The sequence below is a fragment of the Gorilla gorilla genome, chromosome 1 (assembly GCF_029281585.2).
Source record: "Gorilla gorilla gorilla isolate KB3781 chromosome 1, NHGRI_mGorGor1-v2.1_pri, whole genome shotgun sequence".
Lineage (NCBI taxonomy): Eukaryota > Metazoa > Chordata > Mammalia > Primates > Hominidae > Gorilla > Gorilla gorilla.
Genome location: NC_073224.2, coordinates 68,880,836 through 68,952,924, shown reverse-complemented (window position 1 = coordinate 68,952,924; position 72,089 = coordinate 68,880,836).

The window sequence follows — 72,089 nt, the reverse complement described above, 5'->3', positions numbered from 1 at the left end:
GACTTCTGATTCGCCAGGATGTTGCAGGCAGTGGAATTAGATGTTGTCTTCTCCTTCTTGTTTCTCAGATGATGGGCAGAACCACAAAACACCTAAGAATTTCTATGTTTTGTGTTCAGCTACCATTACCAATTTCATTTGTAAGCTTCCTTTGCCCTGTGACCCCTCCCCAATTCTGCTGGCTGTCTTCACCAAGGGCCCCTGTGAGATATAGTCATGGCTGCCTTCCCTAGGCTTGAGCTGGGGAGAGGGAGTGCCTACAAGGCACTTCCTGCTGCTACTTCTACTTTTATATTTCATGTGGCTCCTTAAATCTGTTCATTTCTAGGTAATGTTAAATCTTTCTCCCATGATCTACATTTTCAGATTTTTCCAGTGGGGATGTATGTTTGAAGGTAGGTTTTTTTCCCCCTCTCACACTTTGGGAGGTCATGTTTTTTCGCCTGTTTTATGGAATTTGCAGTAGTGTGTTGCTTCCTTCAAATGATCTGTGAATTCTTTTAGTTTTTCTGGTAGATTCCTGCAATGGCGCTTGGAACAAAAGATCACAGTATGAGGCTCTACGTGCTGTTCTGTCATCTGTCTATGTGGAAGCCGCACATTAGCCCTGTAACGTATCCTTATCTTCCCCCAATCTCCCCACACACCTTATATTTTTGTGTATTGCAATGTAGGTGCAATTTTTTTTCTTTCCACTAGATCTTAGGTTCCTTTAGGTAAAATATGTGGTTATTTCATTTTGTATCATTAGCTTCTATTTTAGGGCTAGAAATTTTCAGATGCCCAATACACTTATATATTTGAATTTTTTCCCAATTTTATATTAGTTTTATAAAAATATATTTTTCATGCATAATAGAAACTATATAGTATATATTAATATAGCTGACATAAATATTTCTGAAATATTGAGTACTTGACGGGTTTACATGTGACAACTTTATCAATGCATAGTTATCAGAGAGAAAAACTCTGAGAACATCAGGAAAAAAGTTGATTTTTGCATCCAATAATGTGTGTGTGTGTGTGTGTGTGTGTGTGTGTGTGTATTTAGAGTATACAAAATGTAGAAGTCAATTTCTACATATTTAAATGAATCTTTCTGTCAACAAATACCAGGATTATACATTTAAATTATTTTTACTTTGTTGAAAGAATTTTTGATATTGATAAATGATATTTACTGAATGACAAAACTTAGTCCTTTGCGTTTGCTATTCATTAAATATTTTATAGCACTGCAATTTCAGCAATATATTAAAATAAAAATCCTGATGTAATGAAATAGACATCTCACTTTCTGAGGTATGCTTGCAGACATTTTTCATGTACACTTTATAACTTCTATGGTAATTTACAGTTATTAAAGTGTTTTTCACCCCCATCATGCAATGTATTGTTCAATCAATGTAGTTTTAGAAAAACTGCATTTCTTTCTACCTAGACTTCTAAGATGAGAGTACAGAATGGTTTCAGTAGGTTCAATGACTCTCTTTAGGATTTGTGCCTTAAGAATTTGGAAGCTTTCAAGGAACTTTTGTAGTAAAGGGAGAGGATAGTTTAATACATAGCAGCAGGGGAAAAAAACCCCACAAAATTGTCATGTGCTCTGAGAACTCGGATAGCAATTTTTGGATATTCTGCTATTGAATTAAAATAAAACTCTTTTAGATAATTATTTATCCTACAGAACATGTGCTCCACAGAATAGTCAGATTGAGTAAATAGACAAAATATACATTGACCTTTGATAGTCATTTTTTGGTATGTGATCTATAGCAAATATTCTATGTCACAATTCATGTTTCTAAAGGACTGAAAGATATTTAAAAGAATGATAACCTTTCCTGACACACACATATCAAATAGACTGCGCATGGTGGCTCACGCCTGTAATCCCAGCACTTTGGAAGGCCAAGGCAGGGGGAGGGCTTGAGCCCAGGAGTTTGAGACCAATCTGGGCAACATATGAAGATCCTGTCTCTACAAAAAAATAAAGACATTAGCCAGGTGTGGTGGCATATAGCCCCCTCTGTTGTCCCAGCTACTCGGAGTGCTGGGTGGGAGCATCACTTGAACTGAGGATGTTTAGGCTACAGTGAGCCATGATTGTGCCACTGTACCCCAGTCTGGATGACTGAGACCTTATCACACACGCAAAGAATTGAATAAACACTTCAAAGATTTTTATTTAACTAAGTTAATAAAGATTGAATAAGGTGTTACAAAAGAGAACACAGAATAACATGCATTTATACTCAGGTAAATAATAATAAAATAAATTTACAAATGAATGCAAAACTTATGCAAATTATCAATGTCCACAGAACAATAGTCACTTATATTCCATTAAGCAAAATTTGAATTTGTATGAAAAAGCATTATTTGATATTTTATGAGGGTTCTGTTTCTTACTACTTAGAAAGTTATAAAACAGCTCTAAGATGATGAAAATAGAAACAAAAATTCCCCCCAAAACATACAACCAGATAGCTATACAGGCTGTGCTCTAAACAACACATAGTTTTCCCTTAAAGGGTCTTACTATATTTGGATTACTTCAATTATTTCCCACAGTCTTGTCCTCATGAACTAGGTACAGTATTTTGGTGTACAGCTAAGAGTACGTAAAGTGAATGAAAAAATACCTCCAATATAATGCCTGAATTTAAATTATCATGCCATATTACTTGAGATTATAATCTTCATCCCTCTGTGTTTCATCATCTTAAATTCAGTAAATCTTCATTTTCATGTTCTCGTCCCTATTCTTTTTAGAATTTTCTTTTGTCAGTGCCAATAAAGAAGAAGAAATAAAGATATGTACTAAATTCCTAAAAATGGGCACATTAATATATGAACTTTAGTTCAAATTGTTTATAGGATTAATAATGAGATTCATATTTAAGCAAAGGAAGAGACACCTTCATATGCTTTAGAAAGAGTAGCATTTTATTTTTCATTGACATATAATAATTAAATGTGCAGTGTGATGTTTTGTTAAATGAATACACCGTATAATGATCAAGTTAAGTAATTAGTATTTTTGTCACCTCAAAGCTTTGCCAGTTCTTTGTGGTGAGAACGTTCAAATTTCTCTCTTCTAATTCTTAGAAATACATCATACATTATTGTTAACTATAGTCAGCCTACTCTGTGTTAAAATACCGGAACTTATTTTTCCTAACTATAACATTGTATCCATTATCCCACCTCTCCCCATCCTCTCTCTTCCTTCCCCTCCCTAGACTCAGGTAACCTCTATTCTCCTCTCTACTTCCATGAGCTCAGCTCCCATGTTAACTACAGTACTTATTCAGAATAGTCAAGATAAGAAATCAACCTAAGTGTTCGTTAACAAATGAATATAGGAAATGCAGTATATATACACAATGGAATACCACTCAGCCATAAGAAAAGAATGAAATCTTGCCATTTGCTGCAACGAGAATGAACCTAAATATGTTCAGTGAAATAAGCCAAGCACAGAAAGACAAATACTGTATGATCTCGCTCATGTGAAATTTTAAAATGTAGGTTGGGTTCTAATCCCAAGGAGAAAGGAGAAACAAATGACAGAGTGAAAGTGCATTGCATAATCTGGGAATTAACCTGGAGAAGAGGAAATGGTGGGAGTAGTCTACAGTTATGCCTCTATGACTATGTTATTTGTGCTTTGGATTCTAAGCCTTCTTATTAAACACCCTTGCAAAATAAAACATCAGTAAGCATTATTGAATAGATTTGAGTGAGTTCTTTTTTTTATTATAGTTTAAGTTTTAGGGTACATGTGACAACATGCAGGTTAGTTACATATGTATACATGTGCCATGTTGGTGTGCTGCACCCATTAACTTGTCATTTAACATTAGGTATATCTCTTAATGCTATCCCTCCCCCGACTCCCCCCACCCTACAACAGGCCCCGGTGTGTGATGTTCCCCTTCCTGTGTCCATGTGTTCTCATTGTTCAATTCCCACTTATGAGTGAGAACATGTGGTGTTTGGTTTTTTGTCCTTGCGATAGTTTGCTGAGAACGATGGTTTCCAGCTTCATCCATGTCCCTACAAAGGACATGAACTCATCATTTTTTATGGCTGCATAGTATTCCATAGTGTATATGTGACACATTTTCTTAATCCAGTCTATTGTTGTTGGACATTTGGCTTGGTTCCAAGTCTTTGCTATCGTGAACAGTGCCACAATAAACATATGTGTGCATGTGTCTTTATAGCAGCATGATTTATAATCCTTTGGGTAGATATCCATTAATGGGATGGCTGGGTCAAATGGTATTTCTAGTTCTAGATCCTTGAGGAATCACCACACTGACTTCCACAATGGTCAAACTAGTTTACAGTCCCACTAACAGTGTAAAAGTGTTCCTATTTCTCCACATCCTCTCCAACACCTGTTGTTTCCTGACTTTTTAATGATCGCCATTCTAACTGGTGGGAGATGGTATCTCATTGTGGTTTTGATTTGCATTTCTCTGATGGCCAGTGATGATAAGCATTTTTTCGTGTGATTTTTGGCTGCATAAATATCTTCTTTCAAGAAGTGTCTGTTTATATCCTTCGCCCACTTTTTGATGGGGTTGTTTGTTTTTTTCTTGTAAATTTGTTTGAGTTCACTGTAGATTCTGGATATTAGCCCTTTGTCAGATGAGTAGATTGCAAAAATTTTCTCTCATTCTGTAGGTTGCCTGTTCCCTGTGATGGTAGTTTCTTTTGCTGTGCAGAAGCTCTTTAGTTTAATTAGATCCCATTTGTCAATTTTGTCTTTTGTTGCCATTGCTTTTGGTGTTTTAGACATGAAGTCCTTGCTCATGCCTATGTCCTGAATGGTATTGCCTAGGTTTTCTTCTAGGGTTTTTATGGTTTTAGGTCTAACATTTTAGTCTTTAATCCATCTTGAATTAATTTTTGTATAAGGTGTAAGGAAAGGATCCAGTTTCAGCTTTCTACATATGACTAGCCAGTTATCCCAGCACCATTTATTAAATAGGGAATCGTTTCTCCATTTCTTGTTTTTGTCAGGTTTGTCAAAGATCAGATGGTTGTAGATATGCAGCATTATTTCTGAGGGCCCTGTTCTGTTCCATTGGTCTATATCTCTGTTTTGGTACCAGTACCATGCTGTTTTGGTTACTATAGCCTTGTAGTATAGTTTGAAGTCAGGTAGCATGATGCCTCCAGCTTTCTTCTTTTGGCTTACGATTGACTTGGCAATGTGGGCTCTTTTTTGGTTCCATATGAACTTTAAAGTAGTTTTTTCCAATTCTGTGAAGAAAGTCATTGGTAGCTTGATGGGGATGGCATTGAATCTATAAATTACCTTGGGCAGTATGGCCATTTTCACGATATTGATTCTTCCTACCCATGAGCATGGAATGTTCTTCCATTTATTTTATCCTCTTTTATTTCAGTGTGTATGAGTATACCACTGAAACCCTATTGGTATAGATACCCCTATATGGTAATGTTATGTTTTAAAATGTTTAAGGGATTATAGTAAAAGCACATACCTGTGCACAAAACCCAGCACATATTTTGTACTAAATGTTTTATAAAACACACAATCTTAAAATATATCAAAATTGTATGGCTAATTGAAAGGGAAACTTTTTGCTTTAGGTCACAGTTATTAAAGTATGTGTATTTCAGGGAACATTAGTTACAGGATTACTTGAAGACCCTTCAGTGCAATATTTTTTGGTTTAATAAGATGTATTAGTCCATTTTCACACTGCTGATAAAGCCATACCCCAGAGTGGGCAATTTACAAAAGAAAGAGGTTTATTGGACTTACAGTTCCTCACGGCTGGGGAGGCCTCACAATCATGGTGGAAGATGAAAAGCACATCTCACATGGCAGCAGACAAGAGAAGAGAGCTTGTGCAGGGAAACTCCCTTTCACAAAACCATCAGATCTGTGATATTTATTCACTATCACAAGAACAGTATGGGAAAGACCCACTCCCATGATTCAATCACCTCCCACTGGGTCCCTCCTACAACATGTAGGAATGGTAGGACCTACAATTCAAGGTAAGTTTTGGGTGGTGACACAACTAAACCATATCATAAGGTAAAATTTCTAAACCAGGTTGCAGAATATGAACAATAATATAGTGACATAGATTTTGAGATTTGACTTGGACTTGGATTTTGACTCATAGAATTTGACTTGAAGTCTTAAATCATCATGATATCACTGTTAGCATAGTATAATATTATATAAGAAAATAAGCTTTACTTTTTTAAAGTTTAAAAACTTGATAAATGTGTTCCTGGAGATAATTCCTGGAGAAAAAATAAGCAATTTCAATAGAATCTTCTTTTTCTTTGCTTTGAATATTTTATTCTATAAATCAATATAGTACATAATTCCTTATGTCATAAGATGTGGAGGAAACATCTTTTCTTTTGTATTAACAAATATTTGTAAGAATTCAGAGGTGTTAGTCTATCCTACATTACAAAAAATGTTTGAGTGTCATTCTAAAATTTTCTATTTCTAGCTTCTGAAAAATAATGATTCACCTAGCACATTCATTTACAAGTCGACTTTCTATAGAATCAATTACAAAAAAAAACTAACAGTAGAAAATGAGTGGCAAAAAGATTTTCATAAATTGCTAAAAGATATAATTAGTGGATATTTAACTGATAATTAAAGAAGCTAATTCAGAGGATGTACAAAGAAGAATACAGGTAAACTTTTGCAGTAGGTAACCACAGAGAATTGGAGCAAAAAAAAATTCGAAGTAAAGGTAAGTTAAAAACAGTTGCGTCTACCGATTATAAGAATTAACATTCTTTATTCACTCACTATTCACTGATGGTTGAAGATTAGCAATTTTGTAACAATACTTTAGTAAATTTGTAATTCTGTAAAAATTGAAATCTTTAAATTACTAAAATTTTAAATTATAAATGTATAAATTAGTAATTTTGTAAATGTAAATTGTACGTTTGTAAATCTGTAAATTTGTAAATTAGAAACTTTAGAAATTAATAAATTTTAAAAGTTAGTAAATTTATCCATGTTTGAAGATTAGTAAATTTGCCTCTATAACACTATAAGGGAAATAAAACTTAATATTCTGCTTCTCACTGAGTTGAAATGAGAATGGCAATCTAGGAAACTCTAGGTTTTGCATTTGGGAGACAGTCCCATAAAACTGTCTGTACCATACTGTATGAATTCTAAAATAAGCCAGTCTCAGAAATCCAGAGTGGAAAGTTGCTCATTTAGGTGAGAAGCCAGCTGTGTCCTCTAATAATAAACAGAGTCCTAGGATGTGAAACACGACTAGAAATCACTGGATAGACAAATAGAAAAATATCCCCAGTAGTCATAGAGATAATTCAAAGAGAAATTTAAAAGTCAATGATATAAAACAAGATCAGGTATAAAGAATTGAACTAAAATTACTAAAAAGAATCTGTGAATTTGGAACTAATAAATGAAGGTACTAAAAACCACAAGACTTCTAGAGTGTGCAGAGAACAGTGAATGAAAAAAGTAATTTAAAACATAAAAGAAAAAACCTATATAGCTGAAAAGGGGTACAAAAATATATTAAAAGGGCCCTCTAAAAGTATCAATCCACAGGAAGAAAGCCCAGTCCAGGACTGTTCTAAAAATACTTATAATAAAGAATTAAAATAACATTATGCGTACCATCTCACATAATGATCAGAAACTAGATGCATTTCCTTTAACATCAGGAACAAGGTAAAAGTGTTCCCTCTTGCTGTTTCTATTCTACATCATACTGGAAGTCCTAGCTAATGTAATAACAAAGGAAAAGGAATTAAAACACGTATAGATAGCGAAGGGAGAGAAACAAAAAGTCTGTTGGCAAATAATAGGATTGTCTATGTAGACAGTTTCAAAGAATCAACAAAAATTTCCTGGCACTAACAAGAAATTATAGCAAGATGAGAATATACAAAGTTAATATACAAGTCATTGCTTTCCTACATATCAGTAATGAATAATTGAAATTTGAAATTAAAAACATGACATCATTTATATTTGTATCAAAAAATGTATATACTTAGCTATAAATCTAACAAAATAAGTACAATTTCTGTATTAAAAAACCCCTGCAAAACTAATCACAGAGACCTCAACAATTGGAGAGGTATTCTGTGTTCATGGATAGGAAGATTCAATCTTGTTGAGGTATCATTCTTCCCAACTTCATTTATAAATTCGTTGCAATCCCAATCAAAATTGAAGCAGGGTAGTTTCTAGATATTGATGAAATAATCATAAAATGTATATAAATAGACAAAAGACCTGAAATTATCAACAAAATACTGAACATGATAAAGAAATTTGGAGGACTGGCATGAATCACTTTGTAGACTTTATACAAGACTACTGTAACTGAGTATTGTATTGTTTTGTGTTGTATTGTATTGTATTGTATTGTATTGTATTGTATTGTATTGTATTGTATTGTATTGGTGAAAGAAAATAAAAGAGCAGTGCAATAGAATAGAGAGCCCAGGTATAGATCCAACAAATATAGTCAACTTATCTTTTACAAAAGATTAAAAATAACTCAGTGGAGAAAGTATAGTCTTTTTAGCAAATATTTCCAGAATAAATGGAAAGATACATGTAAAAATATGAAACTATATACAAGCCTTAGCCTTTCATAAAAATGAACTCAAAAGGTATAGGAGACTTGAGCATAAAATGTAAAACATGTCTTCCATTCTAGACTATAGAATGTCTAGAAGACAACATAGTAGAAAATGTAGATGACCTTACAGTTGATAATGACTTTTTAGATGCAACACCAAAAGCATGATTTATGAAAGAAAAAGTTGATAAATTGGACTCCGTTACAATTTAAAACTTCTGCACTTTGAAAGTCATTACTAAGACAATGAAGAGACAAGCCAGATTCTGTGAGAAAATATTTGCAAAACTTTTATCTGATAAAGGACTGGTATAGAAAATATGCAAAATTCTTTAAAACTCAAAAGAAGAAATATACAACACACTTAAAAGGCAAAAATCTGAAATGATACCTCATCAAAGACGATATACAGATGGCAAAAAAACATATGAAAAGATACTCAACATGATGTTATTAGGGAATCGCAAATTAAAACAACAATGGCATACCACTATAAATCTATTAATATAGTTAAAGGTCAAAGCACTAACACCTCCAAATACTTGGAAGGATATTGAACAGGAACTTTGATTTATTGCTGGTGATAATCTAAAATGGTACAGCCACTTTGGAAGACTGTTTTGGAGTTTTCCACAAAGTAAGAACACTTTACCATATGGTCCAACAATTGCACCCCTAGATATTTACCCAAATAAGTTGAAAATTTATGTCCTCTAAATAGCCTGCATACAAGTGTTTGTAGTACTTTTATTCAGAATTTCCAGAAATTGGAAGTAACCAAGATATTCTTCTATAGGCCAATAAATAAAAAAAACTGTGGAAAATCCATACATATTTTAATAAAAGTTAATAAAAAGAAATGAACTATGCATCCATGAAAAGACATGGAGGAAACTTAAATCCATATAGCTAAGTGAATAAAGCCTGCATAAAAGGTTATATACTATATAATTCCAACTGTCTGGAATTCTGGAAAAGGCAAAAAATAGGGTAGAAAGATCAATACTTGCCAGGGGTTGGTGGGAGAGTGGAAAAGATGAATAGGTGGAACCCAGAAAATTTTTATGGGAGTCAAAGTTTTATATATAATACTCTAATGGTAGATATATGACATTATGCATTTGTCTAAACTGGTACAACTATACAACACAAAGAGTGAACCCTTATGTAAACTATGGACTTTAGTTAATAATAATGTATCAATATTGGCTCAACCATTTTTGTAAATACAGCACACTAGTGCAAGATGTTAATAACAAGGAAAACTTCACGGGAGTGGAAAGAGGATATATGGAAATCTGCGTTTTGCTCAATTTTTCTCTTAACCTAAAACTGAAATGGGAAAGGTTCCCTTGTCCCTCTTGCAGGGTGTGAGACAGAGGGAGTGGCTCGCTTCTTCAGTGCCCCAGTGCTCAAACCTCTAGGGGAGCATAGAGACAGGCAGGCTGTAGGGCTCCAACCCCATTGCAATGCCTAGGGGTGAATGTTTACAGCTCCTGAAACCCCAGTGGGCGTGTGTTACAGAGTGTTCCTTTAGTTTAGCTGTCCATAAGTGGCTTGTGTTTATCAGCTCAATTAGAACCTCTGCCTTATGGCAAGGATAGGCGGCTTTCTGTATCCCAGGGATTTTTGCCCTGGTGTACCAGAAGAATCGGATCACACCTGGGCTTGGAGAATGAGTGCCAGGTTTTACTGAGTGGAAGTAGCTCTCAGCAGATGAAGGAGCCAGAAGGGAGATGGAGTGGGAAGGTTTCCCCTGGAGTCGGGCCTCTCAGCAGCTGGACTCTTCTCCAACTGCCCCTTCCAAACTCCGCATTGTTCTGCCGGTGGATGGCCTGCCTGAGTGCTGGTATCTGCTAGTGCCTGTGAGCGTGCTCTTCCACTGATTTGCTCCTCTTGACGTCCAGCCGCTTGTTGTCTCTGCCTGATAGGGTCTTGGGGTTTTTATACGCACAGGATCGGGGTGTGGTGGGCCAGGGGGTCTTGGAAAATGCAACGTTTGGGCACAAAGGCAAGAGTGCCTGTCCTCACCTAAGTCCATGGGCCTATGCCCGAGGGTGGAGCCCTAGCGAGGGACTCGCTTTTCTCTACCCAGCACTTCCCTGTTCTCCTCCCGTGTCAATACTGCTCTACAAATAAAGTCTATAAAAACAAATAGTTAAAAAATAGACTCAAGTATCCTCAAAAAATAATAATCAAGTCAAGGCATTCGAAAATGCTGAGAAACCTTTTCTATCCTATGGAGGAATTATCCCAAAGAATTTAGAATTTAATGTGCAATAGAGATTTCTTCTCAAACATAAAAATTTAAAAAATAGAGATAATTTAGTGGCATTGTTTCAGATGAGCTCATATTTATTTAATAGAAATAAAATATTTTGGCTTCACTGGCCTTTGTTTTCTCACATTCTAGTGTCTTGAAACTGCTAAAGATGGTATAGTAGACATTTTTAAGGCATGTATTGCCCTAAGGGTGATAGGAGTTGATACTAGAGTTATGTAACAAAGCTAAGTAAAATACTTCATAAAGTACGCTTAAAATGCCTCATTTAATCAGAGTAATCCTAACAAACCTTATTTCCTTAGTTTAAGGGTATAGACTAAACTACTATACCGATGAGGACCACACGTATGAGGCTTAAATGATAGAAGTTGATTAATATGCCATGTAATAGATCTGAGATAGATGCACAGTTTGTTGAGTGTTTGTTTTTTTTTTTTTTTTTCCACACTTAATGTATTTTCCCTCTGAGTTTAAGGTGGCTGTTTTGGCTTCTGCCATTATATCTGCATTTCACACAATTGGAAGGAAGAAATAGCAGGAAACACACTTTCACATATTTAAGGAGATGACTGTAAGTGCCATAATCATTTCTGCTCTCATTTTGAGATATGTTACATGGCAAGAAAGCTGGAAAACATAGTCATTACCTGGGTAACTCTGTGCCTATGTAAATTCTATTATATGAAGAAGGCAAAAATGAATATATATACAGTCTGCTAAAAATCACCGTCATCGTGGAAATCTATGCCTACTTCTCCATGGTAGGAAAATTTTGTTTAACCGATTAAACATTTTGCCATGAAAATTGTGTTCCCAATGCTTCTGCTATGTGGTTCTTAAGACAAGAAAAGTATTCACCTTGGCACCAGGGACCGTCTTCTATGAGAGCTTCCAGGTGAGCTTCCAGAGTTCGCGTGATTTCCCACCAAATGCAGTGAGCAAATATTTCACATTTGGATGTGATATCATTGGTTGTCTTGAGCCAAAACAAGCACAACAAAGCAAACTGTGCCCTGCACCAGGTCTTCAGCTCTTTCCCTTCTCAGAAAGCCAAGCACAATATATAATTAATGTTTTTAGAAACAGAAAAAATATCTGCAGCTGCCATTGCCCTCACCACAGGTAGTACGCAATCTGATATTAACGTTATGTTAACCAGTTGTGTCAGGTCTTATTATAAACAATAGAAACAATCTTAAACAAAAACAAAGTTAATAATGAGAACAGAATAATTGCAAAGATATCAGAGGTTCACAGAATAGACAAGAGGATGGAGGGATGGGCCAGATGGCAGATAATTGCCCCAAGGCAATTGTATTCTGAGTCCTACTCTGAAGATTTTAGGACTCAGAATAGATCTACCATTACCAAAAAAAAAAAGAAAAGAAAGGAAAAGAAAAAGAGATTTGTTTCGTGCTATGAGCAGAGATCTGAGTTCCACTATTACTATAGTTTTTGTGTCACCAGTTCAATAGTAAAACATTAATCCAAGTTAGGAGATTTCTAGGGGAGACAAAGTATTTGGCCCACTTATTTTGCCCTTTTGTAAAAACTGGGGAATTCCCTTCAAAGAGAGGCATTGTAATAGTAATAAGATAGTATTGAATGTTGAATAGCAAAAACAAGTTAAATATGTGCTATCTCAGTGTAGTTTATGCTAAATTCAGGAACAAAATTATAATTTCCCTCTAGGAAATATTCCTCCCCCCTCTTGGAAAACTTGGGCTTTCTAATTTGAGTTATAAATTTTTCCAGAGTCATAAATTGCATCACCACTTAAAGCTTTCCGTCATGAGTGGAAGTAGCTGGGGCTGGTGGTGTGGGTTGTAAAGGATTTTACTAAGACAGTTGTAGGTAAAGAAAGGCAGATTTATTAGAAAAAGTATGAAAATATGTTGCAAGATTGCAGTGGGCAGCACAACAGAGGAAGAGCTGTCTGCAAACAGGCAGGGGCTGGAGGGAAGTTTTATAGGGTCTTGCTGGAGGGGCTACATGAGGAATAAGGTCGTGCTGCTGGGATAAGTGTGGAGTGAGATCATTGTGCCCATGGGCTATTTGTGATAGGTCATTTCTCAGAACAATTGTTCATTGTTCTTCCCTATCTGGGGCTCTCCACAACCTAGGGTTTATCCCCTCCTGGGGCCTCTTCCCCCTTGTTGCTTAATTGTCTTATCAGGACTTGACACTTTCTAAAAGGCAATATTCCACATCCCAGCAATTCCTAAGTGGTCCTGAGATATTTTCATTATTTAGTGAGTGAAGCAAGAAGAGAACATTTTCTTCTAAGCCTTGTCCATGATAAAAATTTTCTAATGCCACTACCATAAGGGCCACATTGTGTCCAGCTTGGCACCAAATAATCATATGATGGAGAAAATAATTTCATGCTTTGAATAGCACCCCAAACATATCTGTGACAAGTGTGCAGACATCAGGACGTTTATAAATATCCCTTGAATTTGCTTTGTCTTTTTTAGCAAATAATTCTTAAGTTTCAACAAGTAGTATGCATGTGGTAAATAAAGGATACTTTCTAGCCTAAACTCCTGTATAACACAAGTTTCTAAAACCTCAAATCACTGTTCAAATATCACCTAGCCATTATTAAATTGCATTTGCAAAAAAAAAAAAAAAAAAGAAGAAGAACTGAGTTAATTATGACAGTGAAAGAGATCTAACCTAACCGCCTCCATCTTGGTTCTAACCTCTAAGTTGTCCTTGTTCATTCCCAGGCAGAGGCTGAACTAACCTTGAGAAGGAACTTAGTGTATAGATTAACTTTGAAACAAAAGTGATATCCTTTTTCTGAAAGAAACCCTCTCCTTTCCTGAAGACCAGTCTGCCTTTATAGGACTAACAGATTAGCTGCAAGATTGGAAATTACTTAGGAGCCATGTAGCCTCTAGCTGCAAGAGTCTGAACTTCCTCAAATTGATCCTGGGAATAACATCACTGTTGTAAAACCAAAGATCAGTGCCTGAGATATTTCTGATGCACCAGCTGATGCCACCCAGACTGGTAATCTTGCTCAATCAGTTCTGTGATCCCACCCATGAATAGAAGACAGCAAGAACAACTCACTTTCTCACTTCCACCCTCTATGACTTTATCTCCAGTCATCACTCCCCACTTCCTGAGGCCCTGCCCACCAAATTATACTTGAAAACTCTGATCCTCGAATTCTTAGGGAGACTAATTTGAGTAATAATAAAACTCCAGTCCCCCATACAGCTGCCTCTGTTTGAATTAAACTCTTTCTCTTTTGCTATTCCCTGTCTTGATAAATTGGCTCTGTCTAGGCAGTGAGCAAGGAGAACCTGCTGGGCCGTTACACTTATGCACAAAGGTTTTAAAACAGTACATTATTCTTATATTTTAATTTGCCTTAATATCCCCATGGAATAGTTCTTCACGAAGCTGTCAGTATATCTTTAATTACATAGAATTTAAAGTTTTGAAGATACGACCAGGTAGTTTGAGGACAAACCTATTTTTTGTTTGTTTTCACTTGTTGTTTTACTATATATTATATATGCTTACTGGATTTAGGAGACATGGCATAGCGTGGCAGGTGAGATCTCACTAATGGTTGAACAGGCACAGGCCTCCATAAAAGCTGCTTTAGCACTGACTGAGTAGTTAAGTTAAAATTAAAACTGAGAGGGCCAGTGCCCTCACATAAAGGCTAGAAAGTAATATTAGCCTGCCAAGAGTGTTGCCTGGGCCTCCCCTGGGCCTTACAACATGTCAAGATAAGAAAGGAATTCTTACATTCCTCATACCAGGATCCGTTTAGGATGAGGCAAGTTTTATTGAGGGTCTGAAGATACTCTCCAGACCTTCATATCTTAGCTGGAGACAAAATAAGGGTAATCACTCCCAAAATAAGGGTAAACCAATCCCTTTAAAAGCAATCCTCAAATTTGACATTTAATCTATTAGAAGCTTATTTTTTTCTCAAAATTTTTTTTCTTTTCTTTCTACAAAACTAAATCATGAATTTTCAGTCTGACCTTAGGTCTTTGACTTGACAATCATCACTGTCTGGCTAACAAAATAATATATATGTATGTGTGCATGTAAAACCACAATGGCTGATCTTTCAAATTCTCTTTTTTAATATTTTCAACTTTTATTTTAGATTCAGGGGGTACACGTGCAGGTTTGTTACATGGGTGTGAACCCAAAGTGTCTGAGACAGGTCTCAATTTAGAAAGTGTATTTTGCCAAGGTTAAGGATGCACATATGATAGCCTCAGGAGGTCGTAACAACATGTGCCCAAGGTGGTTGGGGCACAGCTTGGTTTTAAGCACTTTAGGGTTACATGAGACATCAATCAATATGTATAAATATACACTGGTTCAGATTAGAAAGGGGGGCTTCCAGATTATAGGTAGATATATGCTTTTAGACATTTTGAGGAGATATGAAACGTCAATCAAGATATGTAAGGCATATACTGGTTTAGTCCAGGAAGGTTGGACAATTCAAAGTGGGGACTTCCAAGTCACAGGTAAATAAGAGACAGATGGTTGCATTATTCTGAGTCTTTGATCAGCCTTTCATTGAATACACAATTTATGTGTGAGAGGGGACTAGAGGTATAGTCGTTTATGGCTTACTCTGGCTCAGTAGATCTGCATTTTTACATAAGCCAAAGGGCAGAAGAAACAATTAGACATGTTTTTGTCTCAGGTGACCAGAAGGATGGCTTTCCCTCTAACACTTGTGAAGATAAGCTATCAATTTACATTGTCAGGGTGCAATTCAATATAACTGTGTTAGAGTAAAGATCTTGAGGCCTACAAGGAATTTCCTTGTGGGCAAATTGTGAGGGAGGTATGTAGCTTTTTTATCTTTGTAGATAGCTTATTTAAAAATAAAATTTGAGGCAAGTTTACCTTGCACAGTTTCCAGTTTAGCTTTTCCCTTTGGCTTAGTGATTTTGAGGTCCCAAGGTTTATTTTCTTTTCACATGGGCATATTGGGTGATGCTGAGGTTTAGGGTATGAATGATCCCATCACTCAGGTACTGAGGATAGTACCCAACAGTTTTTCAACCCCTGCCCTCCTCCTTCCCTCCCCTCTACAATAGTCATCAGTGTCTATTGTTTCCATCTTTATGTCCATGTGTAATCAATGTTTAGCTCCCACTTATAAGTGAGAACATGTGGTATTTGGTCTTCTGTTCCTATGTTAATTTGCTTAGGATAATGGCCTCCAGCTGTATCCATGTTGCTCAAAGAATATAATTTCATTCTTTTTTTATGGCTGTGTAGTATTCTATGGTATATATGCACCACATTTTCTTTATCCAGTCTACCACTGACGGGCATTTAAGTTGATGCCTTGTCTTTGCTTTTATGAATAGAACCTTACTTTTTAGCTCATGTAACGTGGGTAATCTTCCATGCAATAATTTAGGCAACCTATGTTCTTCCTACCTGTGGCTTTGTCATGCCCTGGATGTCAGCGTTCTCAGCTCAACCTTTTGCATCTTTTGATGAGACAGGTAGAAAGAATGTGGAGGGTCATGTGGTAGGTTTTTTTGGGCCAAATTTGAAAGTGGCAAACCTGACTTCTATTCTCATTCCATTATCTGAAACTCAGCTGCACAGCTATTTCTAACTGCAAGGGAAGAATGTAGGCTAGTTTTGTGATAGTCTTTCTAGGAAGCGAGAGACAAAAAGTGTCAGGTTCTAACTGAGGTCTGAGAGGAGTCAGTGGGCAAGTAGCAGGTAGCTGGAAAAACACTCAAGGAATCGTAGATAGTTTCGACATGGCTTTACTCTCTCTTGGCGCATGAGCAAGCCATATGTACAGCATTAGCAGGGTAATTATACTTTTACAGACAAAAGGGCTCTGAGCCAAGCATGAGTTCACGTGGGTGATCACCTAATGTGCCTCACGTGGTGTGGTTACATAATGTGTGGGGTTGTGCTCCTGCGCTCCAAACCCGCCGAGTCATGCAGCACCAGAAGGCCGCCTCAGGCCACTCCTGACTAAAGTGAAGCCATTTCCTTTACAAAGAGTTTGATAAACAACTAGACAAACTCTGCTACGGTAATATAGACAGGCCAGCATCTGGGACACTTTCTGTTAATGCTCCTTGAAATTTTAATCAAAACCTATTATGCTATCTCAACAATAAGCATCTTCAGATAATTAATTTTTAAAACTATCCTTTTAAATACTACTGTGAATTATCAAGGGCTCCTATACTCTAGCAGATAAATACTTTTATTATAAATATATAATGTCTTCTCTTTGACCCTTTAGCCATAGGAGTATTTTAATACCATGTCCTCAAATCCAGCTCTGAATGTCCTGGCTCTCTTGACAGTAATTTAGGGCAATATGAACAGAGCACTGTTTTAATGCATTTTCTGAAAATGTGTTTCTCTACCTATATCTAAATAAGGCCTGATTTACTGTACTCTATCATGATAGAGAAAGCATCTGGCTGAAATGCCACAGAGCTATTTGTGTTAATGAGCAATTCTCTAATAAAAATCACTTAACTTATTTCTTGAAGACACTACAATCTCTAAGACTGCTCTCTAAGTTATCTGGAATGAAATTTTGTGTGGTTCCATATATCTATATCTGACATTACATTTAGAGAGGAGAGATTCAAATTCCCCAGCCTCTCCTTCCAGTCCTCAGTACTGAAGGGCTACCCAAGGAAATACGTTGTGAATTAATTTGGAGAAGTCTGTTGGGACAGTACTCATTTTAGAAGTGGGATATGTGCATCTCTGTATTTATGTGTGTGGTGTGCTTGGGATGAGTGTTAGAGTGAACCCTTACTTTTACTACACAAAACTTAACTGAGAATAATGTCCATATGTCTTTCTTTAGCATAGTACATACTCTACTAAATAAAATATTTAAATAAATTGCAGTTGGTCACTATGAATCCGTGGACCCTTGTGTATCTTCTTATTCCTGGCATAATGTCTCCAATGTATCCTGCACGTACCCGACAGTAATAATTTCTTTAGAAATTAGCCTCTTAGTCATATAGTCAATATATGAAGTTACCAGGTCAATAAAAGACTTATAATTGTTTATAATTATTTTTCTTATTTCTCACCACTACTTAATATCAAGATTATTCCTTTTCTTTCACTTTGTCCTGCCTCTCACCAGTCAACTGAAGCTGAGAATTTCAGCCTGAAGCTGACATGACACTACAACTGTGAGAGCCGGATTCACCGTAGTATTTTAAAACATCATTCCCTGTCTTCCTTAGGTGGCACTCGACTTGGAGGAGTCTTTTTTTTTAACTAGTTTTTGTACATTTTCCTACTTTCTCTAAAATGATAGCAAATTAAGGGCTAATCTATGTTGCTTTTACTCAGATTTTTTCTTTAAACGCTAACATTTTAAGTCCAGAAGGCTTTTTTTCCCTGAGTTTAAGGAGGAAAAACAGGGCTTTCATGTATTGTGGTGAATCATGGTGAGCTGTTGCATATAGAGTCTTAGTGGTATCTTTTTTGGTTGTCTTAATACGCATTATTTGTCTTCTCGTGGCTTTGGACAAATTTCCTTTCATTCTTTTCTCTTTATATGCGACATTTCTGTAATTGGAAGAAATAATATGAAGGTCCTTGCTCTTGTAGTTAGCATGTTTGCTACATTATTCTACTGTGTATGGATCCATGGTTTGAACCTCCTGCAACTTTTGCTCATTTTTCTGTTTTTTTTTCTAACAAAGCCACTAATATTAAAACAGAAGAGAAAAAAATTCCCTCTAACACATGACTAGAATTTGAGATCATTTATTTTGGTTACAGTGCTCATAAATGTGAACTAAAGAATATGCAGGAATATAATATACATGATCAAAGCAGTATTTGTCTTAATTTAGCAAATATGTATTGAGCCTCGACTATGTACCCAAATTTCTCAGTGTTGGAATGTATCAGTGAACAAAACAGACAAAAATTCCTATCTCTATAGAGTTTTTATTATAATGGAAGTGAGACAAACAGTAAACACAATAGACAAGTACATTTTATTGCATGTGAATTGTACGAACTCTGTGTCACCCTTTCAGATTTCCTTGATTGCCTTTTTTCTTCCTAAAGCACTTTTGCTTCCCATATCTTCTGCTGTCTGGGAACAACAATGTACTTGCCTAGGAATTTCTGACCTCTTTTTTTTTTTTTTTAACTTTTATTTTAGGGTCAAGGGAACATACGCAGATTTGTTATATAGATAAACTTGTATCATGGAGGTTTGGTTTGCAGATTATTTAATCAACCAGGTACTAAGCATAGTACTTGATAGCTATTTTTTCTGATCCTCTCTCTCCTCCTACCTTCCACCATCTAGTAGGCCCTAGTGTCTGTTGTTCCCTTCTTTGTGTCTATGTGTTCTCATTATGTAGCTCCCACTTATAAGTGAGAACATGTGGTATTTGGTTTTCTGTTTTTGTATTAGTTTGTTAAGGAAAAGGACCTCCAGCTCCATCCATATTTCTGCAAAGGACAGGATCTCATACTTTTCATGGCTGCATAGGAGACCACTGACCTGTCCTTTTTAAGGGTTATCACTACCATAGCTGAAACCCAGTGTTTCTAATTCCTTCACAACTTAAGGACTTTAATAAAATGTGTGATACCCCAAGTGTCCACCAAAAGGGGCAAATCATTCAACACTGTCTCTAGTTTCTTCATTTCTTTTAAAAAGTACTTTTTTGAACAGTTAAGTCTGTCCAGACACTGTTCTAGTTCCTTAGGCTACATCAGTGTACCAAGATCTGTGCCCTCATGGAGCTAACAATCTAGGAGTAGTAAGAGAACCAATGATAAGCATTTTAGAAGGTGATAAGTGAGACAGTAAAAATAAAAAGTACATAGGAAAAGGGAGATTAAGAGAGCTGAGTGTGGAATGGTTGCAGTTTTAAATGAGGAAGTCAGTGTAGGTTTCATTGAGGAAGAGGCATTTGAGAAAAGTCATGGAGGGGGGTTGAAGAATAGTAATGAAGGAAGAATAATAAGGAATGAAGGCTAAGAGGTAATTAGTATCACCTCATGTAGGATAGCTTAAGCATCTTGTCTTTTACTCTAAGTGAAATGGGGAGCTGTTGCAAAATTTGGGGCAAAGGAATGACATGGTATGTGTGTGTGTCCAAATACATACATGCAATTGATACATAAATCTGCTGAACATGTAATTCACATTTCCCTGAGCTAAAACCTCAGTCCTTCCCCTTTTATCTATGTCACTTAGATTTCAAAAATTATTGGAAGTAAGGTAGATAGGAATTCACACATGCAAATTGTTCCACTGTTTCTGCTACTGCTCTTGCTGGTTGTCTTATTTTCACTGTTCACAATTCCACATCAATGCTACCTATATTGATAGACAACTGGGTTGGCTGCTCTACTCCTTTTAGTTACCCATCAGAGGCATGGACATATCTCAGTGGCTGACATTATTAAGACATCTGCCTGTGCTATTTTAATTTTAAATAACTAATAAGCTATGCATCTGATATTACACTTGAGCTGCCTGTGTATCGGTGTAGCACTGCCCTGGACTTCAAAATATTTTCTCTGGCCAATTCAGGACACAATGTCCTTTTTTCAAGCCTGTTCTTTGGAAGACGAGTTCTCATTATAGTTGCATGCTAACACCAATCCCTGGTAACACCAGAGTAAATGGTCAGTGCCACAAGGCTATGTCTGGGCAGTTTAACTGCAGTCTCATGCTGTACCAAACATCGTGCACTTTGACCATCAATCAGGTCCTGCAACTTATTACCTCAGGTGACTCCTTTACAACCTCTAGCCGTCTAACATGATGCCACATTCATTTTTCTCCCCTAAAATCTAGCATGTATCAAAGTTTTCAGTATATCATACATATAAGGAGTCCCAGTATAGATGGATTTCATGGGCATTCCAATGTACTTCTTAGAATGCATGTAAAAGTTGACAATGGATGAAAATACCCAACATGTGACTATTTAATATAGCAGCTGACACATCCAAATAATCCAGTCATTACACTTGTTACAATAAAAAATGCTGTTCAAGATAGAAATTATTCACCTTAAAATATAATGAACTCAAACCCGAGATGTACTGAAGTAGATATGATGTGACTATAGCTTAGGAATGACATGGAGGAAATTTCTGAATTTATTAGAAATGTCTGCTACCAAACAGAAGTCTCCATTAGTGTTTACATTTAAAAAATATATAATTGGCTATAAAACCTGTGATATCTCAAGGTCCAGGAGGTCTAAAACTTAGAGGTCAAGGTACAGATGGCCAGCAGCAGAACAAACATTAAGGGGGGAAAAAAGAATGACTTGTCATTTTCCCACCTGGAAACTAAGGGCTAGAACATGGCTATAGTGGGCCAGATCTCAGTAAGGAAGTCAGGATCTCAAAGATCAGACATAACAGGAATTCAGTCATGGTAATGAGCAGGAAGGAGTCTAAAGGGGAAACTAATCATATGCTACCAGAGTCAAGGACACTGCCATATTAATACAATTTTCTGCCCCAATAACTTCTCTTTGACTCTTTGTTTTAGAGAAGAAAATTGTCTTAGGTCACAGCTGTCCTAGAGCATATAAGTGAGTATAGAAACAGGTGAATGTATGAACACGACTAGTTAGGATATAGAGATAGCAAAACTAAGGACACATATAAAAGGTAACTGTCAGTTGTGGGCTCTCTCTCTCTCTGTCAGACACACACACACACACACACACACACACACATTTCCACATTGTTAAATAAAACTACATAACATCATTATTCAGTCGGAAAACTCCTGGATGAGAATGTATTTTGTGCACATTCTCAAATTTAGTATTTTGGCCTTGATTATTTTGGCAGTTCTGTAGAACTATACCTGCATTGACATGACTATTTAACTATTAATAAGCATATGTCAAAATCTTGAAAACATACTGCAAGTTATAAATCATCCTTAAAACATTTGAGGAATTTTCCTGAGCTTAATGCAACACAGATTTGAATAGTACAATGCTATAATCCTGAACCAGAACTGAAAGCCATTAGAATCAAGAATGGATTTGAAATTTTGCAATTTGTTTATAGGGTAGTTATTATTTTAACTTCTTTTCATGATGATAAGGAGGATACATAAACTTATCTGCAGGAAACAGGCTGCTTATTTCAAAATTCCTTCTCACATCCCACAGTGCAATCATCTAAAGCCAAGATGCAGTTATGCAGAACACAGATGAAGTTTCGCTTCATATTACAAATGCATTCATTTAAACATGTTATGCGGGAGACCATTGGAAGATAAAACTATTATCTTTCTCACTATGAACATTGAAATTTTATTTTTTTCATTTAACTCTTGATAGAATAATATGAAATTCAATTGTGACAAAGGAATTGTGATGACATTTTCAACCTATTTTTTATGTACTATTAATCTGTAACAGGTGTGTTTTGAAAAGTGAACTCAAGGTCAGAACACTTAGAGTGAGGAAATAGACAGGAATGAGGAGAATTAGAAGCAGTCAATTTTAATGTCTAGTGGAGCCAACTGAGTTAAACTGTAAGTAAAGAAATCCAGGAGCTTTAGTCTTTGAAAGACTTTTTAAGAAGATTCTATACAAAATGCATAAAACATTGAAAAGGCAGAAATAAAAGTGAAAAAAGTGTTCCTCATGGGGCAAGGAGATAGCTGTTATCTTCGTTATTTCTTTCCTGATGACCCCAAGTTAGACTATTCAAGTAAAGGCTTGTATTGATTTGTTTAACTTTCAGAAGTTAACATCTGGGCATAAGACCAAAATCGAAATGCAAAAAGTTGCACTTAAAGTTCTCAGGTAAAATAAGAGGGAAAAAGTATAACATGAGCGATGTATCTGCTGCTCTTTGAAAAATTTCCCAGTAAAAGAAACACAGATACAAAGATAAAGATATATTTTTAAAAATTGATGTTTCAAGATTCACCATAGATTTGTTATCTCAGGCTTTGTCTTTACTAATTTTTCAAATTGAAGGCTTTACATTATCCAGATTGAGTTTAGTACTCTATTATGTATATAGCAGATTGGGATAAATAATTGCTAAAATAATTGTTCCAGGAACCTATACTCTATCACCTAACATACAATAAGCATATGAAACATATTGTTGAGTGAATGAATGAGAATGAGAATGAGGAGAATAAATGAGAATGTTTGAACATTTTCAAATTAGACAGGGAGAGAAGAGTAAAAAAATAAGAGTGATATGTCCATATCTATATACAGGTATATATGTCTACATCCACCTCAGTTTTATGGGTATATGTGTCTCTGTGAGCTAGTTTATTTACACTATGTGGTTACATATACAGTGGATGGGGCTGGAATGTGAAAAGTAGATATTGTGTTCTTGTTAAATAATACTTGAGCTATAACTATATGTATATGTTTACTATCATACATTTCCCTCTTCATTCATCAAATAACATTCTTAGATTAAGAGTTTACACCTTCCATTCATTCATTCACTCATGAGAATCTCGTGTCACCACCATCCTTCACTCAACACAGTCTAGCTACAGACAGCAATGGCCTCCAAAACACAGATTTAACTGATGTACCTTCTTCTTGATTTTTCTTGATTTCTCTTTTGTGTGAGACACGGACTACTCCTTGCTTTTGAGTTAGTCTTTTCTATCATGTTGAGAGGTGACAGCGTGCTGGCAGTCCTCACAGCCCTTGCTCGCTCTCGGCACCTCCTCTGCCTGGGCTCCCACTTTGGCGGCACTTGAGGAGCCCTTCAGCCCACCACTGCACTGTGGGAGGCCCTTTCTGGGCTGGCCAAGGCCGGAGCCAGCTCCTTCAGCTTGCAGGGAGGTGTGGAGGGAGAGGCGCGAGCGGGAACCCCGGGCTGCGTGCGGCGCTTGCGGGCCAGCCGGAGTTCCGGGTGGTCGTGGGCTTGGCGGGCCCTGCACTCAGAGCAGCCGGCCGGCCCTGCCGGCCCCAGGCAATGAGGGGCTTAGCACACGGGCCAGCGGCTGCGGAGGGTGTACTGGGTCCCTCAGCAGTGCCAGCTAACCGGCGCTGCGCTCGATTTCTTACCAAGCCTTAGCTGCCTTCCCGCGGGGCAGGGCTCGGGACCTGCAGCCCGCCATGCCTGAGCCTCCCACCCACTCCATGGGCTCCTGTGCAGCCCGAGCCTCCCCGATGAGCACCGCCCCCTGCTCCACAGCGCCCAGTCCCATCGACCACCCAAGGGCTGAGGAGTGCAGGTGCATGGTGCGGGACTGGCAGGCAGCTCCACCTGCAGCCCTGGTTCCGGATCCACTGGGTGAAGCCAGCTGGGCTCCTGAGTCTGGTGGGGACGTGGAGAACCTTTATGTCTAACTCAGGGATTGTAAATACACCAATCAGCACCCTGTGTCTAGCTCAGGGTTTGTGAATGCACCAATGGACACTCTGTATCTAGCTACTCTAGTGGGGCCTTGGAGAACCTTTATGTCTAGCTCAGGGATTGTAAATACACCAATCAGCGCTCTGTATCTAGCTCAAGGTTTGTAAACACACCAATCTGCACCCTGTGTCTAGCTCAGGGTTTGTGAATGCACCAATCAACACTCTGTATCTAGCTACTCTGGTGGGGCCTTGGAGAACCTTAGTGTGGATACTCTGTATATGACTAATCTGGTGGGGACGTGGAGAACCTTTGTGTCTAGCTCAGGGATTGCAAATGCACCAATCAGCGCCCTGTCAAAACAGACCACTGGGCTCTACCAATCAGCAGGATGTGGGTGGGGCCAGATAAGAGAATAAAAGCAGGTTGCCCCAGCCAGCAGTGGCAACCTGCTCGGGTCCCCTTCCACACTTTGGAAGCTTTGTTCTTTCACTCTTTGCAATAAGTCTTGCTATTGCTCACTCTTTGGGTCCACACTGCTTTTATGAGTTGTAACACTCACCGCGAAGGTCTGCAGCTTCACTCCTGAGCCAGCGAGATCACGAACCCATGAGAAGGAAGAAACTCCGAACACATCCGAACATCAGAAGGAACAAACTCCAGACGCGCCACCTTAAGAGTTGTAACACTCACTGCGAGGATCCGCGGCTTCATTCTTGAAGTCAGTGAGACCAAGAACCCACCAATTCCGGACACAATGTCACTGGATTTTCATCCATGATGTCCCTTTATATTTGATTCCATGACTGGTCTTTATTATCAGAGATCATTTTCTCTTGCTTTATGTGCCACTTTGGTAGATTCATCTGTAATCATAGTTTAACCTGCCGTGAGAACACTCATGAATCTCAAAGCTCTCGCTATATCCAAGGGTCATAGTAAATTGTCTGCTTAGTACTTCTAATAGATTATCTCAAAATCACTTCACATTTAACAGGTTCAAATGTAAACTTATCATTTTCTCTTTGATGTTTGATTTTCATCTTATTTTTCTGCCTTAAATGATAGTATCATCATCTAATCATTCACCAAACCATACCAGTTATCATGGTATCTTAACTACTACTCACTCACCCACCACTTTTAGTTAATGTCCAATCCAGTCACTTTTATCACTCCTCATGACCCTGTCCTGCATAGTCCAGACCCTCTCTGTCTCACCTTGGTAGTTGCCACAGTCTCCTCTCTGGTCCGGGTCTTCTGTCTATCTCGGAATCACTTTGAACCTGTGTCACTATGTTACTGCTAATCACAATGCAGACCAAATCGTACCTCTCTTTTAAATTCTTTAATAACTCCAGATTTATTTTAACTAAGATAAAATCCAAGTCTTTACCAAGGTATATAAAACTCTCAATGAGCTGGCACTTTTGTGGTATAATTTTTTCTAATTACTTACCCTCAGATGCTATTTACACTCCAGCAATATGAAACTACATGAAGTTCTTTAAGTATAATGTGTCGTATCATATCTCTGTGCCCTTAAACATGATACTTCATCTGCTTATAATATAATGTTCTTTCTTTTTCACCTTGCTGTGTCCTATTTGTCTTTTAATATTCAGTTCAGATGTCACATATTGTGTGAATCTTGCACTAAATTCATTCCAATCACTGGCCATACTACTTTACTAAATGCATTTCAATCCTCTGTCATAATCCTTCTCTGAGATGGAGTCAAGTGTACTTCCAAGGTATTCCAGTACAATCTGTATCTCTATCAGATACTTTTTATATTACATGGATATTATCTCCTCATAATTCTCTTCATCCAGTAAGAAAGTTTGCTTGTAGAAAATAGCGAATAATAAAATTTTATATACCTAGTTAACCAGTTTTATAAACCTAGTACTCTGTCTGATACATAATAGATAATCAAACAATTATTTTACTTTGATTGAATTATACTGCACAATATCAAAGAAACCAAGGGGGTAGGGAGAAAATTTCTAGGTGTGATGTATTGTGATTAACTCACAAATATTGAGAGATGTGTTGCTGTATAATGGCTAAGAATACAGATAAGATATTCAGACTGACTTTGGCTTTTGTCCTAGTTCTAGCACGTGCTTTGTGAATGGAGAAAATTATACCATAGCTCTAAGAGTTTAGTCATCTCATCCTTAAACTAATAATAATAATAATGACAAAAATACCTACCTTACAAAGAGAGGTGAGTTGAGATATTTTCTTTTTTTATTGATGCAGAGCATTTTTTGAGGCCTCTTTTAAGAAAAAGAATACAAAAATACAACTATAAAGTTGAAAAAATAAATCATATCAAATTATAAATTCTAAAAGCTTGATAGACATGTTATTACATCTCAGAAAGGTAACAAAATTTTTAAAATTTACTGTCTCACATACCTCTGTATTATTTTTATTAGTTCTTAATATAACCAGTAGTTTGTAATGTTTTATATGGAGACAATATAAAGGCAATTTAGTCTTCCTTCTGAAATAGCTTATTGAAATTTTTTATTGTCAATGATTTAGATTTTTTAAATTCACAACTTTTACTCAGTAATATGAAAATTACTGGTATTATCAAATATAGGAAACCCTTATTAAGTTTGTATATGATCTGTAGGATTTGGGAGAATTTTCCACAAACCACCATCAGGCTTCCTACATTTCTAATCTGGCTTCTCCTCCACTACCTCATATACCCTGTGTCCAATGTCATAGGACACACTAACGTTATAACCCCTGCTCCATGGTTTTTCTGTCATGCTGCTGTGTAACTTGGTACAGGGGGCAGTAGGAATATTTCTGGAAGCCATCTCTGCTCTGGATTAGTTAGCTAACAATATCTTGTCCACATAAATGCAAATCAAATGCTTCCCCAACTCGCCCAACTCAATTTCCATTTATCTAGATCACCAGGATGCCCAGAACTCTCTATTGCCTCCAGACAAATAGGCTAACTTTAACAGATGATAATTGCGGTTGGAAAGAATGAATGGTCTTATCAGATGGCAGTTAAAATCTAATTATGCAAAACTAACCAACTGTATGACTACATAACATAGTGTAAGGACCCCGCTTGTGCTGAGAAAGAACTTGTGCAAATGAGAGGCCCAGAAAGAAAGACTCATAGTAAGGGTTGCTGGTATGATCAAATTTAGATAATAAAAATAAAGCACTAAAAATAGTGCTCTGTCCACTGTACAAGTACAATAAATATTTTCTATAAATTATTAAGAAAGAATAGACACATTTGGATCAACAAGCTAATTTAAGTCTCCCAAAGAGAACTATTCACATTAATGGTGTTATGTGTTTATGTGCTGATACATCCCATGGAGGTCATGAATAGCAGGCATAAAAGCACATATAGTTTAGGATATCCATTTGAAGAATTTAAAGACATATATTTCTATAAACGAACACATATTTCAATTTATTAAAATATAATAAAATATTCCACTATAAAGCAGACTACAATATCAGTATTTTTTCAAGTTCCCAGAGAAAGCTTCATTTTTATCTGGAGACTTCTTGATAATCATGAAATCAGGGTGAGATACTTTGATGATGTTACTAGCTACTCCAATATATTTTTAAAAATCTGATGCATCTATATCTACTTTGAGTATATATGAATGTATGTGGCGCCCACTTAGGGCAAAGGATTTCTCTAGATTGTCAATGTTATGGTTTGGATTTGTGTCCCTGCCCAAAGCAAAGCTCATGTTGAATTGTAATCCCCAGTGTTGGAGGAGGTGCCTGGTGGGAGGTGATTGGATCATGTGGGTGGATTTTCCCCTTGCTGTTCTCATGATAGTGAGTGCTCATGAGATCTGGTTGTTTAAAAGTGTGTAGCACCTCCCCCTTCTCTTTCTGCCTCCTTCTCTGGCCATGTAAGAGGTGCCTACTTCCCCTTCGCTTTTCGTCATAGTCGTAAGTCTCTTGACGCCTCCCCAGTGATGCTTCCTGTATAGCTTGTGTAACTGTGAGTCAATTAAACCTCTTTTTAAAATAAAATAAAATAAAATAAAATAAATTACACAGCTCAGATATTTCTTTATAGCAGTGTGAGAATGGACTAATACAGTTAATAAGGGCATTTCTTTACTGAGGAATTCTAGGAATCTTTCTCAATTCCATCTGTCTATGCAGTCAAGACATTTTACAATAGGTGTCAGTGAATAAGAAATTAAACAGCTATAAAGGGAAAGGGAATGCATTGAATCTAAGCTTTCTAAGAAGCGAAAAGTAGTGTTACCCACAACAGAGCACTAGTTCAGAGTGATCGAGTGATATTCTCCAGTACTTTTCCTTGAGATGAAACATAAGTGAAGATTTTTTAGTCTTTTCAATTCATTTTGCCTCCACACTAGATTAATAGTCTGGATAGTTACCAAAATCTAGGTTGAAAGTCATTTTCTTGAAGGTATTATTCCAGTAGGTGCTAGTAACCAGTGTTGTTGGAAAAAAAGCTTACTGTCATTATGATTCTCATTACTATATGTGTATATGTGTACATATGTTTTTATTTTGTTTTTCTCCCTTTAGGCTGTTATATCTTGTGTCCTGAAGTACAAAAAGGTCTTTTTTCATTCACTCTCCTATTATCAAGCTGGAAACGTCTTTATTCAGAATAATCCAAAATTTTGTATTTTTTTTTAAATCCTGTCTTCACTGTCTGCAGTTACTACCAGAGAAATGATGGTTTCTCTAGATTAATGCTTTGTGTATTTTTTCTAATAATTTTAATTCCTTTCATTTTTGTTCTATGCTTCTGTTTCTGTATTTCCTAACCCAGCTTTATATACATATTTTAAAAACCAGCCATCATGTTTTTAATTTGTTTTACCATTTCATGTCCCTTTGTACATCATTTGCCATTGTTATTTTTAATAAATGTAAGTATTCTTGTATTATATATTCTTGTATTGTGTTTTAGATTTTTTTTCATAGGTTATTGGGGAACGGTGGTGTTGGTTATATGAGTACATTCTTTAGTGGTGATTTGTGAAATGTTGGTGCGCCCATCACCTGAGTAGTATAGGCTGCACCCCATTTATAGTCTTGTATCCCTCACCTCCTTCCCACCCTTTCTCCCTGAGACCCCAAAGTCGATTGTGTCGTTTTTATGCCTTTGCATCCTTATACCTTAGCTCCCACTTATGAGTGAGGACATACAATGTTTGGTTTTCCATTCCTGAGTTACTTCACTTAGAATAATAATCTACAGTCTCATCCAGGTTGCTGCCAATGCCATTGATTCATTCTCTTTATGGCTGAGTAGTGTTCCTTCGTGTATATATATATATATCACAGTTTCTTTATCCACTCACTGATTGATGGGCATTTGGGTTGGTTCCAAGTTTTTGCAATTGCGAACTGTGTTGTTATAAACATGAGTGTGCAGGTATCTTTTTCGTATAAAGACTTCTTTTCCTCTGTGTAGATACCCAGTAATGGGATTGCTGGATCAAATGGTACTTCTACTTTTAGTTCTTTGAGGAATCTTCACACTGTTTTTTATAGTGACTGTACTAGTTTATATTCCCACCAGCAGTGTAGTAGTGTCTCCTGTTCACCACATCCACACCAACATCTACTGTTTTTGGATTTTTTTATTATGGCCATTCTTGCAAGAGTAAGGTGGTATTGCATTGTGGTTTTGATTTGCATTTACCTGATCATTAGCGATATTGTTGTCCATTTGTATAACTTCTTTTGAGAATTGTCTATTCATGTCTTTAGCCCATTTTTAATGGCTGCTTTTTCTTGCTGATTTGTTTGAGTTCGTTGTAGATTCTGGATATTAGTTTTTTGTCAGATATATAGATTGTGACAATTTTCTCCCACTCTGTGGGTTGTCTGTTTACTCTGCTGACTGTTCCCTTTGCTGTGCAAAAGCTCTTTAGTTTAATTAAGGCCCAGCTATTTATCTTTGTTTTTATTGCATTTGCTTTTGGGTTCTTGGTCATGAAATCTTTGCCTAAGCCAATGTCTAGAAGGAATTTTTATTTATTTATTTGCTTGTTTGTTTTGTTTTGTTTTTTGCTTAGCCTTGCTTTGGCTATGCGGGCTCTTTTTTGGTTCCATGTGAATTTTAGAATTGTTTTTTCTAATTCTGTGAAGAATGATGGTGGTATTTTGATGGGAATTGCATTGAATTTGAAGATTATTTTTGGCAGTATGGCTATTTTCACAATATTGATTCTACCCACCCATGAGCATGAGATGTGTTTCCATTTGTTTGTGGCATCTATGATTTCTTTCAGCAGTGTTGTGTAGTTTTCCTTGCAGGGGTCTTTTGCCTCCTTGTATATGCCTAAGTATTTAATTTTTTGCAGCTATTGTAAAAGGGGTCGAGTTCATTTGATTCTCCATTTGGTAGCTGTTGGTTTATAGAAGAGCTAGTGATTTGTGTACATTAATTTTGTATCTGGAAATTTTGCTGAATATTTTTATCAGGTCTAGGAGCTTTCTGGAGGAATCTTTAGGGTTTTCTAGGTAAACAATCATGTCATCACCAAACAGCGACAGTTTAACTTCCTCTACAAATTTGGATGCCCTTTATTTCTTTCTCTTGTCTGATTGCTCTGGCCAGGACTTGCAGTACTATGTTGAAGAGGAGTGGTGAGAGTGGGCATCCTTGTCTTGTTCCAGTTTTCAGAGGGGATACTTTCAACTTTTCCCATTCAGTATTATGGTGGCTGTGAGTTTGTCATAGATTGCTTTTACTACATTGAGATATGTCCCTTCTAGGCCAATTTTGCTGAGAGTTTTAATCACAAAAAGATGTTGGATTATGTTCAAATGCTTTTTCTGCATCTATTGAGACGATCATGTGATTTTTGTTTTTAATTCTATTTATGTGGTGTATCACATTTATTGACTAGCATATGTTAAACCATCCCTGCATCCCTGGTATGAAACCCACTTGATCATGGTGGATTATATTTTGGATATGTTATTTGTCTCAGTCAGCTAGTATTTGGTTAAGGATTTTAGCATCTGTGTTCATCAGGGATATCGGTCTGTAGTTTTCTTTTATAGTTATGTCCTTTCCTGGTTTCAGTATTAGGTTGATAATGGCTTCGTAGAATGATTTAGGGAGAGTTCCTTCTTTCCCTATCTTGTGGAATATTGTCGATAGGATTGGTTCCAATTCTTTTTTGAATGTCTGGTAGAGTTCAGCTGTGAAACTGTCTGGTACTGGACTTTTTTTTGCCGGTCATTCTTTTATTACCATTTCAATCTCGGTTCTAGTTATTGGTCTGTTTAGGGTATCTAATTCTTCCTGATTTAAGCTAGGAGGCTTGTATCTTTCCAGTAATTTATACATCTCTTCTAGGTATTCTTTTTTTTGTTTGTTTTTCTTTCTTTCTTTCTTTCTTTTCTTTTTTTCTTTTCTTTTTTTTTTTTTTTTTTGAGATGGAGTTTTGCTCTTGTTGCCCAAGCTGGAGTGCAATGGCGTGATCTCGGCTCACTGCAACCTCTGCCTCCCAGGTTCATGTGATTCTCCTGCCTCAGCCTCCTGAATAGCTGGGATTACAGGCATGCACCACCCTGCCTGGCTAATTTTATATTTTTAATAGAGATGGGGTTTCTCCGTGTTGGTCAGGCTGGTCTCGAACTCCCAACCTCAGATGATCCACCCGCCTCGACCTCCAAATGTGCTGGGATTGTAGGCCTGAGCCACCATGCCCTGCCCCTCTTCTAGGTTTTCTAGTTTATGTGCATAAAGGTGTTCACAGTAGCCTTGAATGATCTTTGGCATTTCTGTGGTGTCAGTTGTAATATTTTCTGTTTCATTTCTTAAGCTTATTTCGATTTTCTCTCTTCTTTCTTGATTAATCTTGCTAATGGTCTCTTAATTTTATTTATCTTTTCCAAATACCAGCTTTTTATTTCCTTTATCTTTTGTATTTTATTTTGTTTCAATTTCATTTAGTTCTGCTCTGATCTTGGTATTTGCTTTCTTCTGCTGGGTTTGGGTTTGGTTTGTTTTTGTTTCTCTAGTTCCTTGAGGTGTGACCTTAGATTATCTGTTTGTGCTCTTTTAGACTTTTTGATGTAGGTGTTTAGGGCTATGAACTTTCCTCTTAACATCGCCTTTGCTGTATCCCAGAGGATCTAAAAGGTTGTGTCACTATTGTCATTCACTTTGAAGAATTTTTTAAATTTCCATCTTGATTTCATTTTTGGCCAATGATTATTCAGGAGGAAGTTATTTAATTTCCATGTATTTGCATGGTTTTGAAGGTTCCTTTTGGAGTTGATTTCCAGTTTTATTTCACTGTGGTCTGAGAGAGTGCTTGATATAATTTCAATTTTCTTAAATATATTGAGGCTCATTTTGCAGCCTATCATATGGTCTGTCTTGGAGAAAGTTCCATGCACCTTTCAATAGAATATAGATTCTGTGGTTGTTGGATGGAATGTTCTGTATATTTCTGTTAAGTCTGTTTCTTCCAGGGTATAGTTTAAATCGATTATTTCTTTCTTGACTTTCTGTGTTGATGACCTGTCTAGTGCTGTCAGTGAAGTATTGAAGTCCCCCACTATTATTGTGTTGCAGTCTATCTTATTTCTTAGGTCTATTAGGAATTGTTTTATAAATTTGGAAGCTCCAGTTAGGTGCATATTTGTTTAGGATTGTGATATTTTCCTGTTGGACAAGGCCTTTTGTCATATAATGTCTCTCTTAGTCTTTTTATCATTATATAATGTCTCTCTTTGTCTTTTATATAATGTCCCTCTTTGTCTTTAGAAGAGAAGACAACTCTTCTCTTCATTACTGAAATGAAATAGGGAATACAAGAGTTCCCTGGAGACAACAGACTGCAGTATTTTGTTTTAAAAGTGGGTCTTGTGTTTTTCTGTTTTTAAACTTTTTAAACTGCTGTTGCTTTAAAGATTGTTTTGTCTGATATAAGAATAGCTATTCCAGCTAACTTTTGGTGTCCATTTGTGTGAAATGTCTTTTTCCATCTCTTTACCTTAAGTTTATATGATTCCTTATGTGTTAGGTGAGTCTCTTGAAGGCAGCAGAGAGTTGGTTGATGAATTCTTATTCATTCTGCAATTTTGTGTCTTTTAAGTGGAGCATTTAGTCCATTTACATTTGATATTAATATTGAGATGTGAGGTACCATTCCATTCTTCCTGCTATTTGTTGCCTGTATACCTTGGTTTTTGTTTTTGTTTTTTAAATCGTATTTTGTTTTATAGGTCCTGTGAGATTTATGCTTTAAAGAGGTTCTGTTTTTGATGTGTTTCCAGGATTTCTTTCAAAATTTAGAGATCCTTTTAGCAGTTCTTATAGTGGTGGCTTGTTAATGGCAAATTCTCTCAGCAATTGTTTGTCTGAAAAAGACTGTATCTTTCCTTCATATGTGAAGCATAGTTTTGCTGGATACAAAATCCTTGGCTGATAATTGGTTTTGTTTGAGGAGGCTAAAGATAGGGCCCCCCATCCCTTCTAGCTTGTAGGCTTTATGCTGAGAAATCTGCTGTTAATCTGATAGGTTTTTCTTTATAGGTTACCTGGTGCTTTTGTCTCACAGATCTTAAGATTCTTTTCTTTGTCTTAACTTTAGATAACTTGATGACAATGTGCCTAGGTGATGATCTTTATGTGATGAATTTCCCAGGTGTTCTTTGTGCTTCTTGTTTTTGGATGTCTAGGTCCTTTGCAAGGCTGTGGAAGTTTTCTTGATTAGTCCTCCAAATATGTTTTCCAAAGTTTTAGATTTCTTTTCTTCCTCAGGAAGGCCTATTATTCTTAGGTTTGATCATTTAGCATAATCCCAGACTTCTTGGAGGGTTTGTTCATATTTTCTTATTTTTATTTTTGTCGTTGTTGGATTGGATTAATTCGAAGACCTTGTCTTTAAGCTCTGAATTTCTTTCTTGTACTTGTTCAATTCTATTGCTGAGACATTCCAGAGTGTTTGCATTTCTCTAAGTGTGTCCACTGTTTTTTGAAGTTTTGATTGCTTTTTATTTATGCTATCTATTTCATTGAATAGTTCTCCTTTCACTTCTTGTATCTTTTTTTTTATTTTCTTACATTGGGTTTCACCTTTCTCTGGTGCCTCCCTGATTAGCTTAATAACCAACCTCCTGAGTTCTTTTTCAGGTAAATCAGAGATTTCTTCTTGGTTTGGGTCCATCGCTGGTGAACTAGTGTGATTTTGGGGGGATGTTAAAGAGCCTTGTTTTGTCATATTACCAGAGGCGGTTTTGTGGTTCATTCTCATTTGGGTAGGCTCTGTCAGAGGGAAGGTCTAGGGCTGAAGGCTGTTGTTCAGATTCTTTTGTCCCACAAGGTGTTCCCGTGATGTAGTACTCTCTCCCTTTTCCGATAGATGTGGCTTCCTGAGAGTTTAGCTTTAGTGATTGTTAGCTCTCTTTTTGATATAGCCTACCATCTGCCATGATCCACCCTATAATTTTGTATTGTGTTTTTCTGTGATTCTGTTTCTGTATTTTTAAATCCAGTTTTATATACATGTTTTAAAAATCAGCTATCATGTTTTTAATTTGTCTAAGCTTTACAGTTCCCTTTGTACATCATTTGGCCATTGTTATTTTTAAATAATTTTAAGTATTCTTGTGTTATTACACTGAGAGTATTAATTAAAATTAATTTTTTCTTCTGTTTCTTGTATCTGTTTCCACAGTTCATCTTTTGTTTCTGTTTGCTTTTTTTTTTTTTTTATTGAGAAAGGGAGTTTGTTTGACAGACTAGGAGAAATACGGATTCTACATCTAGGGTGAGAGACAAGATCTCACTATTTAGATTTTCAAATCCTTTTCTTCCATATCAATTTCTCTGAAGAATTGGCCTTTATTATCTGACCTATGCACAGGTACCTATATTTGAAGCTTCTGTCAGTTCTATAGTCCCTTTTTTTTTAGGTTTCTCCAGGGTGGATGGTCTTTTCTGTCACCACACTCTCTTCCTTATCTTAGTTGTAGCTTCCCTTGCCCTGTTAAATCACTTTCCACTTCTATATTATGTCTTTGACTTTTAAAAATCTATTAAAAGCTCTCTTCAACTATTCTCTTTATATTTCTATACAAATACCTCCTTAGCTGCCAATATAATGTCAGTTGGTCTTGGGAGAGAATAAAAATATACTCATATTTACTTCTCTTTAAAAGAAAGTGTCAAATAAGCTCATTTTTAAAAACGATACTAGAACTTTGAGGATTTTTTAATACATAGAAATGACTTCATATTTGTCCTAATATTTTTTGGAGTTAGAAGTAATGTGTTGGATGAGGCAGATAGTACACCTTTTGAAAGGGATAAATTTTCTAAGTATTCTAGGAATACATACTCCATTACAAGCCTCCCTTTCCATATGCTGTCATTTATATATAGAAGCACAAACTCTATACATTTGAAACAGCCAGATGGCAACTTTTCTCTTCATTACTGAAATGAAATAGGAAATACAAGAGTTCCCTGGTGACAACAGACTGCAGTATTTTGTTTTAAAACATATAGTTTTGAGGTAAACATAAGCTTGCTTTCACCTTTTTAAATGTTTGTTCTCTTTTTCATAAGTACACTGACAACAAAAGAAATTCAGTGAGTTCTGTAACCTGATTTTTTAGTTAAAAGTGAAAAAGGTAAATAATATTAGCATAAACATTTGCAACTGTTACCTAAGAGAATTCTGATAGCTGCCTCAACTCTCTGTGTGAAATTATTCTTGCATGGCATTTGTAATTGTTTCTGTCAGGAAAATGGAAACCTTGCAGATATTTACTAATGTGCCTTGGAGAGCATGTAACCTTGGAGAGTTGTGTAATGTACCTTTGGAAATGGAAATTCTCCAGACAATTCAAAAACTAACTCCTTGACTCATGATGGCTAAATTCTTCTTGAGGCAATATTTGTCCTTGGAAAAACCTGTTTGGTTAGTTTGTTATTTATAAACAACAGAAGACACTGGATGGTTAAGATGACCAGATGTGTTTATTAGAAAACTTTATATGGATCATGAAGTTAAGATTTTGTACGTATAAGTGGCCTTTTTAACTCTACAATAGAGCCAGAAATAAACTGTGGTTACATCTGTAATTCCCACACAAACAGTAATGCAATTACATTACAAGACAATTAAGATATAAGTTTTCTGAAGGACTTTGCTATAATTATATGAAAAAAATCATATCAAAGCTTTCTAAACAGTATCTTTGTTGTTTCAAGTAAGTCTGCTGTTCTCTATAGTCATAACAAATTTGACTTTTAATTTGATTCATAAAAAAATGAAACTACTAAAAAAACCCGAATTAGCCCTTCCAACACATGAGCTGTAAGAAATTTGACAGCAAGAAAATCGAGATGACGGGAAAGGCCAGTTCTGTAGAGAAAAATAAATAGATACTGATATAGATGTATTTTCAAAGATTTTAAGACTATGTTGTTTTCTAAAATAAATCCCTTACAGTCCATGTATTATTCTCCACTTTCTTTTCTGCCTCCCAGGAGTTCAGTGCCTAAATATCCGGGATCCTAAGATTACTGTTAGGATTGGAGGAAACAAGACGGAAAACTGAGAAACAAGGGTAATGGGAACAATTACATAGAAAAGCAATGGTGACACTGGAGCACCAGCCCCCAACAGCATAATTATCTTCTCACTGTGCTGAACAAAGCTGCTCAATTTTTTTTTTTTTTTTTTTTTGATGGAGTTTCACTCTTGTCACCCAGGCTGGAGTGAAATGGTGCGATCTTGGCAATCTCGGCTCACCTCAACCTCTGCCTCCCGGATTCAAGAGATTCTCCTGCCTCAGTCTCCCGAGTAGCTGGGATTACAGGTGACCACTGCCCCGCCCGTCTAATTTTTGTATTTTTAGTAGAGACAGGGTTTCACCATGTTGGCCAGGCTGGTCTGGAACTCCTGACCTCAAGTGATCCACCTACCTCGGCCTCCCAAAGTGCTGGGATTACAGGCGTGAGCCACCACGCCCATCCAAAGCTGTTCATTTTTAAAAAAACAAAATCCAACTTAATAAATAAAATTGAACATAGCACAGATACTTATTATAGACATTTATTTTAGTTTCTTCAAATTTTAACGTGTATTTTAGGATTTTAGTTATTATGGAAGGAGGAAAATATGATTACAGTTACCAAAGGGATGTTATGACAATATATTTTTTGTCAAAGGTCAGTTTTGGTTTCCTCAGACTCTAGAATATAGGCCTAGCCTTGCAAGGGCTACTGAGATGAATATTCAACATTTCCCAAAGCTTGGCAACAAAAGCCAAGCTATTTTATGAATGCTTGCTTCTTCAAACTTCAAAGTCTTTGGGTCATCATTTAAAATGCACACTTTTAGGAACATAACTATGAAGTTAAGCACCAATTCTGAACAGGTAAATTGTGTTCTACTGGCTTCCTGTTCTGTTTTTTATCTTGCTAAGCAATGAATCGATAGATTCAAACTCAAGTATTATGAGCCAACCCTATACTAACAGTAATAAGAGTACGTGATTTGACTTCGAGGACCTAAAAATGCAATAAAAATGTTTGGAATAGCTTATATAGAATACTGCATAATATTAATCATTAAGGAGGTACTTAATTATTGTCACACTACTTTAGAATGTAGAGATAAGTTTAACTAAAAACAGATGTAAGCTGGGTGTGGCAGCTCACATCTATATCCCAACACTTTGGGAGGCTGAGACAGGAGGATCTTTTGAGCTCAGGAGTTTGAGATCAACCTGGACAACATAGTGAGACCTGGTATATACTTAAAAAAAATTTAGCTGGTTGCAGTGGCACGATCCTGTAGTCTCAGTTACTTGGGAGACTGAGGTAGGAAAATCGCTTGAGCCTGGGAGTTGGAGGCTGCAGTGAGCTATGATCACACCACAACACTCCAGCCTGGGTGACAGAGCAAGACTCTGTCTTGAAACAAACAAACAAACAAACAAAAAACAAATGCATCACTTGAAAAGACTATAATATTTTGATTCATTTTTCTAGCCAAGTCATTTTAAATGAGATTATCTTATTTCCACTGTGACAAAAAAAATGGAAGTGGCTGTGTGTTTCTTTGGTCTTATAAACTTCCCTTTCTATCTTATAATACTGATGAAGAGTTAATGAATGTAACAAGCAGAGACATAGGAGGAAGAATGTTTTCTATTTACCATAATAGAAAAATGACTCCAGAATTAATTGCAGAGGTTCTCAAATGCGTGGTTAAAAACAAAATGATATAATAGAGAAGTAGATAGATAGGAAAATAACATTTTAATGTGATCATAATTTCGTCTTTTAAAAAATACATTTAGGAGATGCTAATATTTGCAGTTTTGCCTTTAATCCAAAGGATATGGAAGATTAGAAATAATCCATTCAACTCTGTTGTGTGGATATTGTTCCTCTGCCCCTACTCTCCCAATCTTGGCATCTACACTGTTTCATTGTTATACTGCAAAGGACGTGTGTGAAGAGCCACCTACACTTAAACTTCACACTGTGGGCCTCTTTTTGAGGCAGCAATCATTCCCTCAGTTCAAGGCTTCTATGCCAGGGATAGTGTTTCACAACCACTTAGGATAATCCAATAACTAGGCACAGACAAACATCCTCTGCTCATTTCCCCATCGTTTGCAAACTGCAGACAAGCACAAAATTTAAACAAAAGTGATGATGGTTTTCTGCAAAATTGTGGTTTCTTTGAGACATGTCAAGGAGATTGAGGGAAGAGGAGATAGATTCTAACTGGCATGGACTCTATGGAAGAAAAATCAAAATGAAATTTTCTTAATATAGTACCTTTATCAATTTACATTTATTGCAATTACTCTTTATACACTTGATGTTCTACTTACTGAATTTCAGTTCTTTGTGATCATTTTATTTCTTAATAAAAGAAAATATTAATTCCTGACTTCACCTTCTTCAAACTTACTTTTAACTAAAGTTTACTTTTTTTTTTCTTTTTCTTAAATAGACACGGAGTCTTGCTATGTTGTCCAGGCTGGCCTCAAACTTCTGACCTCAGGAGATCTTCCTTCCTAACCCCCCAAAAGGCTAGGATTGCAGGTGTGAGCCACCATGTCTGGCAAAAAAATTCTGATTTAAAAGCATAATAAAATAATTTTTGATATAGATAGAAACTATTTTCACTACTTAGGGTATTATTAGATGGTTTAGTTTATTGATTTTAATGATTTTTTCTCTTTAATTGTGGTATAATTTACAAATGATTAAAATAAACTTTCAATAGTAACTATGTTTTCTGGCTGAAGAGTTTTTTGGTAGCAGTCAGTTATTTATTTTGAATTGAACATTTATTCAAACTATTTCCAAATTGAACCACAGGTTGCAGGAGCGTTTCTCAGCAGTGACATTGTTGACATTTTGGATGGGATAATTCTTTGTTGTGGGGAGCTGTCCTGTGCACTGTAGGATGTTTGACAACATCCCTGGATTCTACCTACTAGATATCAGTAGTACATGACAATCCCCCAGTCATAAAAATCAGAATAGCCTCCAGACATTGATAAATGTTCCCTCTCAGGTAACGTCACTCCCAGTTGAGAATCACTGGGCTATAGCATTTTCTTCCCTGTTGCCATGTGGTGATTCCGTCTTTGAAAGCAAACTCGTATCTGTGGGGCTATAGGGTCTGCTATTCTTTGCTTTTATTTCTAACATTTTACTCCTCAGTTGTGGCATCCACTTCTCCTAAGTTGTTTTCCAACACCAGTCTTTGCCCCTTGCTTTTTCCTTCTCTTTCCCATGAATTCTGTAATTATACGTGTTTGGTGAATCAGAGGAGTTAAGTGACAGTAATTATAATCCTTAGTCTCTTAGAGATTATAGCAATAATAGAAAATACAAATAACTAGTAACACCATGTTAAAATTTATTTATATTATCTCTCCATTTCTGTATCTTATGTGTGAAAATATATTTAAAAAATTTGTGAGCAAAATATTATTATTTTTATTATTGAGACAGGGTCTTGCTCTGTCACCCAGGCTGGAGTGCAGTGGTGTGAGCATAGCTCACTGCAGCCCCCACTTCCTGGACTCAAGCAATCCTTCTGCCTTAGCATCCCAAGTAGCTGCGACCACAGGAACATGTCACCAAACTCACCTAATTGTTTTGGGGTTTTTTTTTTTGGTTTTGAGAGATGGGATCTCGATTTGTTGCACAGGCTGGTCTTGAACAATCCTCCTACCCTGGCCTCTCAAAGTGTTGGAAATACAGGCATGAACCACTGCTCCTGGCCCAAAATCTTATTATTAATAAAATACAGTAAAACAAAGAATGACACACTTCTCATTAACAATGACTTCCAGGTCCAAATATTTTTTCAGTTTCACAATTCCTATAAATTGATTGCTTTATCAGATGATACTAAATCCTCCAAGAATTAAAGCCCACACCAAAGGTCCCGTGATTATAATGATTTTATTGGATTCAGAAAGCTAAATTAATTCAGGTATAAAAAGAGGAAAAGCAATATTTCAAGGCTTTTGTCTGTATAAGTATCAGCCTCGTTGTTCAGTTTCTTCATCTGTAAAATTGTAGAATTTGTCAAAAGAATTAAATGAGAAAATATATATAAATGCAGTTAAAATAGTACCTCGGACATAGTGAGCACTTAATAATCTTCCTTGATAATTTCTCCTATTCCAATTAATTGAAATGCTGCTAATAGGTTAATAACAACCAAATTTTTTTGCAGCCTAGAACATTCTGTGGAATCATCTGCTAAACTACTAGGTATCTTATTCATTTATTCACTTTTTCATTCTTTGTAATATCATTCTATATTTGAATGTCTTTTAGATACTTCTGATGTAACATATCTTATAATAAGCTTAAAATCTAATTAAAGTCTATGCTTTCCTTTGTATTCTTTGAATCTACCTCCCTATATTTTATATCTAAACGGGCTTGATGTTTTAAATCTTTCTCATTGATTTTATTCCACTTTTCCTCATTCTTCAGAAAACATGACCCGCCCTGCCTTACAGGGTGTCTAGCCTGGATTTCAAAAATATCTTCTAACTCATTTTCCTGCTCGGATACAATCTTCACATTACTATACACAGCGATCTTTCTGAAAGAAATAATCTGATGAAGTAATTTCTTACTTAAAATCCTTCAATAGCTTTCACGGCAATTCAAGATAAGATTTGAGGTCGTTAGTATCCCACCGAAGGCTCTTTATGAACTGACCTCTATTTTCCAAACTTACCTTTTGTCCCTCTTCACCTTGACTTCCCCGGTAGAGTCAGAGTAAAGCATTTGAAGATGACAATTTTGTGTCATGCTCTAACAGCCCTAATTCCAGCGCACACATCCCTCCATCTGGGATGCCATGCTGCCCAGGTTCACCAGACTATGTTCTGTTAGATTAAATACTAATCTTCAATGCTTCTGGTTTTACCTAGGTTTATCTCTTTATAATATTTGTCATACTACATTGTATTGTACACGTGTATGCATTTCTTCAACTCTTTTTTAGATGCTCACATCCTTAAGGACTGTTGCTGTTTCTTTTTTCTCTATAGCCACAAATATCTCACATTTTTCAACTATATCTGGGACGGAAGATAACTAAACTATTACTGTAAGATGTTTAAAGGCATTGCACAAAAACCACTGTCAATATAGTGTCATGAGCAATGATTTTCTTATTCAAACAGACCCAGACTTTGTAAAATTCTTTCACATGGGGTTGCAGTTTTCTTTTCTTCTTTTCTTTTCTTTTTCTTTGTCTTTTCTTCCCTCCTCTCCTCTCCCCTCCCCTCCCCTCTCCTCTCCTCCCCTCCCTTCCCTTTCTTTTCTCACAGGGTTTCACTCTGTTCTCTAGGCTGGAGTTCAATGGCATGATCATGGCCCACTTCAGGCTCAACTTCCCTGGGTTCAGGTTATCCTCTCACCTCAGTCTGTTGCGTAGCTGGGACTACAGGCGCACACCACCATGCACAGCTAATTTTTCTATTTTTAATAGAGACAGAGTTGCGCCATGTTGCCCAGGCTGGTCTCCATCTGTTGGTCTCAAGGACTCCTCCTGTCTTGGCTTTCCAAAGTGCTGGGATTACAGGAATGAGACACTGCACCGAGCCAAAGTTTTATTTTCCATCTCGAATTTGATTACATCATTAGTTTAGTTTTATTACATGTTATATCAAAGGGATTCTTTGTCAGAACAAACTTCATGCATCAATGTTTATGACCTAAGAGATGATACATTGTGCCACAGTTATCAATATTTGCATAACAAACCACCCCAATGTTAGTGGCTTAAAACACACACACACACACACACACACACACACACACACACACTTTTGTTGACTTTAGAGTCTCTGGACTGGCTGTATGTTTCTTCTGACTTTGGTCAGCAACTCCTGCACACATTAGTATGGTGCATTTGTTACAACTGATGAATCAATATTAAAACATTATTTACTAAAGTCCATAGTTTTCATTAGAATCCTATCTTTTTGTTGTGCACTTGTGTGGTTCTTGACAACTGCATAATGCAATGTATGCACTATTACAATATCACACAGAACAGTTTCTTTTGCCTAAAAATCCCCTGTGCTTCACTTATTCTTCCAATCTTTTGATGAACTCCTGGCACCTACTGATTTTTTTCTATCCCTGTACTTTTACCTTTGACATGAGGTCATATATTTGGAATCATACAGTATGTGCCCTTTTCACATTGTCCTATTTCATTTAGCAATATGCGCTTAAGGTTCCTCCATGTGTTTTCATCACTGAATAGCTCTTTTTTTATATCTGTAAGTAATATTTTGTATGGATATACAACAGTTTGTTTCAACATTCACCAATTGAAGAGCAGCTTGCTTCCAATTTTTGGCACTTATAAACGAAATTATGAATTATGAATCTATAAACATTCATTTGCAGTATTTTATGATGACATAAGTTTTCAGTTCATTTGGGTAAACACCAAGGAGTACAATTGCTGGATCGTATGCTAAAACTGATTTGTTTTGTAAGAAGCTGCCAAGCTGTCGTCCTAAATGACTGTACTATTTTGCATTCACCAGTAATGAATGAACATTTCTGTTGTTCTACATCCTCACCAGAATTTGGTATTGTCAGTTTTTTAAATTTTAGCTATGCTAATAGACCTGTAGCGGGGGCCTCAATGTTGTTTTAATTTGCAATTTTCTAATGACATTTGATACTGAATGTCTTTTCTTATGTGTATCTGCCATCTGTACATCTTCTTTGATGAGGTGTCTGTCCAGAACTTTTGCTAACTTTTTAATTGCTTTTTATTTTTACTCGAATTTTTATAATCTGTGTACACTTTGGATATCAGTCTCCATGCCAAAGAAGGCCATACCCCACACCCAGAAGGAAAGGAATACATGCTCTGAGAGGCCAAGAGGAATCCAGACAGACTGACTTTGCTGGATTTCCCCAGGAAGCTTATTAACATTAGATCATACACTTTTTGTCCAATCCTATTCCTGTATGGCTGTCCAGACTTTACTGAACCTAAGCATGGAAATGAAAAAATTTCCCCTGTATCTTTGGGTCTTCATTTTGAAGGCTCCCATGTGTAGACATTAAATAAATATGTGTGACTTTTCTCCAATTAATCTGTCTTTTGTGAGTTGATTTGTCAGCAAGTCTTCAGAGAGTCCTGGGCCTCTACACTAATATATGCATCCAGGGCTATAAACTTCTCTTAAACAGTACTTTTGCTGTGTCCCACACGCTTTGTTAAGTTGCATTTTCATTCAGTTCAAAATCTTCTTAATTTCCCTTAAGATGTGTTTTTTGTCTCATGTTTCACTTAGGAGTATTATCCTTAATGTCCAAGCTCTTTGGAATTTTTCTATCTTTCTGGTTTTGATTTCTAGTTTAATCTATTATATAGTCTGAGAACATACTCTTTATGGTCTTTCAATATTGTAAAGCTGTGTTTCATGGCCTAGAAATAAGGTTTACATCAGCTTGAGAAGATTGTGTATTCTGCTGTTGGCTAAAGCATCCTACAGAAGCCAATTAGCTCAAGTTGTTTGATGGTGCTGCTCAATTCAACTATATCTTTACCTATTTTCTTTCTTTTGAATGTGCCAATTGCTGATAGGGGGCTGTGAAAGTCTCCAGGTATACTCGTGGGTTTGTCTTATATTTCTCTTTGCTATTATATCCATTTTTGACGCATGTATTTTGACCCTCTGTTGTTAGTAGCATGTATGTTAAGGATTGTTATATTTTCTTGAAGACTAGACTTGTTTATCACATAACTGAATGCCACATTTAAAGTTGTCTCTTTTTCATTTGCTTCATTTTTGATAATATAATAACCTTTGCTTTCCTTTTGCTGCCAGGCACTGCCTTGCACAATGTTTTCCTTATTTAATTATGTGATTACTTAGAAGTCCCAGGGGCTAATTCTTGAAACAATCCAGGCAACTGTATAATTATCCCCCACCTAGAGATTACCTCAAGGCTGCAGTTAATTTACAACCCAGCTGTACCCAAGATGGCTCCTGCTCATACACCAGATGGGATGGCAACTCAAGATAATCTATGAAAAAAGCCACATTCTATGGCAAGAACATCTCTTGCTATTCCTGCATGCCCCTCATATCAAGTTTCCCTTTATAAACACTTCCTCTCAACCCCAAATTTGAAATGGTTCCTTTATGGAATGAGTCTGGCCATGTCTCCAACTGCTAGCTTTTGGAATAAAGTCAATTTCCTTTCATTGCACCTTGTCCTTGTTCATTTGGTTTAACAAATGGCAAGCAGCCAAGTATGCATTTGGTTATAGTCACTATACAGTATTTCTTACTATTTCTGATAATAGTCCTTGTTCTTTATTTCATGCAACTATCTTCTTGCTTGAATAATTTCTGACGAGAAGGTGATGTAATTCTTATCCTTGTTTCTCTATAGGTATGGTATCCACCATTCCCCTCCCCTTAACTTCTCTATCCCTGCTTCAGCTTCTTCGAAGATTGTCTTTCTATATTTCGTTTTCTGCTTTTAAAGTGTTATAGGTTTAGGTGAATATTTATTTGATTTTTTTCTCTGGTTTATGTTCTCTGAGCTTCCTAGATCTGTGATTTGGTGTTTGTTATCAATTTGGAAAGTTCTTGATCATTGTTCTTTTGAATGTTTCTTTTGATCCTTTCTTCTAGTATTCAAATAACACATGTGTGTTCTATACATTTTGAAATTGTCTCATAGTTCTTGGACATGCTGTAATATTTTTCTAATTTTTATTGCTCTTTACATTTTAGTTTGTAAAATTTACATTGATATACATTCAAGCCCACTGATTATTTCCTCAGTTGTGTTTAATTTCCTAATTGAGTCCATCAAAGTTATTCTTCATTTCTGTTATAGCATTTTTGATTTCTAGTATTTCCTATTGACTATCTCAGAATTTCCATCTCTTTTTTACATTACTCATCTGCTCCTCAATGTTGCCTATTAATTTTATTAGGGGCTCTTAACATATTTAAATTCCATACCAAATAATTTCAACATCTGTGTCATATCTGAGCCTGGTTCTGATTCTTGCTTTGTCTCTTCATACTGTATTTCTTTCTTGCCTTTTAGCATATCTTGTAATTTTTTGTTGAAAGCCACACATGATGATATATTTGGTCATAGAAATTGAGGTAACTGAGTCTTTTATTATGAAGTTTATGTAAATCTGGCTAGGATTTGGGCTGCGTTTAATATTTATTATAGATGTAGGTGTCAGAGATTTCAGTTTTCCCCAGGATTTTGTTTTTTCTCCTTTTGCCTTTGGTTTCTCTAAGATTTCTTTTTCAATTATCTCTATTTTGCAACTCTCAGTTGTAATCTAGTGTTATTATACTAGAGTCCTTTTAAGGTGGTAGTAAGGTATGAGTCAGGGAAGTTTTCCATAATCTTATGATAAAATATTATTTTATTTGCAGCCAGAGTCTCTGGGCTTTGGAAATGTTTCTCACCTATTTTTTTTCTTTCTTTTGGTGAAACTGGAAAGCTAGATGGGTTTGAAATTTGTTAAATGCCCTACTCTGGGTCAGCTAAGGCTTAGTAAAATTTCTTTTTGAAAATAGGCCTCTGTTATGGCAAATGCTCTGAGTACTTTCAAAATAATAATTTTTTTCTTGTCTAGGATCTTCACCTTGAGAATATGGTGTGTTTCAAAGAAATAAAACTCATGAAGATGTTGAGACCTCACCTAAGAGTGGACCCATACGAGTTTCTCACTCTCAAGCTAATCTAAACTCAGCCTCCAGCAATTAATCAAAATTACTTTTTAATTGTTCCTACCAGTTTACAGATCCAGCAGCTTCTGCTCCAAGTAAGCTGTAAGCTGATCTTGGCTGTGATTCTCTGTATTCATCCATCTCTCCAGATTTCTCAGCGGCAGTTGCCTGTGACCTCAATTTTCTGACAGGTCTAAAACAAGTTATTGATTTTTAGGTTGCTGAGGTTTTCTCTTGTTGTAAGAATAGGAGTGACAACTTCCAAGCTTTTTACACGTCCGAGCTGAAATCAGAGTTCTCATTCATTGAATTTTTATTATGTAAATTTATGTTGGGAAATTAAGTTTAAAACTATAGCTATTTTGATGGTTTGGGTAAGACTTCCATTTTCTAGGGATTTTTTTTTGTTTTATTATAGGTGAGGGATAAAGATGAACAGTTCAGTGTCTGACCATTTATCTTTGTCCTGGAGATTCCATGATCTAGCAGGCACTTGAAAAGATTCCTGCTGCTTTTATTTTATTTTTATTATACTTTAAGTTCTAGGGTACATGTGCACAACCTGCATATGTATACATGTGCCTTGGTGGTGTGCTGCACCTGTTAACTTGTCATTTTCATTAGGTATATCTCCTAATGCTATCCCTCCCCACTGCCCCCACCCCATGACAGGCCCCAGTGTGTGATGTTCCCCACCCTGTGTCCAAGTGTTCTCATTGTTCAATTCCCACATGTGAGTGAGAACATGCGATGTTTGGTTTTCTGTCCTTGCGATAGTTTGCTCAGAATGATGGTTTCTAGCTTCACCCATGTCCCTACAAAGGACATGAACTCATCCTTTTTTATGACTGCATAGTATTCCATGGTGTATATGTGCCACATTTTCTTAATCCAGTCTATCACTGATGGACATTTGGGTTGGTTCCAAGTCTTTGCTATTGTGAGTAGTGCTGCAATAAACATACAAGTGCATGTGTCTTTACAGCAGCATGATTTATAATCCTTTGGGTATATTCACAGTAAAGGGATGGCTGGGTCAAATGGTATTTCTAGTTCTAGATCCTTGAGGAATCACTACACTGTCTTCCACAATGGTTGAACTAGTTTACAGTCCCACCAACAGTGTAAAAGTGTTCCTATTCCTCCGCATCCTCTCCTGCACCTGTTGTTTCCTGACTTTTTAATGATTGCCATTCTAACTGGTGTGAGATGGTATCTCATTGAGGTTTTGATTTGCATTTCTCTGATGGCCAGTGATGATGAGCATTTTTTCATGTCTCTTTGGCTGCATAAATGTCTTCTTTTGAGAAGTGTCTGTTCATATCCTTTGCCTGCTTTTTGATGGGGTTGATTTTTTCTTGTAAATTTGTTTAAGTTCTTTGTAGATTCTAGATATTAGCCCTTTGTCAGATGGGTAGATTGTAAAAATTCCTGCTGCTTTTTACTATGACTGACCACTTTTTGCCTCTAAAGTTAAAATCTGTTACTTGTTCTCAGAAATCCTCTTCAGTGGAAATCCCATCGTACATCTACTTTCTTTGCTTAAACAGAACAGTCAATAAAGTACTTTGCTGAGAAACCGGTCTTTCCTTCTTTGATATCTTTCTCAGCATCTTTTTGATTAAAATGTTTTCAGCGGCTTCCTATGGGTCATAGTTAAGAGTTGATAGAGAAAGCTACATATAATATGTCTGTTCTAATATTTCTTACTCTTCAAATCACAGAAATCAGGAAATTTCTTGTATTCCAGTTTTATTTAGTAAAGTCACCAATGAATACAATATTTAGTCAGGTAACTATTTATAAATCAATTACTTTAGATCTTTGTGTTTATGCATTTACTTTAGAATCTCTAGTATTTGCATCTATATCAATAAATTTAATCACACCTGAAATTCTATTTCTTCCTTTTGGGTCTAGCATCTTTAGAATCTACTGACTTACATATTCCATTTTTCAACTAACTTATTAGAAAAATTTTGTAATTGTATATATTGCTGTGCAAACCTTTTCTTGATTTTCTCAGTGTTTTGTTCCTCACACCAGACTCATGCTGGTATTAGACTCTATTTATAAGATTAGCAAGGTGGCATGTTGAATAGGACATAAGAAGAATTGGATTTCTCTTGCCAGGTAGCTGTCTCAGGAAGGTTTTTCACAGGGTCTTAAAACAAGGAAAAAGCAGCCTCATTTTACAGAGGAGGAGGTTAGTGAAGCTTAGTGAAATTTGTGGATTCAGAGAAATTTGAGTGATCTGAATCTTTCCATACTGTATTCATTCATTCTCACATCGCTGTAAAGAGCTGCCTGAGACTGGATAATTTGTAAAGAAAAGAGGTTTAATTGGCTAATGATTCCACAGGCTGTACAGGAAGCATGGCAGAAGAGACCTCAGGAAACTTACAATCGTGTCAGAAGGTAAAGGGGAAGCAGGCATATCCTTCATGGCTGGAGCAGGAAGAATAGAGGGAAGAGGGATGTGCTATACACTTTTAAACAACCAGATCTCGTGAAAACTCATTCAGTATCTTGAGAACAGCAAGGGGGAAGTCTGCTTTCATGACTCAGTCACCTCCCACCAGGCCCCTCCTCCAACATTGAGAATTATAATTTGACATGAGATTTGGGTGGGGACACAGATCCAAACCATATCACATGTCTTCCTTCTGTTCAATGAAGTCCACAGAGTTATATTCTTCCTCAATAATGCCCTCAGTTTCCTTAAGGAATGTGGTCACTGTTTAGATAAAAAATAAATGAATGTCCAACAACTTACGGTATCAATTGTTGAGCTTAATTTTTGGCTATATTAATGCCCTGGCAGTAAATATCAGGAGATTCTTTAGAATACTCATACAAATTTTATTGTTCTCAGACTATGCCTTGATCTGAGAGTTTAAAACTTTGACTATGTAGTTTCTTTTCTGTAAGCCTTCCTACACAATTAAAATCACAGACTTAATTACATTCTTATATAAGAAAGTTTAATGTAGTGTTAAATGAATAACCTCTTGATCTCTTCATAGCCTTGCTTTCAACAACTATTTTATTCATAGTACTTACAATAAATGTATTTATTTATTTTGCCACTGTATGTCATGTGTTAAAGTCTCATGCTAGCACCCATGCAAGCTGTGTTCCTACTATCTATGGGACTGAACTGACCAGATAACCACCAATTTAATTAAAGTTCTATTGCTTGAAACCTCTTACATTCCCACTTGTATATGCTTTATCACCTTAGTGGCAACAAGAAAATTCACTCTGTCTCATTTACTGAAAGCTAGGATTTGTTAAAGAATATTAGGAAGAGGATCATACATAGAAACATAATCTTTTCCTCCAGAAACACTACCCCAAGTCCAGCCAGAGAATTGGCCTCTTGAGAAAACAGCTAGTGTTGCCATTCCCCCCATCAAGCACAAAATGAAATGTCTTCACATGTATAAAACCACTTTCTATATCAATGGCTGCAACAATTTCACTTCTGCCTCAACAAGAAAATCACATGACTCCTGACGTTCTTCGAGTTCTGTGTTGCCAATTATACTAGCAACACAGGAGTTGCTATACAAAGTGTTTGCCACCAGTTACGTACTATGAGCCATGTTTCTGTGTGCCTGATTAGCATGTAGGTCATATACCCATCTTTTATTTGCTAGGGTGTCTGAGAATTCAAATCCTTCCTTCTATTATTTGTGAGAGACAGGACACATGGAAATTTCACCTGTTATGAAAATACTACTCAACGGACCATCACATAAATGACAAATGTCAATGAGAGTCACCAGTTACTACAAACCTCACTTGTGCTTACCCACTTTTGTTTTTAGTCACCTTTGCTTTTGCTCCCCTTCTAGGGCAGCATCTAACCACAGACTTGCACTATTGACTGCTGTCATGACTGCTGGCTTCAGCATTCACTGTGTATTGCATTATTGCTGGAGGTTTATCTTTTTTTCCTGTTTTCTTGAGTAGACCCACTGTGTGACCATAGTACAAGCAAACAGTACAAACAAGAAGCTAATAATAAGTGTGATAGGGAGCTTTATTCATTGGGAATTCAGACTTTAAATTATAACTGAGAGTTTGAAAATTTTTGGTTTTGAAAATTTTCCCCTTTTAAACAGGATTCCTTCTTCGGCCACAGGCCAGAATTAATGGTGTGAAAAGAGTAACAGCATCAGTAAAGACCCTCACTCCGGGATGCTGGCATTGGTCTCTACTTTTGCAGGCAGTGGGCCTACCACACCTGTTATCAAAAGAGGTGCTCAGGCTGCAGAGCAAACAACAACAGAGACAATCCCAGCAGGAGGACTCCAGCTGCCAAGAGCATATAATTATCTCTGCTCTCTAGAGCATGCTTTTTAAACCAAGGATTGTTGGAAATATCCATGCTGGGTCCTACTCTATTCAATGTACTGATTTGGTATGCCCGAGTTAGTACTTGGGCACCTATAATTTATAAACATATGCATCAATGTTTCATGTGATCCCAAAGTAAGTTCTTTGTTTAAAAATACTATTCTGATGGAAGAGAAGACATGTTTTTGTAGGGATAAGAATGGGAGGGCTGACATTCCATATTTGGCTAATGGCCTACAATGAAAGACAAGAAAGAGAGCAGTAAGTGTGCATGCCTCAGTGGTAATATAAGAAGAAACTCTGCATATAAGTTGGGGGGAAAACAATGCAAGGTTGAAAGCAATGGTCAAAAAAATTACAGCTCTACTTCTTTAGTATTCTGGCAATCAAAATAACTAATTAACCATACAATTATCTAAATTCTGATTACAATGAACAGATTGCAATAGTTTTATGTCACTTTTGAGTTATAGAAGTTTGTTCTACATCTATATTTCTTTGGCAAAATTCTCTTTATTAATAATATTCCTTTGTAAAGCAGTTAATTAGCTGAAGGCTAAAACTTTAGATGTGAGGCAGATTTTTTGAGTTATCTTTTCAGAAGATAATTAATTTTTGATTTGTATTATTTAATCACATGGGGTGTATGGTTCCTGTTATTTTGAATGCAAATCATTCTATAAAGTAAAATGTGGGGAGGAGCCCATGCATGTGTAAGTTTTAATAGAACATAGTTGTTTTGATATTTCATCTTTTCTTTCTTTAGCTATCTTCCCTGAGGTTCTAAACCCTAAAGTCTAAATATTAATAAGACAAACACTATTTCTCACACATTTCCCTCTAACAGCTCTTTTAGAAATGCAAAGGGAATCAGCAAGTTTTATTTCTACAGGTAGATCTTCCTACATTCAGATGTTATCGATTTTTTTTTCTTTCCTGAAGAAGTTGATAGGATCTTCATAGGAGAAAAAACTATATGGTTTTAAAACCTGAACAACAAAATCTGTTGAAGGTACAGATATTAACCTCTATGTATTGAGGGCAGAGTTAAGTTGATTAGTTATCTGTTCTCAGTTTGGGGGGGATCCATGTTTCTGTTGACCCCTTTTGTTCAGTGTCTTGTGTTGAAGCTCCTGAGTTTTTAATCTCACATATCCTAGCACAGTCCGTATTAGAGATATAATCACTCAACTGTCAAATCTATTTTGAAAAGGATTTTGGAGAGAGAGTACAGCGATTTATTCTTTACTTTTCTAAAATGATCTTTTCTAACAATCTCACTGCAAGCACACACAAGGGATAGTGTAATACAATCTCTGACAGCCTTAGTTTGCTAACCTTATCCAATAAAGAGATTCTTCTTACAAAGGTTTGTCCTATTACCTCATCTCATGGTGGTATTGCACTCTTTGAAAAGAAATATCACCTGCTCAGAGAAATGCAAAGAAAAAAAAAATAATATCCTTGAAGGGTAAATACGTATTCCAGTGTTTTCAGAGTAACATGAGCAATGCAGCAGGCATCTTACGCTGTCACACCGTTATTCTACTATCATACACAATACACAAATGCATACATTTCGTCGAATGTAAGTGCACAATAATCAACCCAATCAGAGCAAGAATATTTACTTGTCATAAAGATTGAATGACAGAGATTTCCCTCCAACTCTATAACTGGAACGTCAGGCACTCTAAATTAACAATGCCATGGAGTGTGGGCACAGTAAGAAGGTATGAAGAACATGAAAACAAGAAAATTCTAGGTTGCGATATGAACAGACCGTAAAATCAAATTCAGTCGAAGAAACAACAGTGTTGTGGTGCTTTTTAAAACACATGGAAGCAGTCTCATGGTTTGAATGACAGCTAGCAGTTTAATATTCTGAATCTTTTGTTCTGAAATGCTAATCTTCACCCCATAGGTGAGGGTAGCATCCTCACACAAATAGTACACAGTGGGTGGGCACACACTCCTGACATCATACAGATGAGACGGCAGTTTATTAGTCACTTGCATCCTGGGAGAGGAGGGCACTGCCCTCCACGCAGGGCCACATAGGGTTAGAACTCAGGAACAGAGTGAACAGGGGCTGTGGGAAGCAGGCTTTGTAGTAACAAGGGGATGAGGTAACCTTGACTACCACAGATTTATTTGAATAATTCTTCTGGGTGTAGAATAACTTAAGTTCACTACTCAGGGATAAGCAAGCACTGTGCTTTTCCTTGTGAAAAGAAGCATCATTTGGCTAGGGGATCTTATCCAGGGGGTGGAAGGGGGAGGGAAACTGGTGGTTTGGCCGTTTGAAGGCTTCCTGGTTTCCCCAGGTATCAAGGAAGGACTTAATATTGAATTTTAATTTCAGGCCTCATACCACATTTTAAAATAAAATTACAGTGATTATTTAGTATTCCATATGATTCTCTTCTCATTTTGATAAGCATATCCCTGGTGAACACCATCAGGAAATAAATGAACTCATGAAGAATTTTAGTTTTTAAAATTTGTGCTTACTTGCTTTTTTTCATCATGAAAACACCATTTATTTCTGAAGTAAAATCTAGCTTCACTTAAAAGTTTTGCAAAATTCTTATAAAAAACAGTTGATATTAATACGAAAGGTATGTTTTACTATATCCACATAGCAGACCTGTGAATTTTTCATAAAACGGATTAACAAAGAGAAATCACAAAGTTGGGTTTAAAAAGGAAAGTGTTTCACATGCAACATTGCTTCACTAGGAGGTTGCTCCCAGGTAGAATCAGGTAATGGCTGCTGTTCTTTCTTATTCTTTCTAGTAGAACAATGCTTAGCCCTGTGGATATATTATGGGCATTTAGTTCTGCCCTCCAGAATTATCCTCACTCTGTTTGCTAGTTTAATTAATGTGACTTCTTTCTAAGACAATCAGATTCAAAATAGCAAACATTTTAAAATCATGTATTATTTTATTAAATTTTGATCTCAGATTTTAGAATGACTCTTAAGTCATTAAAAATGCAAACACATTTAGTTAGAATATTTGCACACTACACTTCAGAAACCATTAAGACATGGCTAGTGGTACACAGCATTCCATTTTAAAAAATATCTTTTCACCAGGTTTTAGATGCAATGAGAATTTTAACTCAATGTAGTTAAATATACTCACTGTTAAGCTATATTATATCAGGAACACAACATTGCAATCTAAAGAAAATGAAAATAGCTTTGTTTGAAAGTTTATAGAAGTGTTCTACTACTAAAATTTATAGTTAAGCATGTAAACATTCTCTTCAAAATAAACTATTGCCTTTGAAATTAACAACCTGTGCATTACATATGTTCTTCCAACTGAATAATGTTATTTCAGAAATAAAATAGAATGCTGACTGTAAAACATAACCATATCCATGCCAAAAAAATGATGCTAGCCATATTGCACCTCAAATGTGGCAGAATTTACATCTCTTGTGTGTCAGGAGATGGTCATACCCATATTACTAGTTTCCTGTGCTATAGTTTAAAAATAAATCCTATAATTTTAAAGGCTTTAGCTCATGATCAGACACCTAGTTTAATATATTGGATACAAAGTTTAATAACTTTACTATAACATTGAATTTGTGATATTATTTCAGTTGTCATGCACATAATTATATGTAACAGAAAATCAAAGTTAAATTGCCTTAAACAATAAAGTTTTGTTATTATCTTAGGAAGTTGAAATACTCTGGGTTTCATGTAGTTGTAACCTGAGTTTCAGGCATGGGTTAGTTAGGTGATGGGATACTGTCTGACCTATTATCCTCTAAGGTCTTCTAAATAGGAACTTTTGCCTAATCCTTGCTTTTATTGTGCCAATTTAGCCTACGTGGACACCACTGAAGTAATCATGCTGGGTAGAGGAATTCCAAATATTCACTAATGTAAATTGGAGGTTGCTTTTTGACATAATGACTCTAGTCAAGGGAATGGCATTACCTTGACTGGCTTAGATCACCAAAGAGCCTGTGATAGGGTCAAAATTTGGTTAGATAAAATGGAACTTGAAGATAATCACAATATCTACAACAATGGTGATAAAACAGCATAAGTGGTGTGACAGAAGTTCATCATGAAATGTAAATAGTGCTTATTTTTTACCAAATATTACAAACTAAAATTGAATATGTGTGTGTGTATGTGTGTGTGTGTGTGTGTGTGTGTGCACTTTTGACTGTAGAATAGAGTGTATCCTCTTTCCATATTGGGGAAAATAAATTTGTTATAACATGATGCTTTTAATACCCAGCATTATTATTTGGAAAGCATACTTTTCACAAGGAAAAACAATTTGCAAGGACTACTTTTTATTGTTGATTTTTCCAAAAAACTAATATAAGTTAATAGAAAATGGAAAAATGAGAATCAGTAAAGAACAAAAGTAATATCAGTTAATTCAAACTCAGAGTTTAACAATGTGTGGCATTTTTCAGTCTTTTTTCTATGTATAAATATAATTATAAAATTTTAAAAATGAATTCAGAATCATATGGTATGTGTTTTTTTCTCAAATTATAATTTCTTCACACATAATATTAAATCATAAGTATTCTACATGGATTGTCATTAAATATTCTTCCAAATCCTGTTTAATCAGTGAATATTGCAGGTAATGGATTTACCATAGTATATTTAACCATTCCCCCTATTGTTTAGTCATCATTCTCACTACTGCAATGAAAAACCTTACTGATAAACCTTTGTTCACATCCTAGATTATTTATTATTTTAGGATCTATTTTTCTTTAGAAACACCATTTCTGTTTTGGGAATATATTTTCCAGTTTTCCTTTAATGTGTGACATTGAATACTTTGCATCTTAATGAGAACCAACCGAGACATGAATACTTTAGCTACCCTATTTTTATTCCTTTTGATTTTGATCCATAGCAATTTGATGATTCCAACATTCAACTCTTGGATATGATAAATGCTATTTTGTAAATGCTTACAATTTTCTTGCTTCAGAGGTTAAAAAATAAATGTATAAACCTCATAAATGTCCAAGATTTACTGTAGAAAATATTGGATTTGAGGGACTATCAAGGGAAGTGAAAGGGAGAGGAGGGCATCAAGAGGATATCTGATAATGTTCTGTAGTCTGCTAAAATATTTTATTTTTAAATGTCGTATCACTAGTCCAAATCAACAGTTGGCTTTGATATTTCTACAGTGATATTTCCTTTTTCTACATAGAAGTCTAAAAAGAGTATATTATTTTTATAATAGGGGCATGTTCCACAGTATCCTAGTTTTGAAAACACATTTTGTAATTTATCAGAGTTTAAGCTTTTAAAATGGTACATTAAAAAATGAAATCTTGTGATGAAACTTCATTCCAGAAATTATTCAAAAGTGGATGAAACTATTTTATTTAATAAAATAGTATCATTGGTTGCATTCTTATTTTATTTGCCTCAAAAGAAATATCGGTATAATGCTTTCGAAAATAAGAAAAGGTTTTGCTTACATTTTGAACACATATCCCAGTCCAGCTCTTTATTCGGTGATATTTAATATTCTATTCATTCCATGCTTTGGATAAAACAGTATAGTTTTATTCTTCTGCCTCTTTCAGTATCAAAATAGGCTGACAAAATAAATAAAATACTTCATTAAATTTCAAGAGAAAATTCAATATCTATTGTCATTTTGAATGGCAAGACATTTATCTTACAAGTTCATACAGTGAAATGAAATGGAAAACAAGCCTGATTACCAAATATGGATTTGTCAATTATGAGAAGGATACCCCAAAAATATAAAGAAAAATAATTATAATTATCTATGTTTAATATGAAAATTAATCTGTCCAAATTGCTTTTATTGTTTCCCCAGCCTCCTGTCCTTCTATCTGAATGAAGCAGGTACTTATAATTACATGCAATGGTGCACAGGGTCCTCCTTTCTCCCTGATACCAAGCTTTAATGAATTTCATTATTCTTTTTTAATTTACATACTCTTGAAGAATAAAGACTCCCCAAATCATTAACTAATTTGATATGTCTGAAATACCAATTCAATTGTCTGGTCCCCTGAGATTTTCAAATATCTTGTTCAAACACCACTTAACTTAGTTTCTTAATTAGATACATCGTGATGGATGGGCTTTTATATCACAGTCTCAAAGGGACAGTGAATCAGCCTAATTTTTATGACAATTTAGGAGACTTAGATTAAGAGTCATTTAAACATTCAAGGCAGAGTTTGTAAAGAAATATTCAGGGTCTTATGACTAAATGTTATTATTATTATATATGATAAATGTTAAGGATGCTGATTATATTCTTAGTGAATAATAAATCTTCCTCAATGAGATTTAAAAAATATGTGTCATTTGGTTATAAAGAAAAATAATACTTTACAAAGACATTGTATGTATAGAGAAAATAATTAAGATATTAGGGATTTGTAACAAACAATATATATTGTCAAAGTTTTTACATTTTCAAAGGGCTTATTTTTCGCTTAGCCTATAGCATGTCATTTTTCTATGTTAATTCTTCTATTTTGAAATTTATTTTTATGTAAAATAATATGTCCATGTTAAAAAACAAGATTGTGAAAGAGTTTTGCATGTTTTACTAAAGTAGTCTATATTTTATAATGCTATCATTACATGTCTGATTTTGATAATATAATATTAAATGTAAAATATCACAATTCTATTTTATAGATCATGTTTTAGAGAATATGATTCAAACCCTTTGAGAACTTTATGCATATTTAAAGCTTTATTTTTATTAATAAACAGTTCTCTCTTGTCACTGAGAAAATGACAGCCTATATATACTGTCACTTTTTATAAACTAATGAATAAAATCCACTTGAAAGTTATAGTACTGATAATTTTAGAGGGATATTGGAAATACTAATTTTGTCATATGACATCATTTATAAGGGACTGCCAAAAAGTTGGTACTCAATATTTATATACTAAATGAAAGAATTCTACAGCACATTTTCATCATGTACTAAATTATTCATATTTATTCATATTTTCAGCCTGGCAAGGAATTGCAGTGGTGGTGCAGTGATACATTTATGTTTTAAAAAGCCAGAAAGATTAAAAATAGAAAGTTAATTAAACCTTAATATTCTCACACATTTTTATTTGATATAATTTAACAACCTATAAACTAATCTTTATAGTATGCACTCTTTTGTATAGAACTCCACTATGAAGTAATTTGTGTTAGGTGATACCTCAAGACAAAGTGATGGCTTTTCTAAAACAGCCAATAGACTAATGTGCATTAGTTTAAAGCCACTGAGGTTTGGAATTTCTGGAAATGACCTATTAGATTCTCATGAAGGAAAGAGAATGATACAGTGGCAAGAACATCAAATTGAAATCATAACTTGGGCTTAAGGTTTCTCCCATTATTAACTCTGGGGAATAATTTCAACTTTTGAGATATCAGCTTCTTTATCTGTAATCTAAGAAGCCTAGTCAAGGCCCTTTTAATTAGTAAGATTCAATGAATCCAAAATTGTGCATTTGTGGTTTAAATATCATAATTTATATAGTAATTACACATGTGTGGAGTATGCACATGTACACAAAATAAATTATATACATATGATACATTGAATATGTGTACATATAGAATATATGTACAGACTATATACATTTGATACATATACCATACGCCAACTATGATGTATGAAATATGTACATGTATACATATGCAAACTACAAGGTACTACATAATATATGGCTAATGAAAACATTCAGTCAACAAACACTTTCTTAAAATATTACTCTTAAGTTAAAATCGTAGAAGATAAATGAGACTCCAGACAGCTGGAGCTAAAGATACAGGTATAGACATAGAGATTTAGACATAGATATATAAGTAAGTAGAAATACATAAATCCTATATGTGGATATATATCTATATGTTTGTGTACCTGTATATTTTTCTCTATATATACACACACATATCTGATTTCAAAATTTTAATTTAAAAAATCCTATCTTTGATCATACTCTGCAAGCATCTTGTAAATACTTGGTTTAGTTAAGACGTGTAGTGGGAAAGCTGTATTGAGGATACAGGGACCGATGGGGTTTGCAAGGGGAAGAAGCTTTTCAGTCATCTGCAGAGATAGTTTCAGATTTGGCACATTGACACTCCAAAGATTTTCAACTTAAAACACTACTGCACTGAACTATGTACATCTGGAGAACAAAGAGGTTATCAGCATGATCTAGCATAGAACTTGGTACCTGGTAGATTTTCAACATAGGGTACATAGTTACAGCTTTAGGTAAGCATCAAGGACATAGCTGATGAAATAGATGATAAAGGACCATGTGCACACGTGTGTATCTTACATATCTTAAACTTGTGGCGTTCCAAATCTGTACACAATTGCCCACAGTGGAAAATACATCTTGTACTCTCACCCAATAAACACATGCTCACAACTGAGACAAAGTTCTGTGAAACTCTTGGTACATATGATATGCTGTGATTTGTTTGTTCTGTTCTATTTTTCTTTTCTAAAATTCCAGTAAAAATTACCATTGAAAACAGCAAATATAAAAAAGCACATTTCTTAGCAATTAAGAGATTCGAAGAGATTACTTCGAATGTTCTGTTTTATGACTTTTGTTTCCCAATTTACTATTTCTAATCACCTATTTGTATTTATTGTAGAAATGTGTAATTTTCTTGAAGGGAGCAAAGTGAATCTTTCTTTTGCATTTCCTCTACTAAACTATCCAACAACCTGTATACACACATGTGGTCACGATCATCATCAAGATAATCTCCATTACCACTTCTGTAGCTGAGGAAAAACTACGATTATATTTTCCTCTCCTACATCTCCTAGACTGTTTTTTTATATATAAAAAACAGTCTATTGTTTCATTGCAGATAGAAAAAGTCACGTAACTTCAACAAGTAAAACGTTTAGCAAATTTATTCAAAGTGAAATGGATAGCTGATGTCATAGATTTATTGAAAATTTACTCCGCAGTAAGTTTAAGAAAAAACTTCCAGAGATATAGCAAAATTCATGAATTTGCCTTAGTCATCTGATGCTAATATAACAGAAAACAGCTTACATTAACTTGGATAATTAACAACAGAAATAGAAGAAATGGTATTTGATATGTAGTTGCAAGTTGATCTTTCTAATATCATATTAATGATTAATACTTCCATATTTTTAAAAATTTCCCACAACTAGCAAAATGATTATTCAATGAAAAAATTTTTACTCTACTTAGTTAAAGGAATAATATATATGTAATTTTCACATATATCAAATGTAAAATTAGACATAAAATACATATCAAACGTATGTTATATGTAAAGTATATGTAATAGTCTTATATGTGTATGTATATGTATATCTTCTAAAATCTTTTTGCACAAAGTACAAATTTTTCCCAGCATTAACTGCAGCCAAATGCAGGCGTATCAATTTCTTTGGCTACAATATGCTGATATGAAAATCAAGCTAAAAATCTTAGTGGCTTACAACAAGAAATCAAGAAATGTGTATTTCTAGTTCAAGTTAAATGATTTCATAGGTCACCTTGGACACTGGTCTATGTGGCTTCTTCCTTTCAGAGAGTATTTAGGATAAACTGGCTTAACAAGAGAGAAATCAGTGATTGCAGAGCCTCATAATGATTCTTAATGCTTCTTTTCAGAAGTGTCATCCATCAGTCTTACCCACATTCCATTTACCATAGAAGTTACATGGTCAATGCACATTTTTTTTTAAATGCCAAGTCGTCCATAAACTAATACTCTATGGTTGACAGTAATATCAATGAATGTAACATCATAATCTTTTCACAGGTAGGGACAACAAAAGTCAATAGGAGAGAATGTGAAGTCCTTTTATGAGAAGAGACAGTAATATTTACATAAAAAATGCAATCTTCTTTAGCAAAAATCAGACCTTGGTGAGAATAGAGTAGAAAACATGTTGAATTAAATTCAGAATTCTTGTTAGTCAAACTTTAGATAGATGAGAAAAATCACAAAATGCAATTTTTATAACTGTGAGAATAGGCAAAATACCAAAATTCACATATTTATTATTTTAGAAAATAATCAGATTTTAAAAAAAGCAATTGGGTAATCAGTTCTTACTCATTATACTGTCTGATTATTAATGATTGCTAAAGATTTGGTAATAATCAGAATATTATTATAGATTACTAAACTCCCCTATTTAAATGTACAATTAGATTTACAAAGCTCTTATAATTAAAAATATGAAAATGGAATATTTTAAATTGTGTTAAATGCAAATTATATTCAAAATTTAAAATTCTCATGATTTTTATTAATAATTATGATCATTATTATCTGAATAACACAGCTATACACTTAAGATTTAATGTATGTTATAAATATTATTTCTACAAATTTTACTCAAAATCTTTCCGGGTCATGTGTGGCCCATTTGCAATATTAAAAAACTTTTGATTTATAATTTTGTTCAGGAATATAATGAATACTTTTTATATATAAAAAAACAGTCTAGGAGATATAGGAGAGGAAAATATAATCTTAGTTTTTCCTCAGCTACAGAAGTGGTTATGGAGATTATCTTGATGATGATCGTGACCACATGTGTGTATACAAGTTGTCGGATAGTTTAGTAGAGGAAATGCAAAAGAAAGATTCACTTTGCTCCCTTCAAGAAAATTACACATTTCTACAATAAATACAAATAGGAGATTAGAAATAGTAAATTGGGAAACAAAAGTCATACAACAGAACATTCGAAGTAAAAGTCAAACCTAGAGGACAACTTGTTGAATTAAATTCAGAATTCTTGTTAGTCAAACTTTAGATAGATGAGAAAAATCACAAAATGCAATTTTTATAGCTACAAGAATAGGTAAAAATACCAAAATGATTTGTTGTTAGTGATGTTGCTCCACTGATTCTTCTTGAAGTCACTAGATGTTGAGATATGTTGTTGTGTTATAAAACAAACACACAAAAAATCTTGGCTGACCATGGTTGGAACACTGACAGAGAGTGGGTACTCAATTTAGGGCACAGGCTTTTAATCAGTTATAAAATTTCTTTGGTAGAAACTGAAATATTAATACTTTTAGGTTGCAGGTAAAAATTAGCCTTTTTGAACCAGAGAATACTAATAAACATCGAAACATTTTAGCTGATATGGGAAAATTAGCCCACACAGAATCCAGAATCAGAGCCAATGTGACCAATCTGTATGCCATTGGATTCCTGTGGAAGATGAGAAATTACTTTAATTTTTATTTTATTCCATTGGAGAACTGATTGTTGATAGTTTGTAGCAATTTTAGGTTTCTGTAGGAGTGATGACAGATGCTTTTGTTGACTCATCCCATGTTTATAATAAAGTAAATAGTGATATTCAACAATTTTGTAAACTAAAACAAAATTGTGATGTCAACATAAAACTGAACAAGATGCCATAGACCAACTTAGAAATGCTCTGCTCAGTAATGTAAATTGGGTATAACTTTAGTTAGAGTCTCTCGGTCTCCAAAATGATTGTTAGTCCCCGCAGATACTCGCAACATATCCTTGACTGTTATGAATGCCAATTTTGAGTCTTGTAATAACATTACATCTTATGGGAGATTTTCCTCTGAAAGCAGTGGGTGTTCCATTGTCAGTCACATTGAGGTGGAAAACAGGTCAGGTGCGGTGGCTCACGCCTGTAATACCAGCAATTTAAGAGGCCAAGGTGGGGGGGGGGGGGTGGATCACGAAGTCAGGAGTTCAAGACCATCCTGGCCAAGATGGTGAAACCCCTTCTCTACCAAAAATTCAAAAATTAGCTGGGTGTGGTGGCAGGCACTTGTAATCTCAGCTACTTGGGAAGCTGAGGCAGAGAATTGCTTGAACCAAGGAGGAGGAGGCTGCAGTGAGCCGAGATTGCGTCACTGCCCTCCAGCCTGGGCAACAGAGCAAGACTCCGTCTCAAAAAAACAAAACAAAACAAAACAAAAATTTAGAGAGTAGGAGGAACTATTCTCATATTCTTAAGCCAATAGAGTTATTTATGGAATCTATTATGCAGAGAGGATGGAAAATTCTTGTAGTGGGCTGGGCTGGATACCTGCCACATAAGATATTCCTAGGTCTACAAAGATACCCTAAAGTTCAAGAGAGACCTCTTCTAAAAAAAGTGTAAATTTCTTTCTATGTTTTATCCCTAATACACAGAAGTTTCCATAGAAATTTCTTAAATACCAGAGCCTCAACTTAACTGTGCTTTGAAAAGCTGAACACTTAGTTGCACAAAAAGCTTTTTTTTTTTTTGAGAAGAGTTTGTTGGAGAAATGTGAAATTAAAAAAATAAAAATAAAGACGCCCAGATATTATCTGTAGAATTTTGAAGGGATTTAAATAAACTGAGGAAAATAAATGCAGTAGAATAATTAACTTCCAATGACCTATATATGTGTAGGTTAAGAATTCTTATAATATGAAAATAAAAAGAGGTTTTTTTTTATGAACTACAAGCTATAAAAAGAATATTATTAAGGTTTAGTTTAATGCATTCTAAACAGGTAGAGCTCTATAAGAAATGCTTATGTTTGGATGAGAACTTATCTAGATTTGCAGATTTCCAAGATACAGTTTTTAATCTGAAACCAGAAGGTTTTTCAAAATGGAAGAATATGCAACATGAAACAGCTGTTAACCTCTTTTTTGCTCTCTGTGGCATACTGTCACTAAATCTGCATCAGATGAAGCTAGAGACAGCCAAATCATGGCTGTATGTTCTCCAGCTCCTCCCATCCTGCTCTCAAAACAACAATTCTCAACTCAGTTTCATGAAACCAGCTTACTGAATGGCATTGGTGTCTTTGGAGTTGGCTTGGATTATACTCTCCTTTTGCAGATAACATTGGCTATTACCAATTCTTTTCTGTCAAATATTTGCATTTGTTATGATTCTAGAGAGCTTGGGACTGTAGTTTACCATGAAATATTAAAACAGTAGGGTTATTATTTTGTTACTGATGTTTATAAAAATACTTATCACATGGTACATTACTTGGAAGATTATTTATTATGTTAATTTTCCTAAAAAATTTACCAGTCAGAAATCTTTTCATGTGGGAAAAATATCTAGATCAAATGCATATGTTCATTATGTTATTGGTAATAGATAATTTTGGATGAGTATTTTTATATATTTTAGTTACAGAGTAAGACCAAATAACCATCTTCAGAAGATAAAAGTTTCTGTTTATGTCTCTTTCAATCTTATCTACTTAACTATTATAGCACTAATCTGTTAGGGATAAAAGGTCTTTTTCAACCCTTCTATTTAAAAAGTGTCTTTAAATATCTGGAATTTACTTTAAACTGTCTCTTTTGCAAACATTTATAAATAGTTCAGGTCTATCTACAAACCTACATCAGCTCATGTTAGTCAATAACTCCTTGCATTCAGTAAATTGATGCCTCACTTCAAAGAAACCAATAAGTAAAAATCTGAATTTAAAAAAAATTAATTAGAACATAATTACTTATTCACTTTAGTTATTATAAAATCACCACATTTTTCTTTATATTTTCTCATGCTATTGAATTAGATGACAAAAAATAACTATGTTTCTGGAAAACCTATTGTGTAATTAATATTTTATAAAATTCTACTTGCATCAGCTCTTGCCTATCTTCGTCTAGTCCTTAACTCAGCAGTAAGAGTTTTCTTGTTTAAACACAATTCAGATCATCTCACACGATGCTCAAGTTCCCACGGATCTGTTCCTCTAGGCCCTACTGTTCTGTCTCCATCTCCTCTTACTCTCCCTTTGTTCACTCTGCTGGAAGTACATTGGTTTCCTTCTGTTTCTTGAACATACTACACTACAGCTTGTACAAGTTTATTTTCTCTGCCTAGAATATTCTACAAATACTTACATTGTTCAATCCCTTACTTCATTCAAGTCATTAAGCAAATGCTGTCTTTTTGGTGAGTTTCCCCTGCCCACTGTATTGTAAAATTTCACTGATTTTTTTCTACCCTGGCACCCTGACATTTACTATTTCTCTTCCCTGATTTGTTTGTTTGTTCTTGGCTTTATCATTCATGTAACATAATATAATTTTACTTGTTTATGTTGCTTGCAGACTGAGTTCATTTCAGAATATACACCCCAACAAAGAATTTCCATCTGTTTTGTTCAATGCCACACTCTCGATGCCTGAATATTATCCTGACACACAATAGTGATTCAATAAACACATGTTAAGTGAATCCACCATTAATATTCTGTAAATGACATGAAGTTAAGCATTGAGGCATTACTAGTTATTCTCCATCACAGGTCAGTATCCCATCTGTCCTCTTTCTATTCCTCTCTATTCTGCACCGAGCCCAGAAACTGACCTCTCTGATTACCTCACAGGCACACCCTTACCTACTGGCTTTCAGCTGTGTTCAGTCAGTGGGATAAACTGACAGGAAATCGAAGAGCAGGAAGAGACAGACAGGCTTTTAGGTAATTACTCCCCTCATTCCCTTCCTTTCTCACGGTAGGGATTCCGTTCTGGGATGCTGCTCAAGTTGCAATTTTCTAAGGCTAAAGCTCTTCCCCCTTGTCTTCAGCTCTTTTAGATTCTAGAATCCTGTTGCCACTTTTTGTTCCCTCAGACTTGGGAGTGGTGATATCTCCAGCAGTTGTTAAATATTTCTTGTTGATTTTGTAAAACTGCTCCCATCTCTGCTAAGAATTTCTTTGTTACATTCTCTTTAAACTCGTTTAACTTTCTGTTAAACCCTTTTGAGATTGCCATCTGTTTCCTGCCTGAATCTTGTCTGATAGAAATGCAATGGAATAATGAAAGTTAATATAAATAGCATAACAAAGTAAATGTAACATTGAATTTAGGAGCAGTGTCAAGTCAGTTATCTCCACATCCGATATCAATGACTTACCATGCCAATTTAGAAAAGTGCTTCAATACTCTGGGTCATCAATTTCTCCATTTATCAAATGAAGTTATTGGCTAAAAAACTGTTAAGTCCCTTTCAACTGTCTACTGCATATTAAGTTAAGCAAAGAAAAATATTAGAGCAATATGGTATGTGTGCTATCTTAATTTTGCTATTATAAATGTGCCAGAGACCCATTAATGTCTTGGGAAATGTTGTCTGCAATTCTTCACTCCAATTTTGGGTTGGTATCATATTTCATGGTAGGAGGAATCTACTTTCCTACAACTTGACTTTGGGATTGGCCATATTACCTGTTTGGGCCAATGAAATGATGTTGAGTGTGATGAGAAAAGAGTTGTTAATGCTCCTGGAACAGTTGGCTTGACCTCTTGTGCACCAGGGGCCTGCCATGAGAATAACATGACTCAAGTAGCCACTGGTCCAAGGCAAATCTGGGGACACAAGCAGATTTAAATTCAAAAATAAATTTGAAGCTAAAAGCAGTCAATCTGTAGCCCGAGGCAGGTCTGTCTCACCTAACAACAATACTGTCATGGTATGGTAAGCAAAAACTTACCATAATGCATCTTCCTTTTCTTATAATGTTACTAAATGAAAAATTAATAGGTTAAAATTAGATTCAAGAGAAAATTCCATGTTTAAGTAAATTAGAGAAAACAACAATAAAAGAAAATGGCAAAACAAGGAGGATTTCTGCTTCTGACCATGAGAAATTAACTAACTGGTATTAGATTTTCCTTTACTACAAACAATTTAAAAATTGGACTACATATGTGAAATAGCTGTTTTTAAACACAGGACTGACGACAAGAGAGGCAAAATTGTGATTCATAAGAGAATAAACATATTAGATAAACCCTCCAACTTTGCCTTGACTTTCTGCCTGAAGGCTCTTTCAAGATAACACTGAAAGAAACAAGCAGAGCAAAATATCCATTGAGGAGGAGAAGTATGATTTGGGAAGGCAGAGATGGCTGAGATGTGTGGGATAAAGAACCAGAGATAAGGGAGCTATGTAGAGAAAGAACTCCAGAAATATCCATAAGGATTTGTTAAAAACCAGTCGAATACAAATCTGCACATACATGGGTCGAAATTCCACAAGTCTGAGCAAAGAACAACTGTAGGGCGAAGAACATTTTCTAAGAAGCCATGCACCAATCATTCAGCTGGGCTTAGAATTGTTAAGGAAACAATCAACAAAGTGAAAAGACAACCCACAGAATGGGAGAAAATATTTGCAAACTATCCATCTGATGAGGGATTAACAATCAGAATATATAAGAAGCTAAGACAACTATATAGGACAAAATCTAATAATTTGATTTTAAAACATGCAAAAAGATTTGAATAGACGTTTCTCAGAAGATGGCATACAAATGGCAAACAGGTATATGAAAATTGCTCAACATCATTGATCATCAGAGAAATGCAAATCAAAACTACAATGAGGTATCATCCCACCCCAGTGAGCATGGCTTTTATCCAAAAGACAGGCAATAACAAATGCCAGCGAGGATGTGGAGAAAAAGGAACCCTCTTACGCTGTTGGTGGGAATGTGAATTAGTACAACCACTATGGAGAACAGTTGGGAGGTTCCTCAAAAAACTAAATATAGATCTACCACATGACCCAGCAATCCCACTACTACGTCTATACCCAAAAGAAAGGAAGTCAGTATATGGAAGAGATCATCTGCACTCCCATGTTTGTTGCAACACTCTTCACAATAGCCAAAGTTTGGAAGCAGCCTAAGTGTCCATCAACAGATGAGTGGATAAAGAAAATGTGGTACTTACACACAATGGAATACTGCTCAGCCATAAAAAAGAATGAGATGTTGTTATCTGCAACAACATAGATGGAACTGGAGGTCAGTATGCAAAGGGAAATAAGCCAGACACAGAAAGACAAACATCACATGCTACACTTATTTGTGAGATCTAAAAGTCAAAACAATTCAACGAATGGAGACAGAGAGTGGAAGGATGTTTATCAGAGGCTTGGAAGGGTAGTGTTGGGGGTTGGGGGTGGGGGGGGGGTTGGTTAATAGGTACAAAAACATAGTAAGAATGAATAAGACCTAGTATTTGGTAGCACAACAGGATAACTATAGCAAATAATAATGTAACTGTGTACTTCAAAATAACTAACAGTATAATTGGATTGTTTGTAACACAAAAGACAAATGCTTGAGGGGATGGATACTCCATTCTCCATTGTGTGATTATTATATATTGCATGCCTGTATCAAAACATCTGAAGTGCCCCATAAATATATACACCTACTATGTACCCACAAAAATTAAAATGAAAAATAAAAATAGAATAAAATGGTGTTAAAAAAAAAAAAAAGAATTGTTGCAGTTTTTATAGGCCAAACTCAAGAGATCTCAGTAAATACTTGGGACTGTTTATTAACAGTGGTCTCAGATGGTCATATCTTTGTAGTGGGCTGAATTATCCGTAAAATAAAGGTACACTAGATTCACGTTAACTTTTTTTTTTCTTTTGAGACAGGGTCTCGCTCTGTCTCCCAGGCTGGAGTACAGTGGTGCCATCACGACCCATTGTAGCCTTGATGTTCTAGGCTCAAGCCCTGCTAATTTTTGTTTTTTTGTTTTTTTGTTTTTATTTATTTTTGTAGAGATGTGGCCTTTCCATGTTGTACAGGCTGGTCTTGGACTCCTGGACTCAAATGATTCAACTTCCTTGGCCTCCTAAAGTGTTGGGATTACAGGCATGAGCCACTGCGCCTGGCCCTAACAAAAATTTTCAAAAAGGATATCAAAGAATCTACTTGACCTGCAATTGACATAAATGCCTCCTGATATGGTTTGTCTGTGTCCTGGCCCAAATCTCATCCTGAATTGTAGCTCTCATAATTCCTACATGTTGTGGGAGGGACCTGGTGGGAGGTGATTGAATCATGGGGGTGGGTCTTTCTCATGCTGTTCTTGTGATAGCGAGTAAGTCTCACTATATCTGATGGTTTTATAAAGGGGAATCCCCTTACACAAGCTCTCTTGCCTGACACCATGCAAGACGTGACTTTGCTCCTCTTTTGCCTTTCACCATGACTGTGAGGCCTCCCCAGCCACGTGAAACTGTGAGTCAATTAAATCTCTTTTCTTTGTAAATTACCCAGTCTTGGGTATGTCTTAATAGCAGCATGAGAACAGAATAATACACCTCCTAAAACAAACTTCAATATCCTTTAACATAATAGAACAAAATCCAGTCAACAATGTAATGTTCACCATGTCTGTGTCTGGCACTTAATAATAATAATAATAAAATGCTACACATGTGAAGTAGCAACATTTTAAGATCAAAAATCAAAAGTAAATGACTTAATAAAAATACATCCAAAATTGAGAAAGATGATAGAATTTATAGACAAATAAATATTAAAATATGCTCAAAGATTTAAAGTAAGATTTGAACATAATGAGAGAAAAGTAAAATATAAAACAATTAAAGGGAAATAAAAACTGCAATATCTGAAATAAAAATTCACCGATGGGATTAATTATAGATTACATAATGGAGAAAAAAATATGGTTGAACTTGAAAGCATAGCAATGGGAACTATGCAAAATGAAGCAAAGAGAGGAAAAAGACTGAAAATAGTAACAGAGTCTCGTTGTTTAGTACAATACCAAGTTTGTCTAATACATCGAATTTGTACCACGTGGATGGAAGAGAGAGGTAGAAACAAACAGGCAGACATGGAAAAAACAAACTGAAGAGATAATAGCAGAAAACTTTTTAATTTTAATAAAAATTATAAATCTGTAGATACAAAAATAAAGAAAGGCAAGTAGGATAAACACAAGGAACACCTCTCCTAAGAACATCATAATGAAATTGAAAACAACTAGTGTCAAAGAGAATATTTTTATTCTTTTCTTTTTTCTTTATTTGAGACAGGCTATCCCTCTGTTGCCCAAGCTGGAGTGCAGTGGGAGGATCTTGGCTTGCTGCAACCTCTACCTCTCTGGCTCAAGAGATCCTCCTACCTCATCCTGCCAAGTAGCTGAGATTAGAGGTGTGCAACACCACACTCAGATAATTTTTTTTTTTTTAGATGGAGTCTCACTCTGTCACCCAGGCTGGAGTGCTGTGGTGCAATCTTGGATTACTCCAACCTCTGCCTCCCAGGTGCAAACGATTCTCCCGCCTCAGCCTCCCAAGTAGCTGGGATTACAGGCACATGCCACCACACTAGGCTAATTTTTTGTGTTTTTAGTACAGACAGAGTTTCGCCATGTTGGCCAGGCTTGTCTGGAACTCTTGGCCTCAAGTGATCCACCCACCTTGGCCTCTGAGAGTGCTGGAATTACAGGTGTGAGCCACTGCACCCAGCCCAGATATGTTTTTAATATTTTTGTACTGACAAGGTCTCGCTATATTGCCTTGGCTGGTCTCAAATTCCTGGACTCAAGTGATTCTCCTGTCTTAGCCTCCCAAAGTGCTGGGATTACAGGTGTGAGCCACTGTGCCTGACTGAGGATAATATTTTTAAAGTAGCCAGAGGTAAATGACTTCCATACAAAGGAACAAAGATGAGAATTCACAGACACATTGTAGAAAATTATACAGTCAGGAGACAATGGGGAATATTTTTGAAGTGCTAGGGAAAACAAACAAACAAATGGTTTTCCAACAGTTGTTCTCTTTTTCCCCACTGCCCGATGTGCTTTGCTTAGCCTCAAAGAGGTTTTCTATAGGAAGAAGTTTTTATTAACATTCTGGTGTTATTACTTACCTTATGAAATTATAGAAACATCGTAGTGTATGTTTTCACAAATTGCAGATTAGTGCAGCAATAAATATTCATTACACTTAAATAATTTTATTAATAGGTAGACATTTTAATACTTTTACCTTCTATTGTAGAGGGAAAATATATTTTCTTCCCATGTTAGTTTCATGACTGAGGCCCCTATAACAAAAGACAGATTAACAAGAGAAGAGCATATGAATTTATTTAATATAAGCTTATGTGACACAGGAGTCTTAAGAACTCAAGACCCAAAGAAAAAGGCTAATGTATATTTTTGTGTCTAGGTTTGTTGAAGAATGTACAAGTGTAGAGAAATATGATTGGAGGACAAAATTGTATGATCTAATGATAAGAAACTGAGGGGAACTTAGGAAGCCTTGCTAGTTCAGATTTTTCTCTGTGTTCCTGTGTCTTCAGGGATAAGCATGTTTTTTGTTTTTTTTTTTCCATCAGGTTACCGGGAGGGCACTTCTAGAATGGGAGTCTTCTGACCTGCTTCAAGGGAAAAAGGGAGAGAAAGACAAAGGGTGATCTTTCTAGGTTTTACAACCTACTTTGGGAGAGAAGGGAGAGGGAAGGGCGAGAGTGGCCTTTCTACTTCTGCTATTCTTTCAAATGCCAACATGCTGTATTTTGGGGTAGCATGTCCTAAACCCCAAACTAACTACCAAATTTACTTTTTAAATGTTATCTTTTCCTACAGGTATATTCTAAACAAAATTTATTTTCTTTCTAAGTAAAATCCTCACAAAATTATGCAGCAAATTTCTCACAACTTTATTTGAGGCTGACAATAAGGTAATGATTGTAGCAAAAATCAAAAATTATTTTGCATCTGAACTCAAGTTACAGATGAAGCTGGTGCAAGTCCAAATTGAAGCTGTGCTCAGATTTGTATAATTGAGAGATACAAGAGCTAGTGATTAGAAACTCAAAGAATAAGAATAACCCAATGTGAATTAGACTGGAACACAGAGAGTGACATTAAAAGCATAGAACTAGGAGGCAGAATAAATGCTCAACAAAGGCTTTTCACCATTGTCAAGAAAGTCACTGAAATATTCTCTCTGTGGGACATTTGTAGCAATAGCTAGCCTTGTACTAATGGAATAACAATGCATAAAAGTCATAAAAGAGAACAAAGTTGCAACTTACCAGAAGATATATGCTCAGTATGCAAAACTCCAGGAAAAATATGGCCTTAACTACATGCTTCAAAAGGTAGCACATCAATCTTTAAATAGAGAATACAAAGTAAATAATTCAGAGAACATTTCTTAAACAGATAAAACAAAGCCATAAGAATAAGAACTTCATTTGCCAGTATTTCCATATGGA